Source organism: Urtica dioica, chromosome 12, assembly GCF_054948205.1.
Source record: "Urtica dioica subsp. dioica isolate 48M chromosome 12, U.dioica_male_clone48M_v1_H2, whole genome shotgun sequence".
NCBI classification, from domain to species: Eukaryota; Viridiplantae; Streptophyta; class Magnoliopsida; order Rosales; family Urticaceae; genus Urtica; species Urtica dioica.
The window spans coordinates 16,974,448-17,046,536 of record NC_142767.1 but is presented as its reverse complement, the minus strand read 5'-3'; the positions used below and the strand labels follow the sequence as shown (position 1 = coordinate 17,046,536).

Genomic DNA, 72,089 nt, shown 5'->3' with positions numbered 1-72,089 from the left:
GTGTGGTTGGAGATGGCCTCACACACCATTAAAAAAAATCTTAACACCCACCCCCTTAGCCGAGTTTTATCAATTTTTGGCTATTTGTCTTTTAGTGAAATCTCCTCCAATATTTCATATGTCATGTTAAAACTTGAAACACAAATGTAGGGGACTCCAATATAGACATGTCAAGCAAAGATTGGCATACCCAATGTAATTCAACTTGATTCATTCCCTAAAAGGAAAAATACAAATTAAACTACAACTCCCAACTACAGATAATTTGCTATTTAAAATAATGAAATACATATATCTGGTAATTTTTTTTTGAAAATATGCCTCCAAGATATATTTTAAAATATTTGTGTGGTTATTGAATTTAAATTTCATAACTTATTATTGGCCACCTCTAATTTGGATTCCTAGACTACAAAAGGGATCCATTCACGTGTTAAACTTGTCTAATTACAATGTAGTCATAATTTTGATATTTTTAAATAAATAACCACTAAGCCAATTAAGTCAATTAGAGATAATTATAATATATATCATTTCATTTGAAAAATTATATAAAAAAAAAGAATAAAGGTCTAAAACCAAATTAGGCTTCAAAATAAATAAATAAAAACCATCCGCATGACATTCAATGAATAAGATTAAAACCCATAATCGGAACTACTTGTCACGAAAACAAAAAAGTTTAATCTTTATAATTTTTAAAAAAGATTAATTATAATTTTTTAAAAAGATTAATGCCCATTAATTAGTTTTGAAGTAAAAATAATAATTATTTAAATAATATAAAATAGTAGAGAGAAAAAAATTGTGAAATATGAGAATGCCTAATTATTTAAATAGAATAAATTTGAACTATTTCTTAATTGAAATAGTTTCAAATATTTTTCGTATATATATATATATTGGGGTTTATTTGAACATAAGGGTTATCTTTCATTAATTTCTTCTAGCTATGTGCACAGCTTGGATATCTAACTTAAATTAGTTGGAAACTCTATATGCATAATTAAATATCCAAATATATATAATGGCGAAGTGGCAGTAGAAAATAGAAAGAAATAACATGGGGGTCCAATATAAACAAAACATATAATATCATTTCAAGGCAAAGCAGTGCATCTTCCTAAAATACCGTTCCAAAGCAATAATCATGTTACATTGTCCAGCGTATATATGAGATGAGGAATGTAATGTACGACATATAAATATTAAATGATTTCACACATAAAATAATAAGAAGACAAAGAAAAGAATCTTTATCCACAGTCTCACACAAGAAACATAATATTAATGTATGTGTTCTATCATATTACACTCTGAACAACATTTATATAATCAATCTTTATGGTAAAAAGATACCAGACATGAGCTAGGCAGACAGGTATCCGTATCCACGTCCATCAATTTCTCTTTCACCAAAACACAACAAATCCAACAACATGAAAAGCACCACGTAGAAATTTGATGAGAGAGAGAGTGATATATTGCTTTCACACCCTCCGAGTTCGAGCAGACAGAAACCAAGCCATGCCAAGATGGTATTTTACTATATACACAATTATCAATATATATATTTTTACTGTTTTGTATTTCTATTATATTATACATCAGCACAAATATATATGTGTGTGTGTGTGTGTGTGTTTATTCAATTATTTCTTTTCAAGGGTTTTTTTTTTCCCATAAAGCTTTGCCCGGAGAATCTTGGCGCAAATCTTTCACAGTTCGGACACAGCAAAAGACACACATGGGTCACTAGCTTACAATAATTCCCAATAATCTATTACACAAATAAATAAGTATGGAAACCAACACATCAAAGCAAAGCCAAAACCAAATAAGCAAAAAAAACTTATAAACTCGTCTAAGAAAAAACACCCCCCAATATATATCTCTCTCTCTCTCCTTTCCTTTCCTTGTTTCTCATTCACATTGCACAAAAATGGAGCGCGAGCGCATCAAAGAAGTGGTGGTCGTGACTCCATCGGAACAAACCCCAAAGTGCACGCTCCCACTCTCCGCCATAGACTCCCAGCTCTTCCTCCGCTTCACCATCGAGTACCTCCTCGTCTACAAGCCCGAACCCGGTTCCGACCCGGCTTCTATTCCGGGGCGCCTGAGAACCGCCCTTTCCAAGGCTCTGGTCCCGTACTACCCCTTAGCGGGCCGGGTTCGGCCCAGACCCAACGGAGCTCCGGGCCTGGAAGTCACGTGCCGCGCACAAGGGGCGCTCTTCATCGAAGCCGTCTCGGAGCGGACCGCGTCGGAGTTCGAGCGGGCCCCGCGCCACGTCACCACCTGGCGGAGCCTCCTGTCTGTCTACGTGGCAGACGTCCTCAAGGGCGCCCCGCCGCTCGTCGTCCAGCTCACCTCCCTCCGCGACGGCGGGTTCGCCCTCGCCGTCGGGATCAACCACTGCCTCTGCGACGGAATCGGATCCGCAGATTTCCTTAACCTCCTCGCTCGGCTCTCCAAGAGACCGTTGACCGAGGTCAAACCCCGGGCTGTCCGCTGGGACCGCCACTTGATGGACCCGCCGGGATTCTTCCCCGGAAGCCTGCCGGAGCTCGATCCCGTCCCGGATCTCTGCAACTTCATGGCGAGATTCTCCGTCGAGAGGCTGACTCCGACTTCCTTCACGTTCGATAAGAAGTCGCTCGCCGAGCTCAAGGCAAAAGCCTCGCACGCGTCGGGGTTCACGTCGTTCGAGGTTTTATCGGCGCACGTGTGGCGGAGCTGGGCCTCGGCGATGGGTCTCCCGGCGAGCCAGACTCTGAAGCTTCTCTTCAGTGTGAACGTGAGGGACAGAGTCAGACCGAATCTTCCGGCGGGTTACTACGGGAATGCCTTCGTGCTCGGCTGCGCTGTGAGCTCCGTGAGAGAGCTGACGGAGAATGGGCTGAGCTACGGCGCTGGGCTCATCCGCGCCGCGAAGGAGCGCGTGGATCACGACCACGTGAGGCGCGTGGCATCGGCGGTGGGTGGGCCTGGCGAGCCGTGTCCTGACCCGGTCGGGGTGCTGATATTGTCGCAGTGGTCAAGGCTGGGCCTGGAGAGAGCTGACTTCGGTATCGGTGGGCCCGCCCACGTGGGACCCGTGTGCAGCGACAGGTATTGCCTGTTCCTGCCCGTACCGGATCACAGGGACGCCGTGAAGGTCATGGTGGCGGTCCCCACTACCGCCGTCGACAAATATTATGATTACCTCGTCAGAACCCGCAGTCCCTTCCGGTGCACGTGAGGACCACCTGATCACTACACTACACCACACCCTTTCTGACCACATCTCACACGTTGACTTTACGGTCTTTGACTTTTTTTTTTTTTTCTCTTGCAAAAAAATAATTATATTATTAGCGGTAGAGAGGGGGAAAAAGGTCAATTGATACCGAGACTGTGATTTTAGAGAATGAATGATAAACATATTTAATTCTTCTTTTAGTAATTTCTCTATATCAGTTTAAAGCTGGCTAATAGCTCAATTAATTAATACAAGTCCACTCGCACCCTGTATTATTCCCACCATAACAAACATAATACGTAACATTATCTTGCATCAATTATTTTAAAGAACTGCTTATAAAGGTCTCGTAATTTTAATATAAAGCGTCACTTGAACGTTTGACTTGGTTTCCAATCAAAACATTGATCAGTCCTAAAACTTTTTACCCATCACATTCGTGAAGTAGTTGACGGATGCAAATAAGTGACTAAAAAGAATTTTATCCCTCGAGTTTTCAAGCGTTATAGATAAAAGAAGATAAGCATGCATTTAAGAAAGATTGGCGTCAATTCTAAACTATTGTTGATAATAGGATATATAATTGATGATGATCAGTTTGCTTGATTCTCTTGTCGTGAAATATTATTCCAAAATGACATCATTTGGATCACATTGGATTCCCTCGCGTAACCCTCGGAGATAAGTTAATATTCTGAGCGTTTTTTAAGGTGACAAATAAATATGGGCCCAATAAATATTAGCTGCTTTGTTCATTTGGGCTAAAGTCAAATGGCATATTTCCCACATAAATATATTAAAATCCATACCAGAATTTGGCCTTTGGTTTGACGGGGAGGTGTGGGTATGTGACGTTAAAAAAAAAAATATTTCTTTCAATTTTCTCTAAGTTGTATATTTGGGATTGTTGGGTTTTCTATAAAGCCCAGTCTTTGTCTTGTGAAGCCCATGCCCGGTTTGTTTAACTCAGTCTTTGTCTTGTGAAGCCCATGCCCGGTTTGTTTAACTACATATAGTTAGTCAGCAGGATGGTTAACTTAACCATAATTATTTAGCTGAACTTTTATTCACATCTTAATTGTCGAACTTTTATAAATATTCTCTGTTACTACTTATCGAATATTAGAATACGTTCATCTTATTAAGACCACTGGGTTTCTACTTCATTCTCTTGCTCTCTCTTCTTTCTTTGTGCTGTTATGTTAATATACTAATTTGTAGTTTACAAACTTTTTTTTTTAAGTGTTTTGTGATATATTCTAAAATCCTGTAGAAGTATGTTAGTTTCTTTGTCGTATATTGCAAGATTTCACTCAAGCAATATTTCGCGCAAGTCCTCATTTTGAAAAGGTTTGTATCTCTTCACCAAATTAATTAGTTGCGATCTTCTAAAAAATCACAAATAATGCATCGTGAGTAGAGTTTGATTCTTATAAAAGAAATATTCTACCAATAGTAATCTATTACGCATTATGAGCATCTGAGAGTATTTTGTGAGCTAAAATTGGTTGTTCTGTGAGTGCGTAAACATATGTAGTGGGAAGTCTACTTATTTATGAATGATAGATATCGGGTTTATTTATCGTGATATCATAATGATTATGTATAGCTATAACCGAGCATCAAGCACTTTGGTGATGCGCGTTGAGTAAAAGCTAGGGAATCTCATATTCATGAGGAACCTTAGTTGAAATGATTAAGAAAATAGCATTGAAGAGTTGATCATTTAGCTAAAACATGTTGTGTCGTCTTCTACCGCTGACTAATGAATTTCCATTCCACTAGGAATCTAATCACTCCATACTAGGTTGGTATCGCACCTAACTTGGTTACCAAATCCGTTGTATTATTTACTTTCATACTCTTACGTGATACGTGGCATAAAAATAAACAATATTATAAATTTCCAATTTGGATGGTAGGTGGTATAATCTATAATGGTATCAGAGCGGATTTTGTATTTGTGATAGTTAAACACTCGTGATCCACAAGAGAAAGAATCAGGTAAGCTGTGCAATCGCATATCTCCAGAGGAAGGTGAGGTATATGGATTTTGAGGTTTTGTAGGCATCGAACTACACCATTGAGAAAAGCTTAAATGGATGGATACTACTTATACCAAGAAATTTCATCTTCTTGTCAGAAACCCATTTCTTGAGAACTTCAAAGTTAAGATCATTAGCCTGGAGTAGTCTAGTAACTTTTTTGGGAAGTTTTTCTTCAAAGCATGTGAGTGAGAACAAAGCACGTTAAAAAACGCATGTCGTTTGCAAGATCATTCGTCGGGCCATGAAGAAGCTATGGTGACCTACCTATTAATAAGAGCCAAGGATTTAAGTGGAGGACTTACAATTCGGTATTATAGCATGGATCTAGTCTTAAATTGACCGACGGAGATGTTTGACCACAAAATTAAGGGGGATTGGTTGTGACAATCACAACCATGTAGTCCGCAAGAGATAAATCTCAGATCTAGAGGAATCCAATGCTTGAGAGAGAGAATATTCTCTCGCAGTGTTTTCTGTTTTGATTTTATTGCTTAACTGAATTACTTGGATTACATGTATTTATACAATCCATGACTGTCTAGATACAGTGTATTTAACTAACAACTTTCCTAACTGCCTAAGCCAACACCTTGACCAATGGAGACGCTCAGCTGACGTGGCAGCTGACGTGGCAGCTGCGCTGGCTGTGATCAAGTGCAGTCGTCTTCAGGTTTGTCTCTATCAGCCCCCCTCAAACGAGGCGTCAAGGCATGGACGTGAAGTTTGTCCCTGAGCTTGAGGAACCGTGAGGCAGAGAGGTTCTTTGTGAGAACATCAGCGACTTGGTCAATGGTGGGGACATATCGGATTTCGAGCTTCTTCTGGACCACCATGTCGCGGATGAAATGTAAGTCAAGTTCGATGTGCTTTGTGCGGGCATGAAACACAGGATTCGCTGCCATAGCTGCAGCACCTAAGTTATCACACCAAACAACTGGTGGCGATGTGACAGCGACACCCAACTCACTGAGAAGTGATCGAATCCAGGTAATCTCAGCAGCAACATGAGCTAAAGCACGATACTCGGACTCTGTACTTGAACGTGCTACCACACCCTGTTTGCGTGAGCTCCAGGAAACTAGACTTCCGGCTAGGAACACACAGTAAGCGCTCGTTGAACGACGGTCGTCGACGTTGCTTGCCCAGTCCGCATCAGCAAAGCTCGTGAGATGGAGTGACTTGGAGGGAGCAAGTGAGAGACCATGTGTCATAGACCCTTTGAGATACCTCAGTACTCGCTTACAGGCTAACCAGTGAATTGTAGTTGGAGCAGCCAGGAATTGGCTGAGTTTGTTGACGATGAACGCAATGTCAGGACGCGTGATAGTGAGGTATTGTAACGCCCCAATCACACTCCTGTATTGATAGGGCTCAGCAAGTGGTTCACCCCCTTCACGAGATAGTACTGGAGTTGACGCTGCTGGCGTAGAACATGGTTTGACACCAGTGAGGTTTACCTTGTTGAGCAAGTCAGCAACATACTTTGTCTGGGAAAGGAACAACCCAGACGCAGACCTGGAAACCTGAATGCCAAGGAAATAATGAAGCTCACCCAAGTCCTTTAGTGCAAATTGAGAGTTTAAGTCCTTTGTGAGACGTTTGATGACAGCCGGTGTATTTCCAGTGACTATAATGTCGTCTACATAGACCAGCAACACTATGAAGACAGAGCCTTTGTTGAAGATGAACAGGGACGTGTCTGCACGAGAACCAACGAATCCCCACGCCAGAAGAGCTAGTCTAAGCCGATCAAACCAGGCCCGTGGGGCTTGTTTCAAGCCATATAAGGCCTTGTGCAATTTACACACATGATTTGGTCTGGCAGTGTCAACAAACCCTTGAGGTTGACTCATGTAAACCTCTTCTGTGAGAACGCCATTTAGGAACGCATTATTCACATCCAATTGGACAATATTCCAGTTGTGGAACACTGCAAGAGTAAGGACTACACGGATAGTGCAGGGCTTCACGACAGGGCTAAACGTCTCAGTAAAATCTACCCCGGGTGTCTGTGAAAAACCCTTGGCGACCAGGCGTGCCTTGAATCTTTGAACAGAGCCATTAGAGTTGTATTTGACTTTGTAAACCCATTTGTTTCCAATAATATTGTGTGCAGGTGGAGCAGGGACTAGGGACCAGGTTTGGTTTGAGGCTAGAGCAGCAAGTTCAAGGTTCATAGCCTGAGTCCATTTTGGATCTGTCAAGGCTTGGGCGACTGTTTGAGGCTCTAGTGGACCAGGTTCTACTTGGATAGGGTGTTTTGTAGCTGTAAGAACTTTTGGTTTATAGATCCCTGACTTGGAACGAGTGGTCATGGCGTGAGTGGAGGGGGCTGGATCAACAGTGGGTTGATGCTCAGTAAGTTGTGGTTGTACTGGTTGAGATGAAGGTTCAAATGGGAGTGTGGTTGGGATAGATGAGGGTGATGATTGCTGTGTGGTGACCATTTCTGATGAGGTAGGTGATGGTATGTGGGGTGAGTGCAGTTCACTGGATTGATTTATGTTCTGTGGCTGTGGATCAAGTGTTTGCTGATGTGGTGGTGTGAAAGTGAGAGTTGGAAGCATGATCGTTGTAGGGTCAATGTCAGGAGATACCTGGTCAGAAAATAACTGGGAAAATGGGAATTCATTTTCATTGAACACTGCATTCCTTGTAACATAGATACGCCCTGATGAGTGTAGGCACTTGTATCCTTTATGTAATGAGCTGTAGCCAATAAACACGCACTTTGAGGACCTGAATTGCATCTTGTTGTTGTTATATGGCCTCAGGTGTGGAAAGACTGTGCATCCAAAAACACGCAGGAATTTGTAGTCAGGTTGTTTTTGGAACAACTTCTGATATGAGCTCATTCCTTGCAGTACAGGGGTTGGAAGTGAATTGATCACGAACGTAGCTGATGAGAACGCATCCCACCAAAACTGTAGAGGTAAACGTGCTTGAGCAAGCATTGACAACCCCAGCTCCGTGATGTGTCTGTGTTTGCGCTCAGCCTTCCCGTTTTGACCATGAACATAGGGACAGCTATAGCGAGCTGTGATGCCGTGTTCTTCAAGAAAAGGCTTGAAGGGTCTAAACTCACCACCCCAGTCGCTTTGTACTGCACAAATCTTGGCGTTGAGAGACTTCTCTACGTATCTCTTGAAGCTTTTGAACACTGTGAAAGCTTCTGACTTGAGCTTTAACGGATAAATCCATGTGAACCTTGAGTAGTCATCTACAAAATGAATATAATATCTGTATCCAAGTGTAGATACTGTCGGAGATGGTCCCCATAGATATGTGTGTATCAATTGTAAGGGTCTAGTAGACACAGTTTGAGACAATGTAAATGGCAAAGAATGACTTTTCCCTAGTTGACAAGCATCACAGAACTGCTTATTGTGTTCAACAGACAAAGAGACATTACATTTTCTCAATACTGAATCTACAATTTTATTAGAAGCATGACATAACCTCCTATGCCACGTGTGCCATTGGCATTCTTTTGTTGTAGAAAAATATACAGATGTCTCTGGCTGGCTGTATTCAGGTGACTTCTGACTCAAGAAAGCTGGATGACTTGTTCCTCCCCTGCGATCTTGTGACTTGCATAGCACGTAAAGACCATTCTCAAGCATTCCTTGTACCAGTACCTGCCCTGTCTGATTATCCTTAACAGCACAGCGATCAGCATGAAACTCAACATAGACATCATTATCTAGTGTCAGTTTCGATATGCTAACTAGACTCTTCTTTATTTGAGGAACACGCAAAACATTATTCAGTTTTATTTTTGCTGATTTGGAATGTAAATGAGACTGTCCAGTATGAGTAATGGAGAGACATTTACCATTTCCAACCATGAGCTTGTCCTTGCCATTGTACTCAGTGTTCATGTGTAGTTTGTCAAGCTCAGCAGTGACGTGGTTCGTTGCACCAGAGTCCGCATACCACGCTGGATCAGCCACAGTTTCAGGACCAGCATAGAAAGCTGCTTTGTTGAGTTGATTGTTGTCGTTGCTCGTAGCTTGTGCTGAGGTAGGTCCTTGGAAAGATTCATCGAGTCTGTGCCAACAAGCCACAGCCACGTGTCCCTGTTTGCCACAAATCTGACAAGTAGGTCGTGAGTTTGAGCCTCGACCACCAGCGAAACGTCCTCGACCACCTCTGCCTCTAGCACGGCCTCTACCACGAGTGTCTGTGTAATTCGCCATTGCTCCACTGTAGTTTGTGGTGGCTGACTGAACATCAATCGTCGACTGTGATGTGAGCTGCTCAATGCGCGTTTCTTGTGAGAGAGCCATAGCTAGGACCTCTTGAACGGTTATTCCAGACGAATCACCATCACATTGTTGTAGACGATTGTTCACCAGTGCAACAACAACATCATACTCAACAGGTAATCCCATGAGTAACGCCAGGATCAGATCATCGTCTGAGATGTCACCACCAGCCAAGAAGATTGAATCTGCAATGGCTTCCATTTTGGCGAAATAGTCGCAGATCGAGAGGTTTCCTTTCTTTGTAGCTTGAAGCTGAGCTTTCAGAGGCATTAACCTAGCCTTCGATCTGACAGCAAATCTTTGTTCCAGAGCTATCCACATTCCATGAGAAGAGCGAATTCTTGTAACTGACCTGAGAATTGTGGTTGATAAAGACGAAAGGAGCCAGCTCAAAAGCAGCTGATCCTCTCTCAGCCACTGGATATACTCTGGATTTGCTGATTTCGTGACATTTCCTTGGGAATCTGTGACTTCGATGACCTCCTTGGGACAGATCTTCGTTCCGAAGACGAATCCTTCAAGATTATGGCCGATCACTGCTGGTAAGACCTGGCTTCTCCAAACAGAGTAGTTGTCTTTGTCGAGCTTGACAAAGATTGCAGATGAAAGAGTAGGAGCGAAGTGTGATGAGGCTGCTGATCTCAGGATCTCTGATGACGACGAGGAGATTCCGTCGAACGCCATTGATGGAGCTCTGATACCAAGATAAATCTCAGATCTAGATGAATCCAATGCTTGAGAGAGAGAATATTCTCTCGCAGTGTTTTCTGTTTTGATTTTATTGCTTAACTGAATTACTTGGATTACATGTATTTATACAATCCATGACTGTCTAGATACAGTGTATTTAACTAACAACTTTCCTAACTGCCTAAGCCAACACCTTGACCAATGGAGACGCTCAGCTGACGTGGCAGCTGACGTGGCAGCTGCGCTGGCTGTGATCAAGTGCAGTCGTCTTCAGGTTTGTCTCTATCAGCAAGGAAAACTATCAGCAAAATATACCCTACATTCTTGGAGAAGGTCATGTGTAATTATTTCGAGATTGTGTAGGTATGAGACTACATAATCGAGAATGCTTCATTGAATTGATGGGTACTACTTACACCAAGAACATGCATCTTCTCAAGATAAGTGACCTCTTCGGAAGTTCTCCCACAAAGAACGTGAGTGCTGGCGAATCACTCAGTAAAAAGTGTCATGGTTTAAAGGGTAAGTCGTCGATTGATAAACAATCATGGTTTACAAGTTCATGGATCGATTCCCAATGATGACATTACAATTTTCTCCACCTGCTTCATGTTCCACTAGTGTTTCTTCTTATCAATCGCATATTTTTGTTTCTTGTCACACATCACAACGATCGATCGCGGACGATACACTAAGCTCGTAAATATTTCATTATTATGATATCCTAGTATTTTATTGAATTTCTTAATGGTAAAAAATTGCATGTTCTCGACCTGTTCGAAGAGGATATCGCTTTATGTGAAGAATAATTTAAGAGTTTGTTGATGATTTGATCACTTAAACTATCAACTGATTATGATTCTAATCTCTAAATCCGTACGTGGATTAGAGAACTAATAGTAATATCGTCGTATCTTAGATGTTGAATTTTTGCTATCGAAAGAAATCTCGTCGAGTGTTTTTTTATTCTTTTAGTGAAACAACTGTATGAAATCTAGAAAAATACTTTTGAGGAATGACTCCAATAAAGTACTGCTTTGTGAATCTTTCGATTATACACTTTTTTCCTTATATATTTCTTAACTTTTTGTGCGCTAATCTCGATTTTTTTTAGAGGGTATTATTAGCCAATGATAAAAGAGCATATATATAAAAATATAGGGTCTGGACAAATATAAGAATCTATTATGCTAGCACACAAACACACTATAGAATTACATAAACAAAAAATTGGCTACGTAAGCCACCTAAACTATAGGAATTGTAAATTAGCCAACATTTGGTAAATACTTTGTAAATAGTCAACTTGCATACGTGGCAGCCTATTAACTACTTTTTTTTTTTACATGTTTGGCTGGATTAAATAAGTCTTTTACTAATCTGTTAATAAATTAACTTGGCTATTTACAACAAATTAAAGAAAGGTGAGCTATATCCCAATTCACTATAACCGTTTGGCTATATAACTTAATAACCCTTAAATAAATGTGAGCAATGATGTCCGTGGGATTTGAATCCACGTCTTACCCGTAGGAAAAGAAGTGATATTATCGCTTGACTCAAACAAGCTTAGGTTCGATCTAGTTTTCTTGTCACATCAAACACATCCGATTTGATGATACCAATGAACTTATATTTGCTCATGTTTTTTATGTGCTGTAAGAATTCACCTCAACAAAATTATCAATGATGGAAAAAAAAAATCAAAACCTAATGAATGTTGCTTTCCGATCTAGAGTGCCTGTTAAATTCAAGTCTAGTGCGTTCCGACTACAACTTATTTTATTAACCACACTCTAATGCTTTCAACTAATTAACTTTTATGCTTCTTTGCAGTAAAAATGTATATTATGATTTTCTTGGTGATGTTTGGCATTTGCCTGAAAATTAAATGCACATTGAACTAAATTTCAACTTTGGACTCAAAAAATTATCCACCCGAGTTAAAGGTTATAAATTTCTTGATGTTGTGAATAAAGAAATTTCATATATGATCGATGATCGTGTTTTTTTTCTACGAATCCTTCTCATTCTAGCTCAAAACCCGATTAATCTAGTGATTGATTTGTGGATATTATTTTGCCTCGCACCATGTCGAATATTCGGTTCATTCAGCCTAATAATATATTTAGATAAATGTTCAGCTTTAGCCTGCTTGTTCTGCAGTTGATTTCAAGAGTGTAGTTCGGCCACGATCAGTGTTTATGAAACTGACCCAAACGCAAACACACACGCTTTTCAATGCATGCAAATCATGCAACCCAAGAGTGGAGGGAACTAATAAAAAATAGTAAACATATTCTCTTGTTGTACTGTACAGTACAGACACAGACGAAAGACTCAACAAAATGTCTGGACAATTGTTTATTATAAACTTAAAAATATATACTGAAATTGAGGTATTTTATTTGTATTATATTGAAGTTAACATAAAGAAATCTATCGAGTCAAATTATATTAGAAAATATAGCTAAAATAAGTTACCGTCAATAACTGTTCCCTATAGGCTAATAACTACTTAAAAGAGTTGCCTTCCCTGCACTGTACATATAATATAGGAAAAATAGCACATATATACTATGTGTTTAAATAAAATATCCAGTTTAATTTTAAAAAATATAAAATTTATTATACTATAAATAAATAATTGTGCTATAAATTATTTTTTATCGACTTTTCATAAATGTTGATTATGATATTCATATATAAATCATATTTTACTCTTATTTATTCGCGCATTATAGTCCCATATATAATTTATTAAAAATAAAAAATGAAATTCATAGTCCCAATTTTGAAATCGAACTAAATCAAAATAGACTAATTAAATTCATACATCTCAACAGGGACATTAATTCTTAGATTTCACGCTCGAATCAATGATTTTGATGATTTTATAATGTCGATTTTTATCCATTCATATGTCTGTGTTCTCCACGATAATTCATATTTCACATATCGTTGTTTTTATTTATTTCTTTATTTATTATAATAAATTACATGTAACGTTATAAAAATGAATGAATAAGGGTAAACTGGGGTTCACATATAAATATCGAAGTCAACATTAATGAAAAGTTATTATAAGGAATATTTGTGGCACACTTATCTATTTTAGGGTATAATTTCGTTATTTTAATAAAATATCATGTACAAATTCAATATTTTTTAAAGTAAAAGATAAAGTTCGACATTTTGCTTAATAACATATATATATATATATATATATATATCATTTTCCCTATAATATATTGCTTATAGCTTGATATCAACACATTTGTCCTATAGATTCCCCAATTATTATTATTATTTTAGAAGTGGCATTATTGGCCATTACATGTAAAGGGTCATGTACCCACACTTCAAAGTTTATTTGCCAAGCTACATAGCTATCCAAAGAAATTAAGAATTCGGGGAGTTACATGATATATTAGCAATGCAAAGCGTAATGACACTATTGACTAAGATTACATAAGTTAAAATAAATCATAAAGGACATACATTTCTGCATGTTATGGGAGCTTGAAACTATGACCTCTCCATCGAGATAGGTGTGAGATTATTACTAGACTAAGTTAGCTATCACGATTCCCCAATTATTAAGAGTTCTATTATTCTTATAATTTCGCATAATTTCCGAGTCCCTAGGCCAGCCAGTGGGGACTGCATTTCACATGCTCAAATAACTCTTTAAACTCAGAGTTGGTTCACTTATGAACACGTCACCTCCTCATGCAATACTCTTCCACATCACTTCAAAAATCAAATGAGCTATAATTTTTTTTTTGTCTGAATAGTCAATTTTTATTTTTATCCATTCAATATTGAATATTTATTTTGTATTCACACTAGTAATGAATTTTCTCCCTGTCGCAAATCATCAAAATTAATAAGAACCTTCGCTTAAAAAAAAAAACTTTATCAGCCATTACAGATGTACATAATAAATGTGAAATAAATGTAAATTTAATAGTTTGCTTATTCAAATTAATCACACATATATCTAAACCAATGCTTCAAAATAAATGTGTGCGCCTTAGAAAACGATTTTTTAAACCAAAATGTGCATCTAATATTAGTTTCACCCATTAATTTAAACTTGTCAATAAATTATTGACTTTTATTAACCGTTTATATATGTAGAATGAAGTTTCTTCGGAAAAAAATTCTAACCAAAGATGGTGCATAGACGCTGAATGGCACCAATAGAAAACTGACCCCAGAGTGAGATACTCATAATCGAAGTATGATTCAGAGATACTACAGAGAAGAAAAAAATGGTTAATCAAAATTAATTATTTAAATTAACTATAATAAGATCTCGTTTGGTGAGATTAATCGAAATTCCATCCATATTTAAAACTAATTATTTAATTATAACAAAAATATACTATGAACTAGAAGAGGAGTGTGATGGTGGCTTCGAGTTGCCGACAATGATGAGGAGCTTTAATTTTAGCTAAGTTCATATTAAAAAATATTTCAAATATGTATATACATAATTTTCCAATTTAAATTATCTTCAACTTAAAATATCAATATTTAATTTATTCTTAGAAATATTCTGAAACAAATTTCTCTTTTAATATTGTATACAATGAAAAATAGTAAACAAGAAAACATCATATATGGATCGCTTCATATTCAAATTGCATGTTGGTATTTTAAAAGGAATCTACGGTTTTGTGCTAGAAAAAACATTTCCACATATTCCATGCATTTCTTAAACTTCATGTGCATGTGTACATGTTCCCTCTTTGAAGGGAATATATTAAATGCCATAGTGATTTTGGATTTTAACACACCGGGATAGCTAAAGTGGTGCATATGGTAGTGACCATGTTGGTGAATTTGAAACATTAATGTTTGTATATAGGCGCATTAGATATATAATCATATTTATATGTATAATTTATTATTTAGATAAGTTTTAATAAATATTTAATAAATAGTCATAAGATAGTATTTACCAAATATTTATTAAGTTATTTATGAAATTATAAGGATAAATTTAAAAATCGTAAATCATACACTTGCTGTCACATAATTATTGTGATTTTTATCAGATATTTATTAAAAGCAGATTATATAGCAATTTAAAAGTGTAAATATAATTGATTTGTTAATTATTTGTTATATATACGGTAGGAACGATATCTCTCGCAATGTCATTCCCAAAACATAATACATTATTCCTTTCTTCTTTAATACAACTCGCTCTTTATGATATACTAATAGTTTAACTGTGCGACCGCTGCCAGTTTCCATTTCACATGACTCTATTCTTGTTAAAGAGAAAACGTCAATAAGGATATTATATTTTCTTAGATTACTTTTTCCTTTTTCTTAAAAAATAAAAAATATTATTCAAGTACGGTTCAGAAAAACATGCTATTTAAATGCCATTATTACTTTTATAACTTTGAAATATACAATGACCCTTGTCTTTTTTTTTCTTTTTTTTTTTTTTTTTTAAGGAAACAATGACCCTTGTCTGATCATAACTTTGAAATATACATTATGTACGTAAGTTTACATATGATCGTTGACTCTATAGTATTTTGATTTTGATCATATTTAATTAATTTAATTACTATTATAATGAATTTAATTTATGTAGAAAGAGGTTTATAACTAATTATTATGGTAGAATGATGTATTTGTTGTCTCTGTTGAAAACTTGGGCTAAATTTTATTTGAATTTGAGTCGCAAATTAATTTGCACATATAATTAATAACAAAAGAGGATATTATTTTACTGAAAGCAAGAAATAATGGTATTTTTACGTAGTTACCCTTATTATATGCATAAACTACTATATATTCTTGGAGAATTTCATTCGTAATATTGTAAATAGGTTTAATTTCTACATACATAAAAAAAAACCTAGATTGCAAAAAAAATAAAGTTGATTAAATAGTAGACAGCTTAATTAAGTCAATAAACTATTTAAAAATTTAATAATAACTTTAAGAAAACAAAATTCATGTAATTATCTAGCAAATTACAAAAATATATTACAGATTAGAAGTTAATACATGATCACATCAAACACAAAGTAATTGCATTTTAATAAATAAATAAAAACCACTCACGAATCACTTGACTCACGAATCACGATAAGAAGAGTTTAGAATTCTATAGCAAATCTCTCATACGATGTACTGAGAACATCACGATCACGAATATCACTATACACCAACGATTTATGAGTTCCAATCATGCACAAAGTGTCAGCAGACCTTTTAGGAAAATTAATTTCTTTTACACAGAGAAATTTTTGGTCGTTACCTAATAAGAAGATTGGTTTATAATTGGGAAACCCTCTTGACGAAGAAAACTGACTAACATGAAGAGGCACCAGATTCCAGACGGCTCTGGGTTCGCTCGGGGGAAACCTATTTTTTGTGTGTATATGTACAGCTATATCTACATACATACATAAATAGATATTATATATGCACTTACTTTCATGGCAAAATATTCTGAAGCCAATAGCTATAGCTTATCTCATTCTCACTCGCCGCTTCTAAGTAATAATAAGCCCTTCTATATCACCTTTGTTTCAATTACACCGACAATTTTTGGTATTTGAAATATAGTCCACAGACAAACCAAAAAAAAGTTCAAATTCGAAAGGCAAGCATTGTATATCGTCGTAATTCCGGCTCTAGTACTTGTAACTTGAGCTGGATTTGGATTATATCGTTGAAATCCAACCTTATATATGGGCATTGATAAGACAGAAGTGTATATCACTTAGGGGTGGATCTAGGTTCATTAAAAGAAGAGCCTTACCCGCCTAACCTTTTCGGTTTTGTTTTTATCTTTGTTCCTTCCTTTCAATTAATTTTCTGGAAAATAAAACAATTAATTATTGCTCTATTAAATTTTTACGTAGTAATTTTATAACAAATCATTTTACAATTCTATTAAATTTAATTTTTAGTCCTATTTGAATTTAAATTTTAACTTTAACTTTTAAAAAAGACATTCTTAACTTTTGGATCTGATTCCACAAATGGATTATGATAATTGGGTTATGAGGAACGTCACTGTAAATTAAAACAAGATATACCATAACAAAAATATGTTTTCTTAATTTTGCTTTAATTGCGAAAAATAAGATATAAATTTGATATTCACATTTTTAAACATAATAAAGAATTTTCATTTTCTCATAAATTTTTTTGTCATTTTTATTTTTCTTCAAATCTTCACTTTCTCTCACATTTTTCGAGTTCTAAACGCGCTAAGTATTTGTTTATAATAACATATCAGTCAAATTATCAAACATCAGATTTTGATATATATATATATATATATATATATATATATATTAGTATTTTAAAAAAAAGTATAACCATAACATTCAACGAACAACAAAATTTAGGGTTATGGACAAATTTAAAATAAAAAAAAACATTATATTTTTTAATCACAAATACAAAATTTTAGAGAATTTTGCTGAGTGTGATTTTTGTTTTAGAGAATTTACAATAGCGTGTGAAATACAAGATCAAAATCTATTTGGAAATGTGAAATGTAATGGTCAAGCGGCTATATAGCCAAATAGAACTTAAGCTTTTGCAAAATAGCCATAGTTTGTCAACTATAAGCAAACTAGCCAAAGTAAGATTAATCTAGGCTAGATTAAATTTAATTCCAACGAACTATAAAGACAGAATGTAAGCTATATGAAGGCTGGATTAGAATTAATCGAGGCAGGATTAAGAGTCGTAGTACTCTCAATTGGCTATTTTGCTATACCTAATGAAACTATGACTATTTTGCAAAAGTCATAGTTTGAATTGGTCATTTCATACCATTTTTCCTTTTTTTTTAACCACCACCGAACTCAATTAATTTAAGGGTCCATTTATATTTACAGAAATTTCCAATTAATCAACGTTTTACAGTTTAAATTGATGTAAATACCCTACCTTTTATTTCAATGAAATGGTAAATTAAGAATGTTACGTCATATTTGTGGTTATTTATCAAATATTCACCAAACGTTTGCTATATAATAATTCCAACTGTCTAAGCTGATTAATTGCCTAAATTTTCATTAATTTAAATTATTATTATTAGAGTGGCTATAGCTGTATTCTCCCCCTCAAATAATTAAGCGATAGCTCCTATAAAAATAAAAATAAAAAACTGCTTAATTTTTCGGCCACTATACATACTAGTTTATAAGAGGTACTTTTACAAGTCAAGTCATGACTAAGAATTCTGTATTTATAAATTATTAAAAAATATATATGTTACAGTATTTATGTAACCAAGATATATATCAGTGTGTAGCTGAGAACTAATTATATCCTTTGCAGAATCGAACGAATCAGTACAAAGAACAGAGCTGAATTTGACAAACCTTAAAATCCTTGATTTCGACAGTGAAATTATTTACATACACAACTTCATAGATTATAGTGAAGTATGCATAATTTCTAAAATTCTTGGTTCAACAAAGTTACTATATATAGGATATCACTGAGAAACAAATTTATTTCTATATCATATTTTAGAACGAGCTATACAAAACCTAATATATCTCATCTTTCCTTAAGAAGAGTTCTATGATACGGGCAGTGTACAAAGTCGCAAACAACTACTGACTCAAGGATGATTGGTTTATTAAAATTATAGTTTGTAAAAAATGCGACAGAAAGTTTAAAACGTCCATTTAAAAATTTATCATTTCCTTAATATATTTTTTCGATCTCAAACGAAAATTTTATGATTTAAAATTGAGCAATAAACCAAAATAGTTATTTTAAGTTTAATTCATTGCTCTAATATTTCAAGTTTTTAATAAGCCATCCGCACATTTTTTCTTCCAATATTACCATTCATTTATATCGAGTCATTTGTAAAAGAATTAATTATTTTAAGTAACAAACTATTTAAATATTTTTTTAACGAAATTTATTATAATAATAAAAAATCATGATAAAAATTGACAATTTTTCTTTTAATATGCATGAATTACGTTAAACAAAATAATTAATACTTATTTTTTTAATAATTTAATTTTACATCATACATCATATCATCAATTACATTGAACATTTAAGCACAAATAATAAAATATGTAATCTTCAAACGCTAATATTGCATTTCTAGGGATTGAACACATCGCCCTCTCGCAAAGGTCACTTCATAAGCACGAGCTTTTGTCACCCAAGTTAAACCTTGGAGGTAAAATCAATACTGATTGAAGATGATTATTTGTAAACAAATAAACAAGTAAACAAATAATTATGTTTCTTGCTAATTTTTAAAAAATAAAAGGTAAATTTGTTGATCAAATAATTAAATATGACTTGTTTTATCTAAGAAGGCTTTATTACAAATTAATTCAAAATTAAAAACGCTGAAATGAACTCAATTGAATTTTTTTTAACTACATAAAGATAATTGATGGAGAAAAATGGAACTAAATTAAACATACACTACTAATTCTGAAATTAATTCAATACTTATAGGAAAAACTTCTTTCTTAGAAGAGAGATACACAATAAGATCACACATTTCTCTCTCCCAAAAAATCCTAGCCGCTTTCTCTCTCTCAAAAAAAAAAATAGTCTTTCAATCCTCGGCGTCGTCTCTTCTCCTAGGATAAAAAAACTCCGATGATCTCAACCAATAGAGAACTCTCGACCTAAGCGAAGTTAATTTTTCTTTATTATTTTCTATTTCATGTTTTGCTTTATTTTTTTTAATATGTTTTCATAAACCAGACTTATAAGATCTGGCTTTTGTTCCGCCCAATCTTTAATCGGAGTGGTTTTGAATTTTTCTTCACTGAATCTCAAATCTGAGATATGATTTTCTTCTTTGGGCATTGATTTAAGTCGGACAAGACTCCTAAAATCGCAATCTGCAACAAGCGAAGACCGGCGTTTCCGTTCGCGATTTGTATAATAATCTGATAATGATTGGTTACGTACATAAATTGGTAACTCACATGTTATTTTGTTGTATTTAAGATTGTTTGTGGTCCACTTTTCATTTTTTCTTATAGAAATTTTTGAATTTCTTTTGCACTAAATTTGTAATCTAAGCCTTTGACTTTTATTATCAGTATATTATTTTGAGGAGCCTTTCATAAAAAATAAAAAAAAAATAAAAAAAAATCAGGTAATTATTGGTCAAATAATATTATATATGGAGCTACCAACGTGAAACCGGATATAAAAAGGATTTAATAACTAGCAAATGACTAATTTTTAATGACAATGTAAACCTTACCTATTTTATGATATGAAATATTTCAGAATTTCATTTTTTAAACTTTGCGAAAATTTCACTAATATATGTCCTTTTTAAATACGCTTCGAAGTAACAAAAAATTAGCACTCCGACACCTTTTCACTGATAAGATTAATAGCTTTGAGACCATAAAAACGAAAATTAGCATGGTCGAATATTCATCTAAAGAAAAATAAAATTGAACATATTTAATAAATAGAGAAAGAAAGAAGTAAGAAAAAACGAGAAAACTTGCTCCACATTCCCAAGAGTATTATTATTCCACTGATCGATCAACAAAGACTGCGTTACTTCACTGCACAGCAATCGGAGTAGAAACCAAAAACCACAAACTACAACATATGAATAAATAAATGTAAATCTATATATATATATATATATAGCCCCAGTCTGAAGTCTTAGTCTCACCGCCTCATTCAACCATTAACAAACAAAGTTCATTCAAATATCAGCCTCTCTCTACACTCTCTCCATTAAACGAAACAGAATAAATAAAAGCTGTCCCTCCCCCAAAATGTATTACACGCCTCCCCTCACGCTTTTTAATTCAAATTTATTTGTAAATCTTTCATTTGATTTATAATTACATTTTTCTCTTTTTTATTTTAGCACCGCCAGGGACGCCCTATGGACGACGACCACCAGCACCACCCCGAAACCCCTCAAAACGACGTCGTCTCAGCGGACCCCATAAAAAATCCAAACCCTAACCCTAATCCTCTCAATATTCCAGACTCGTCCTCAAACTCGAACAACGACAGCAATGGCGGCCGAGGGAAGGGCAGCAAGGGAAAGGGAAAAGGCGGTCCCGACAACGGGAAGTTCCGGTACCGCGGAGTCCGGCAACGGAGCTGGGGAAAATGGGTCGCCGAGATTCGCGAGCCGAGGAAGAGGACCAGAAAATGGCTCGGCACTTTCGCCACCGCCGAGGACGCCGCCAGAGCCTACGACCGCGCCGCCGTGATCCTCTACGGCTCCCGAGCCCAGCTCAACCTCCAGCCCTCGCCGCACCTCCACAGCCACCACCTCACCATGACGTCATCAACCTCATCCTCGACGTCATCCTCGTCTTCTTCGCAGCAAACCCTACGGCCTCTCCTCCCGCGCCCCTCCGGGTTCCCCCTCGGCGCCGCCGTGCCGTACGGCTTCGCGCCGCTCTACGCGCCTCTCCCGTTCCACGATCAGTACGGCGCGGCGATGACTACGGCGACGGCGGAGCCGGCGTCGTTCCAGAGCTTCCTTCAGCAGCCGTTGGATCCGGCGGCGGGGATGGTTCAGCAGATGGAGTGTCCGTACGGCTCCGTCGACGTGGACGGTGGTGGTCAGGGGCTTCGGATTCCGCCGCAGCAGGAGGATATCGTCGGGAGCTTGGCCGGGGCGGTGGACTCCGGGCTGACTTTGGATCCCGTGTCGCCGGCGATGTGGCCGCTCGTCAGCGACGTCGAGTGTCCGCCGAGCATTTGGGATTACGGCGATCCTCTCGCCTTCGATTTCAAGGGATTGGATTAAGGAGCTGAAATAAATTATAATATTATTATTATTAATAGAAGGATTTGCATGCAAGTTTCTATATACATCAGAGATTAACGGACCGCGTTTGGATATTGGAGATCCAATATGCGAGATCTGATGAGAGATATTGATTTATTTGGCGGGGCGTATTATTGAGATATATTTTGGAGGATAGAAGATATTTATGTCAAGCCCTACAGATATTCTGTTTGTATGCACTTTATGTGCAAAAGCTTGATCGATCTCATGGTCATGGGATGCAATGTCTACTATACGTACGAGGTAATTATTGTTGTTCAATTTGTTGTAATATACATATATATAAAAGTATCCGATTTTGATTTAGGAGAATTCCATTTGTTATATTGGATTTCGATTCAGCTAGGGTTAACAAAGGCGTTTTCTTTTCCGGCATGAATTATATTTACTACTTATTCCCTATTTTATTTATTCATTGGATTTTTAATGTTTTCATCCTGAATTTCTACTGCGTGTGACATATATATAAAACGGCTTTTTCTTCGACTCCGAAAACAGTTCATTAACCTTTCCCTTTGTTCATCATTTAAGGATATGAATCTGACTATTTTTCTTCAGGGGAAATAATGGAAGAAAAAAAGTGTTTAAAGAAAATACGAATCAAAATCTTTACTAAAATTTATCTAAATTGTGTACATGTGCGGTTTTTCACTAATATATATTTTTTCTCGTATTTTTTGTGACTTATGTACGTAATAAAAAATTCTGATTTTTCCTCTTATTTTCTCTTTTATTCTTTACTCTTCCTCATATTTTTCAGTTCTCAAACATTCTAACGATTTAGAAAAAATAGTCCTGAATTAATTGATTAAGTAGATGGTCAAAATCTTAAAAATCGATATAAAATAGTCAAGGTGCTAAGATATTAGCCAAATATCCCAAATTCTTTTGTAGATTAAAAATTTTATCGTAATTAAATTGTATGCAAGAGTAAATTTATTTATTTATTACACCAAGTAGTTTTCAATTTTTTTTTAATCATTTTGAGTATTTTCACTTTTGACTATTTTGTTAATTTTAGATAAACTCTAAATATTTAACAATATTATTAGTTTAAGTTTATTAATTAAGTTGAACATCAACAAAAATAATTAATTCATTAAACCCCTTCCGGAGGGACGGAACTATAATGATTAAAAAAAAAAATAATAATTAGAAGACCAAGCATATCTTCATTTGTTTAGGCTTTTTATTATATTCCAAGTCAAATAGCATATTAACCCATATTATAGGGTGCATATTTGGCATTTGATAGATAAGTATTGAGCTGTGACTTCTATGCATATAGCGGTTTTTTGTATTCTATATATATATATATATATATATATATATATATATATATATATTGTGTGTAAGTGTAACTGTGTACTGGTGTTCTGTGTGCTGCAGGAGTGTATTTTTGTATTATATTCGTTCTATCAATAATATTTCCTACTATCGCTTTTCCACAAAGCCTATCATTTGTTGAGCTTCCTACCAAATCTCTTCGTTAGATTTCACTAACTAATAAGAAAATGGTAAGAGGCTAATTAAGAATACACAAACTCATGATTCTATAGCATCAATTAACACATATGGCATATAATAATCCCAAAGAGTTGATCTGGTGATAAGGGCGATTTTTTTTAGACTTCATCAGACCCAGACCCTCAACGCAATAGTTGCTACTAATTAGGTGATCTCTTTGGTTGATAATGTCATGACTTCATGAATTTTAGTCAGGTCTTAACCTAGACAGCTACTAAGCTTATTCCTTTAACTTGCTAAGCTAGATATATATATATATATATAACAAGAACCCTTTTAGCTAAAAAAAAAAAAAGATGTGACAAGGGATATACTTGCGAGACCAATGAGTGTTGACTTCATAACCGACTACCTATCCAACATAACAACTTCCTAACAGTGATAAATACACGTGGCAGCTAAAATGGAACACTATAGTCTAATAGAGGGAAACGGAATTCGCGACAGTTTGCTTTGTGCGTGAGAGCTTGATTTTCCCGCCATGGAAATCTGACTCAGCGACTCTTAAGAGGAAACGGTCCCTCTACAGCACATCACTGACATCAGTCAGTTCAAAACCCCTTCATTTCTACTGCTCTTCCTTCTTCTTCGTTAGTCCATTCTCTGGTTTCGCTTTCCTAAGTTTCACGAAACAACGTAAATCATAGAAGGAAAAAAAAAACAGAATCTCAGCTAGGTTTGATCAATTTTTCGTCGTCTGTATTTTGTTTCAATTGGGGTTTTCTATATCTATATGAAAACAGTAAAATCAGATTCACTTAGTTCGTCTGCACATGATGAGAACTCTCCTTTTTTCGCACATTCCCGATTGGAACGCTTTGGCCGCAGATAAAAAATACATTTTTTCGTTGTCCATCGACGAGTCGCCGCACAGGAACGCTTTGGACGCAGTTAGAAAAATCTTTGGTTACATTTTTACCATCTGCTCTCTTTTTTTTTTCTTTTTTTTTCCCTCCTCCTCTCTCTTCTCTCTTTATCTCTATTAGCTTTCTCTTTTTCTTTTTTCTAAGAATATACTTCTCTTCTTTTTTTTCTTTCTCAAACTCTACTCTCAGTCCATGACACAGCTCCGCCTCCGTCATGGACCATATATATTGATACAACAAATTCTAATGTTTGTTTACTTGTATGTCAACAAAAATCACAAGTTTTTTACTTGTACGTCAACAAATCCTATAAAAAAATGACAGAGTTTGAAAACTTGAATAAAAGAAATAGATTTTCCTTAGTTATCTATGGGTAGTTATCTAATTTAGGGTTTAAGACTTTATCATTTGTTAATTTTGATTGATTTTGAAATTTGTTCGTATGTCAACAAATCGGAGCGTGTTTGAAGATTTGTTGATATATATGTCAACAAATATGCGCTTATTTGACGATGAGATTTGTTAACAACTGGCCATTCTATATGGGGGATTTTAAAATAATAGCCAAACTATGAATTTATCAGGGATATAGCCAATATTAAATTAGAGTCCCTAAAGTACCCTTTCTCAATTTCACCACTCTCTCACCTAATTTACCTGCTTCCCTCAAAACCTCTGTCAAATTCAAAACCCGTCACCCCATTTTCCTCCGGCGCAGCTTCGTTCCCGGTAGGTACACCATGGACGTCGGCAGGGAAAGCTCTCGCGACAGAGACGACGCCCGGGGATGAGGAAGGAATGACTCAAGCTTGCGCTGCTGGAGATCCAAGGCCAACGGGTTCTGGACCATGGGCGTCGCTGGCGAGCCGGCCTTCTCAGGTGAGGAGGACGCCCGATGCAACAGATCCGGCCGATTCCAGCTTACACGAACTAGCCCCAACGCTCGCCAAAGCTTCGACTCCCACCAGCGCGCGCGACATCTCCGACACCGCCAGGGATGGAGACGAGGCTCGGTCCCTCAGCACAGATCCCCGACGCGATGTCAATGCACACAACGCAGCCGCGGTCAACAACGACGATGATCAGGAGCTCCCTGATCGACCCCCGACGGCGGAGCTCTAGTGAATCTGGTCGCACCGGAGTCGGACTGCACCGCGAGGGCGGCGGAGGACTGCGTCATCACCGTCGTTGTGCCCGCCGGATCTACAAATTAAGATCCACTCGGCGAACTCGTTCCTCTCTAGTTACGAGCCTCTGGTTCTGGTCGTCGCTCCTCTGCTCGGCCTCGCCGTCGCTTCGGCGATCCACTCATTCCTCGGCGGCGTTCAAGAACCTAGGAAATAAAAATATTAACTGTGAAATATTAATAGTTAATATTATTTACATTGACATTTAATATTATTAACTGTCAATGTAAATAATATTTACAACGAAAAAATACTATTAACTTGAAAATGAAACTCAAAGAATTTGAAACACTTAATACTATTAACTGTTAATGGTTAACATGATTTGTTGTTGGATTTACTGTCATCGATTGTTCACAAAAATAATTAGTAAATCGTATTCACTGTTAGATTAACTAATCCTCATCTCTGATACTTTTACTATTATATTTATTGTCCTCGATTGTTCACGGAAATAATTAGTAAATCGTATTTACCGTTAGATTAACTAATTCTCATCTCTGATACTTTCCCTGTTACGGTAAATAAGATTTATTTTTGTTCTTGTTACGATAAATAAGATTTACTTTTGTTCTTGTTACGGTAAATAAGATTTACTGTCATTCTTGTTACGGCAAATAAGATTTACTGTAGTTTTTGTTATTGTTAATTAGATTTACTAATTTTTTTGTTATGGACGATATTATTTACTATGATAGTTAATAATATTAACCTAAGGGTAGTATTGGAATACTGGAATGTTGTCATGATAAATTGGCTATTTTCCTAAATATGTTAATAGTTGGGATATAATTTTAAAGTAGGGGTGTTGTTTTGGCTAGTTGTTTAGCCGGCCCTTTGACGATTGGTTAACATGTATGTCAACAAGTGACACAATTTATTGACCAAATGACACAATTTATTGACATATATGTCAACAAATTATACGATTTGTTGCTGTAGAGGATAATTTTTTTTACTATTTGTGCTAATATTCTACTACTTTGTATGGATTACCTTACGCTCTACCCATCAAACTTCTCGTACATATATAAAGAATATCTAAATATTTAAATATAGCAAAACAAGAACAAAAAAATCATTCTCATTTATCCAAATACATGTCGCTCGTACAAGAAACAAGCTCAAAGAGAGCTTAAATCTTGGTGTTATCTTTCAACAATATCAATGTAAGTAAAGCCTTCATTTATTTGCTTCTCTATTTTCTACAAACCTTGTACTTTATGCCTCATTTATTGCGAATTAGGGTTTCCTAGGTTTTGCATTAACAACCATTTTTTTCACTTTTTCCCTATTACGTTGTAATCGACACCTCGATTGAGCAAATCTACAACAACGTATGCGAAATGCAGTGCTCCGGCGAAGACGATTGTCGATAACCATCAAAGAGCAATTTCTTCTCCCACGACTCTGAGCCCAGATACCTCTTCATAGACTTCTGGGAATTCAAGGAAATCACCACAACCAAAGAGGTCATTGTAGAATAATAAGAAGAAGAAGAACAAGAAACCCTCAAAACCAATGTCAAAACCTAGAAGAAAAACAATAAACTTTTGTGGCCTCGCCATCCCAAAATAATTAAATCGGCGATCCCTCGAGATCACTCACCTTCGAGGTCTCGTCATTCGAGGAAGAAGAAGAAGAAGAAGAAGAAGAAGAAGAAGAAGAAGAAGAAGAAGAAGAAGAAGAAGAAGAATATGAGAAGAAGAAGAAGAAGAAGAAGAAGAAGAATATGAGAAGAAGAAGAAGCCACCAGAGTCGGGGGATAGGAATCTAGACCTCGTGATAAGCCTTCACGTCGTGGCCGCGCTCCGGTGTTGCCTCGGAAACAACAAAGAGTCTATTTCGGTGCTAGAACGGTCAATCAAAGCTTTGACGATCGAGGATGGAGAATCCCACGCCCTCGCGAAGTTTGTCAAGCATATTCAATTGGGCGACACCTACGCGACAATAGGGTGAGAGAGCGAATGTGATATTAACAACGGCATCACCGATGCATCAACATCACCGCATGGACTCGTCGTCAAAATTGGCGACGCCGTTATGGGCAGGGGTGCTGTCAAGATTGTCGTTGAAGGTGATGGCAATGTTGCAAGTGTTGAAATAGAATGAGGACAAAGAAAACGTAGGTGTGTGGTCATCAAAAGAGTTAGTTGCCGTCGCTATCCTTTTATTGTAAATCAAATACGTCGACGTTGGGTGCGACAATGATGGTAATTGAGAGGTTATGGATCGATTCGGGATGACGTTGTGAGAGGTATGGATGTTCATTTGTCTATGGTTTCAAAGAACAAGAGGAATTGGAGAGAGAGAGAGAGAGAGAGAGAGAGAGAGAGAGAGAGAGAGAGAGAGAGAGAGAGAGAGAGAGAGGGGGACAATGGAGAGTAGGGTAAAATATTTTGAAACATTTAAGTCAAGTGCAAAAATGTAATTGTTCACCGAACCCACTAATAGAATTGTCATAATTATTAGTTAGGGTGATTTTGGTAATAAATAAATAGTTATGTCCATTTCAGTAAATATTATACACAATATATTTTATAAAATTTATGTTTGTTTATTAAATTTAAAAGTTAAATTTAGAGACAAGGCCCACTTTATTTTGGGCCGAACCATAAAAGCAGCATCTTATGTTTGATATATAGTGGAAAATAAATTGCTTTGGGTATTCATTTTTGTACTTTATAAAAAAAAAAACAAGTTGTTTTTTACTATAAAATAGTCTTTTTAAGTTGTAGACATTTATTTCTCTTGATTTTTCTTTGTATTTACCTTTTTATTTACTCTTTATAATTTCATTTATAAGAAAATAGTTATTAACCATTAACACATGCTATTTTGTAATTTTCCCTGGTATATAATAAAATGGGAACTGGACCCATATATTAAATTTTCTCAAAATCAACCAAAAAAATATAATTGAATAAATGTATTAATAGGTCCCATATATGTATGTCAAAGAATAGATTTTTTCAACAAAAGATATCATTGAATCATGAATTTATTTACATAGTTTTCATGAAATCATAGATTTGTTGACATAGATGTCATTAAATCATGAATTTATTGGTAAATAAAATTTTTGAATTCATTGGCATACGTATATGGCGCCCACTAATATAATTATCATGATTATATTTTTTATTTTTTAGAATCATCTTCAATTTTACTAAGAATCAGGTCAAAATATCCTATTACATTTCTATTTTGAATAAAGCTCTATATCTTATGAGACAAACAGGACCAAAAAAAAAAAAGAGAGAGAAAATAATACCAATAAATTACGGGATACAATATAGAAAAAAAATCAAGCGTTGAAATATTGTTGATGATGGTTTCATTTTAAAAGTTGCGACAAAAATTTTAGAACCTCGCTTTTGGTATTTCCTCGAAACTCTTACAATTGTTAAGTATATTATCAATAATTATTACAAAAGTTCTATTGACATGGAGTTACAACTAACAAGTTACAAATTAAGGACATTTGAACTAACCAACGTTTGGTTACTTTTTATAGAAGTTTGGACGACGACCACCAAAGTCGCTGTTATAATAGTTCCCATGAGAGAAAAAAACAAAAAATGTTGCGGTTCTTTTTAATAAGAAAAATGATATTAGCGAGAGAATATGAGAGAACGGAGAAAGTTAACGACAACCTTATTTAATATCTATTTTTCTTACCACACTTAAAACATATTTTCATATAAAAGAAAAAGCCGATGTCTCCATGTACTTTTTTTATTCAACTAAATAAGGACATTTGAACCTCCATTCAGACCTTACCTGAATTCCGATTCTTTATGGGTTTGAATGTTCCAATCCGAACAATAGAAGAATTCTCGCAAAACCAAAATGATACGCTTATTTCCGGTTTATTCCGGTATCGTTCATGATAAAAAAAATAATAATAATAAACCGTTAAAATACGCTATATTCTTTGAAGTAAATTTTTTAAAAAATTTTCGTGAAGAGTGTTAGAATTGAATTCTGATTCTGCTTTGGGGCCGGAAGTAAGCACAATTCCAATTCTTTTGTGTTCGAGACATCCAAATTTAGCTTAGAATTAGGTGTTTCGTTTTCATAGTATTAATTTAAAATGATAGATATTTTAACAAAAGATGTGGCTGTGTTTTGTTATAGATTTTAAGAATCTTGTTTACATTATCGAGTGGAGGAGTTTGCTAAAAAACAGGGGAAGGAAATTAGATATATATATATATATACATTTTGATGGTAGATATTTTGGAATAGGAATGTGTATTACGTGAACATTGTTTGCTAATTTGCCCGGACAGTGACGCTACGAACTTAAGACAATACCAGCCCCTCGAATCAAATCTCATTATACCCAACAAGTGGGGTGGGGTGGGGTTGCTTGTGTCTTTCATTTATCAATTTTAATTCACATATATTATTTTTATATTTTGCGTAAAATGTAATGTGTGATTCCGTAAAACGAAAATTGAAATCATTAAAATAATTGCATTAAATATTTTGGGTAAATAAACTACAAAATAATACCCTCTCTTTTCATTTTTCTGCAAAATAATACCCTCGTTTTTTAATTGTACAAAATAATATCTTCATCTTTTGATTATGCAAATTGCTTCCACATCTGAAAGTTTAATTCTTTAAGAACCCCTATATTCAACTCGGGGAGTTCTCGGAGACGGTGGGAATCTCGAAGTGAAAACTAATGGTATCGTTTTCATGGCCTTTTGACATATTTGAGTAGACGAGTAAATGTGCCAATATATTAAAGCTAAAATATCTTAAATTCATAAAAAAAAATGGTAATACATAAAGGTTTATAGGATCCATTATACTTTCTCTCTCTAAACGCAGATTAGGGTTTTCTCTCTAAACAGAGCTCCTTCCTTTGCGCCGCCGCTGCCTCCCCCGGACATCGATTTCCGCCTCCCTCTCTCTTCGGTTTTTTCTTTCCCTAAACCAACCAAAGCTTCTCCCCTCGTCGGTTCTTCTCTTCGACATCGGACCTTGCTACGGCAGAGTGCGACCACGGTGGAGTTTTTCTTCCCGGCGCCGTCTTCCCCCCCGCGGCGTCGGTGTGAGCTCAGTTCTCTCGCCCCGTTCTCGGCGGCTCTGCCTCGGCGTGGTTCGTCGTGCTAGGAGACGGGTGCTCTTCGGCGTAGATCGGACCTCCGTGGTGTGGTGTCTTCCCGGCGTCTTTCCTCCCCGGAGTCGGCGGCGAGCTCTCGGTTCTCCCTCCTGGTGTGGCTCGTCGATCTCTACCCGAAGTCGATCCAAGAGGGAACGATTTTTTGGTCGGAGAACTTCTTCCGGCGACGACCTACCCCCGGCGTCGTTGTGTATTTGATCTGCCCATTCTCTGACTGAGATTTGCTTCCCTTTTTTGGGTCGAGTCTCCCTGCCTCGGAGCCTCGGCTTCTCCCTGCCTTCCGTCTGCGAGAGGTGGGTGGTCAAGGTTGGATTCGAGGTTATGCAGCGTAAGATGGCTGATGCGGGAAGCGGCTGACGGTTGTGTGAAGTTGTGGGTTTTTACTTTCAGGTTCCTGGTTGTTAGCGTAGGTTTCAGTTTAGCCTTAGTGTTCTTGGTTTGAGTATGGATTATGGTTTTTATTTTTCTGCTTGGTTTCTTTTGTTTTGTTTTGGACTCGGATTAGCCGTAGTCTCATCTCCCGTTGTGGATTTCCTGTTAGGTTTTGATCTATGCAGGTTGAAGAGCTATCTTGGTCGTGGCCATCGGATCGAAGTTGGTTGGATTTTTCCATCGCCAATCTTTGAGTTATTTAACGAGCCTTTTGTGTGCTCTATTTGTGCTTGTAATTCTTCCCGTTGTCGGAAGTTTGCACATAATGTACTTTTACCAGAACTTAGTGTTAGATTCACTTCGACTTAGGTCTTGGTGATCTATGTACTAAGGTGTTATTTTCTTGTATTGATGGGTCTTTTTACCCAATTTTAATGGAAAATCCGTTCTATTAAAAAAAAAAGGTTATAGAAAGAAAGGAATGAAGTAGTAACACTCTCTCTTATTTCATTATTTACGAGATATTAATACGATGTCTCGGATAACTATGAAGCCTAACACCTCCAACCCCTATAGTACCTCTTCAAATTAACTTTTGGTAAGGTAAAAAAAATGTCTATCTACTTTTGAAATCTTAATTGAATATTAATAATGCAAGTCTATCATTCAGTTGGCTAATAAAATATAGTATTTTCATTCATATTTTCCCTTCCACTAAATGACGCTATATTAGAAGTAGGATTCTAATATTTAATTAACATCCTAACAAGGCACATGAGTTGTTGCCTGAAAGGAAAGCAGCGATAATCATCAGTGGGTGGCTGCTAAATTTGGACACAAATTATTGATAACTAAGGAACAATTTTCCAAATAGAACTTCTTTAATTTATTATACTAATCTCAAATAGATAGATGATAAACTGCATTTGGCTAATATCCACACAATAATGTTTTCTGAGATGGACTTTACCTATATTCCATGAGTAGGAACCCCCTTTTTTTTTCTTTTTCTTTTTTAACTTTGATTTATTTAACGAAGCACAACGCATATTTAAAATAGGGTGATGGAATGATATTTAAGTTTACCTCGTCTAAAATATATCATTTTGAGAAGCTCTTTACATATATAAGAAAAATTATCTCGTCTAAAATAGGAGACGACGGGAATTATTTAGTATTGTAAATTATGTTGAAAGATTTCATATTAAATTCATCCGTAAACTAAATTCCGAATGGGAATGAGTTTTTTAAAATACATTTTACAAAAAAATTAGAAAAATAGGCAACTTAAACGTTTGATATTGGTAAATAGTCAACATTTGGTAAATCTTAAGTAAATAGCCATAAATGATGACTTTGCTTAAAATATGGCAGCGGCTATATACTTAAGATTTACGTTTATAAATATATAAAATTGACTATTTATCTAATATTTATCAAATATTGGCTATTTAGCAATATCAAACGTTTAAATCGATTATGTTCTTAATGAAAAAAAATAAAAAAAAATAGTTAATTTAAACGTTTGATAAATCTTAGGTAAATAGCCATAAATGATGACGTGGCTTAATATATGGCAGTGACTATTTACTTAAGATTTACGTTTGTAAATATATGAAATTGGCTATTTACTTAATATTTACCAAACGTTGACTATTTAGTAATATCAAACGTTTAAATTGGTTATTTTCCTGATAAACCCTTAAATAAAGTGATTTGATATGTAAATGTAAATTGAACTATATGCCATATTTACTACTAGAGCTTTTACCGGGCAAATGACAGTTTTTTTTTGTTTGTTTGTTTTGATTCTGAAACTTACTAAATTAGAATTTAATTATAGCTCAAATGTCGAGGTTACTTTTCGCACACATGTTTTTATTCGAGTCAAATAATATTTATGACTTGACAAAGATATATGCATGTAATTGTATCTTATTTCTTATATTGTTGTATTTATAATTAATTATGATTTATTTTTCATCTTTCGGTAAAAGTTTTTGAATTTATTTTGCTCTATTCTTATAATTGAAATCTTTGATTTTTTCAATATATTCATTTGAACAGCCTTTAATAAATATATATATATATATATATATATATATATATATATAGAGAGAGAGAGAGAGAGAGAGAGAGAGTATGTCTTATTTTGAATCACTTCTGTTTTTTAGAGAGATTTACGAGCAATAATTTTTTTTCATTATTTATATAGTTAGAAACACGTTGTCGTTTCTTTCATGATACAAGAGATGTAGGAGGGATTGCCATTTATACGTTTTCTTAGGACCATATGGACGACACATAGTATTGGTTTTATAGATAAAAATAAAAAAAAAGGTGATGTACTAAAGAGCTAAGTTAAATTTATACATTTGCAAAATAGTCAAAGGTTTTCTTAATTTAGTGAAATAGTCAAAATGTACAATAATCTGGTTTCAAAATTTTTATTGACCCCAAGATTAAGTTTTTTTAAAGTGATAAATTATTTATAATAATCGTCAAAAAATTTAATTTTGGTCGTCAAAAAAATTTTGAAAAACGTAAATTTAACTATTTTGTTGAAAAGTTGAAACTTTAATTATTTTGTTAAATAATAAGTTTCAAATGACTATTTTGTACAATTTTATTTAAATAAAAATCATACAAATTATCAAATTAAGTAGGGATATAGCGTTACACATAGACGAACAAACTCGACATGTGACACACACACACACTAATGAAAATCTAAACCATATTTAGCTAAGCAATGAGGTGACTTGTCATAGATTATGCGAAGCCACGTAAATGACTTGTAGTTTATGGAGGATTGAGACCTACATCATAGTTTCACACTCTCTTACTGAATTGTTAGTGGAAAATCAGATATTTTAGCTAAGTTTCATTATTTACAGTCTTCCCTAAATTTTGTAAACTATCTGTTTTTTTTTTTTTTTTTTTTTTTTTTTTTTGCTTTATGCTTTTGTGTATATGTTTCTTTATAGTTTTTTTTCGCCTTGAATCGGTTCTCGTTTCAAGGTTTTTTTTTTTGCATTTTGCATTTTGCATTTTGAATTTTGCCTTATGCTTTTGTGTATATGTTTCTTTGTAGTTTTTTTTTAGAAATTGTCTAATTTGCCACAAATTTCATAATATTTTTCCAATTTCCATCAAAACGCTAATTTTTCCCAAAATGCCACCTCTATGTCAACAATGTTGACATTTTTGAGAAAAATTAGTATTTTGGTCGAAAGTGAGAAAATGTTATGAAGTTTGTGGCAAATTAGACAATTTCTCTTTTTTTTCGCCTCGAATTGGTTCTCGTTTCAAGGTTTTTTTTTATTTTTTTTTATACCAACGAAATTCTAGAACTCTTTTCTCAATAAAGATAATCTTGGAGGCCGTATCTCATTCCATCATTATTTATTTAATATTTTTGACTTCTTATAAATCTCTTTACATTGCTATGGGAACAGTGCCGGCCCTGGGCTAAGGCGGGCTAGGCCCAGGCCTAGGGCCCCATATGTGGATGGGCCCCAAAAAATTTACACTTTTTTGCCTATTTTTAAGAAAATTTACATTTTTTACCCTAAAAATTTACACTTTTGGCCCATTTTTTTAAAAAATTTACATTTTTACCCTGAAAATTTAAATTTTTATTAGTATTATAAGGCCTCAAAATATTGAATCGCCTAGAGCCCCCAGTGAGTTTGGGCCGGCCCTGTATGGGAACATACATATATATAAGTAAAGTTATATATATAGCATGCAGCACCTACGTTTTTATACTTATATATAATATACATCAGCGTGTGTGTAGTGTAGGTTTTAATAATATTAATAATAATAATTAATATATTAATATTAGAAGTAGGATTAGGGTTTGGGCTTTTAGGTTTTAATTAAGTCACATTTAAACATCCTCTCCTCTTCTCTTAACGATTTTTCTCTGCTCTTCCTCCCCCATCCCTCTCTTGGTTTGAAAATTCGTAGCTCCAATTAGATATGCTTTCTTTTTTCTCTGGTTCGGATTCTTTGAAAAATGTTTCTTAAAACGCTTGCTCTGGTTTCAAAAAATATGTTTTTGCGTTGATTCGTTTTGGAAAAGTTAGGTTTATGTTTCTTCTATCTAAATCTTTAATCGAAAAATATTTTTATGAAATACATAATTTTTTTTTGATTATTTTCAAATCAGCGCACAGACCTGAGACCAATTCCCGATTTTCAGACTTTAAACGCTTACTTTGGATTCAACAAATTTGGTTTTGCGTTGATTCTTTTTGGGAAAGTTAGTTTTAAATGTCTTCTATCTAACCCTTTAATCGAAAAATATTTTTATCAAATACAGAATATTTTCTGATTAATTTCAAAATTGTGCGCAGACAGTTTTTGACAAAAATTTAAAGTTAGATTTTAGCACTTCTTTTATTTTTAATAAATAGTTAAAAAATTATTTTGGCCGTGATGCCTTTACAAAAAGTGATCCAAATTATGTTTTATACCTACTGGAAGTTTTACACAAATTTTCTCAGAGTTTTAATTTTTTTACCGAAACCCTAATAGCCAATGGTATTTTGGTAATTTCACTTTGAAAGTCGTTTTTGAAAATTTCCAGAAGCTGAGTTGTCTTTAGAACTTCTTCAACAGTAGCTTAATAATTTTTTTTCCCATTGTTTAGGTTCCGAGTCGCGTAGTTTTTCCGACCCGTCCTCGACCAACGGTCGTAATTTCCGAAACGAAGGTGAGAATAATCTCACTGTAACACGGATTAGTTAAAAAATATACTAAGTATTATATGATATGAAGTATTTATGTATTGTGTGAATTTTTGTGTGTGTGTTTGTTCGGAATGTGCTTGGTATGATATGGTATGACGATATGTGAGTTTATGTTATCTTATGCTGTGTATTAGAATATCTATAACACGTCTTATCTTGCTAGCTATGTTATCATGTATGTTTTTATTTTATGTCGCTCATGCTTTTAACGTAATAAACATGATTAATAAGTTAAGTAAACAAGAGAGTCGTACCGCCTCGAACTACGGAGGTAACTAGAGGAATTTCTCGAGCCGAACTACGGGCTCACATAGAGAGTTCCTCATATGTTTATGTATGTGACGGGGCATTCTATGGGAGGTCACAGCCCCATGGTTCGTTACCAAAATGTACACTGAAATCGGTACGGCTACTCTAGGGGACCCCCGAACTAAAATACGATAAACTTTTAATAGGGTATCTCATGTCATGGTTAAATTTAAAGTACTAATAACCGGTTCATGCATTTTATTTTATTACTTATGTTTTGTGAGTGTTAGCTCACTCTATGTATATACGTCAGTGTTGTAGGTAAACAACATATGAACAAGTGAGGAGGGTGGATCAACGGCGGCGATAGCGAGAGGGTTGGGTTATGGTTGCCGTTGTCGAAAATAAAAAAAACTTCCGCTTTGCTTTCAGTTTTTCAATAATCTAAACCCAAGGTTTTATTTTTCATCTTTAAGTTATGTTTTTCGATTCCGTTAAAGGTTACGGCTTTATTTATGGTATTTATTTTACAATGGTATATTTGGGTTTTAATTTTCAATTATGCAACTTCGACTTTTTGGTTGTTTACGTTCATCAAGTTTTAAATGAAAATTTATTTTTAGGTTACGAGTTTTCAAAACTTTATACTTTAAGTTATGTTTTAAAAAAAATTTACCTCAAATTTCCTTAAGTTTTAAAAATTAAGATAAGTAAGATGGTCCGAAAAGTCGGGTCATCACACTTTTAACCATACAGCCATTTGACTTATAGCGTTTTATATAATAGCCAACTTTTTGTTAATTTTCTGTAAATAGCCACCTCAAATTATTTACGGCACTCAAAAAGACCAACAAAAACCCAAAATATGTAGGGATATTTTTGGGTATTTTTGTCTTTTTGAGTGCCGTAAATAAGTTGAGGTGACTATTGTGACGACCCGACTTTTCGGACCATCTTACTTATCTTACTTTTTAAAAACTTCAGAAAATTTGAGGTAAATTTTTTAAAAAAAAAACATAACTTAAAATATAAGTTTGAAAACTCATAACCTAAAAATAAATTTTCATTTAATACTTGATGAAAGAAAATGACCAAAAAGTCGAAGTTGCATAATCGAAAACTAAAACCCAAAAATACCATTGTAAATAAATACCATAAATAAAGTCGTAACCTTTAACGGAATTGAAACATAACTTAAACCATGAAAAATAAAACCTTGGGTTTGGATTATTGAAAAACTGAAAGCAAAGCGAAAGTCTTTTATTTTTGAAAATGGCAACCATAACCCAACCCTCTCGCTACCACCGCCGCTGATCCACCATACTCACTTGCTCATAGGTTGTTTACCTACAACACGGACTGATATACATAGGTGAGCTAACGCTCAGCGAGAATAACTATACTCACAAAACAAGAGCAATAATTATGCATAGCCAGTTATTAGTATTTCACTTGCGAAATAGAGACACGTGATATCAAAAAGTAAAGTCTGACATATTTTAATTCGGGGTCCCCTAGAGTAGTCGTACCAATTTCAGTGTACACTTTGGTAACGTACTATAGGGCTGCAACCTCCCATAGAACGTCCCATCTATCTGATAAAGTTGTGAGGAAATTCTCTAGGTGAGCCCTTGATTCGGCTCGAGAAGATCCTCTTGTTACCTCCTTGGATCGAGGCGGTACGACCCTCTTATTTACTTGTTAAACTTATTACTTGATTACGTCAAATGCAAGAACAACATAATTTATTGCCATACTTGATAACATGCTTAGAATAAGAACATATTGTAGATAACATGCTTAATTGAATCATAACACACCATAAACACATGAAACATAACATATCAACATATCACACATATCAACAAAAACAACATATAAAGTCACATAACACAACTAAAACATATTGCATAGTCACAAATTTTTATTTTCGAACAAATCCGTGTTGTAGTGAGATTATTCTCACCTTCGCTTCGGAAATCACGACCGTTGGTCGAGGACGGCTCGGGAAAACTAAACGGGTCGGAAAAGCTACGCGGCTCGGAACCTAATCGATGGGAAAAATATTATTAAGCTACTGTTGAAAAGTTCTAAAGACAACTCAGGTTCTAGAAATTTTCAAAAACGACTTTCAAAGTGAAATTACCAAAATACCCTTGGCTATTAGGGTTTCGGTAAAAAAATTAAAACTCTGAGAAAACTTCTGTAAAAATTCCAGTAGGTATTAAACATAATTTGGATCACTTTTTGTAAAGGCATCACGGCCAAAATAATTTTTTAACAATTTATTAAAAATAAAAGAAGTGCTAAAATCTAACTTTAAATTTTTGTCAAAAACTGTCTGCGCACCGTTTTGAAAATAATCAGAAAATATTCTGTATTTGATAAAAATATTTTTCGATTAAAGATTAGATAGAAGACATTTAAACCTAACTTTTCCAAAAAAGAATCAACGCAAAACCAAATTTGTTGAATCCACAGTAAGCGTTTAAAGTATGAAAATCGAGAATTGGTCTCAGGTCTGTGCGCTGATTTGAAAATAATCGGAAAAACTTCTGTATTTCATAAAAATATTTTTCGATTAAAGATTTAGATAGAAGAAACATAAACCTAACTTTTTCAAAAAGAATCAACGCAAAAACATTTTTTTTTTAAACCAGGGAAAGCGTTTTAAGAAACCGTTTTCAAAGAATCCGAACCAGAGAGAAAAGAAGCATACCTAATTGGAGCTACGAATTTTTCAAACCAGGGGAGAGAGAGCAAAGAAGAAGCGTTAAAAGAAGAGGATGAGATGTTTAAATATGGCTTAATTAAACCCTAAAAACTCAAACCCTAAAAGCCAAAACTCTAATCCTACTTATTTTCTTAATATATTAATAACTACTATTATTATATATATATATAATATACATACACGTGTATGATCATATATATAAATAACTTATTTATATATATATATATATAAAACATAGAATAACTTATATAAAAACAAATTGATAATAACTTATATAATATATAACGTATAATATAACTTATATTGTATAAAAACAAATTGATCATATAGTATATATAAGTATATATTACGTAACTTTAATACATAAGAATATATATAAGTAACTTATATATATTATATCCATATTTTGTAATCAAAAGAGTATATTAAATAATAAAAAAAATACTCTAAAGCATACATACCACATAAATAAATCATTCACTACTTTTTTTTTTTTTTTTTGAGTTGGGGCACTATCGGCCAAGATTACATGATATATTAGCAGTGCAAAGCGCAGGTGACACTATCGGCCAAGATTACATAGTAGGTGGCACTATTGGCCAAGATTACATACTTATTAGAATAAATCCTATGGGGCATGCATTTCTGCATCCTATGGGGGCTTGAACCCATGACCTCTCCGCGAGGTGAGTGTGGGATTACCGCTAGACCAAGCTAGCTATCACAACTTTATTAAAAAAAAACTAACGTAACTCGAACACAAAATTTTTAGCTTTTTTTAATTAAGCCAAAAAAAATTGGGATTTCACAACTATTTACAAAAGATTGGCTATTTAGCAATTCTTAGACTTTCGGTGGCTTATTTGGCTAATTTTTTTGTCAAATTAATTGGAAGAGTAAATCAACTTAACTCTTCTCCACAAGGGTATAACTGTACGTACCTACGAAAATACGTGAACTATTTACCAAATAAAATGAAAATTAGACTAGATTCATAAAAAGAAATAGATGATCGGCTAGTTGTAAATTCTTATCCATGCCCTTCTAATGAGACTTTTGACGTATACAAATCAAGATTTAAAATAATATATGTATACTACCGTATCTCGTCGATATATCGCAAAATTTCAAAAATCAATTATATATTATATATAAATCATGTCATTGTATCAAATATTGTTTGGTTACTGCGGTATTTCAGAATATTGCAAGTAAATTAAAATTTAATTGCTACGTGATATATGATCATCGATTACAAAGTAGAGTTGTAAATTACAATTTGATTAGTGATAATTCTAGTTAAATTGTCAATTGAGAGTTGTGAAATGGAATTATATGAGTGAGATTGTGAATTGAGATTTGTGGAAAGAAATTATGAATGTGATTATTGAAATTGTAATTTTGGATTGTGATTAGTAAGGTTGTGAATTTGAATTATGATATTAGTGAAATTTGTAAATTTAGATTGTGATAGATGAATTATGAACTCCAATCGTGGTTAGTCAAAATTGTGAATTTGGATTGCGATATGAGTGAAATTGTAAATTTAGATTGTAAATCTGAAAAATGCTTCTAGTTGGACGAGAGTTGCTCTTGATGAAAATGGAGAAAACCCAAAGAATGTTGAAACTCGAAAGAAACATAAGAATTCGGCAGAGCCCACAGTGTGTTTTTTTTTTTAAGTTTTTTTTTAAGTTCAAATTAACTCCGTTTGTTTTTTTTTTTTTGAAAATTCAAATTAACTCCGTTTGTAAAATCAGAAAATAGGGAATGTAAAAAGAACATTACCAAAATCGAGATTCTTATACTGCCAAAATCTGCCATCATAAATGAATTACCATAAATTTATCAAAAAAAAAAAAAATGAATTACCATAATAGGCTAACAGAGTATAGCACAGGTGGAACTTAATTACCATTTAAACATTACCAACACAACAGTACTAACACACACACACATATACACGCATACTTTTCCGAAATTCTAAAGAGCTATATATTCTGTCCACCTCAACCAGGATAGAAAAGAAATTCAAAAGACGTTGAAAAATACTCGAAAGAAAATTGAAGAACAAGCGAAAACAAATTGGCTTTATCTAAAGCTCAACCGATAATTTTTTGTAAAGAAGGAAAAAGCAAAACATGATTAATCATCTTTTCTTAAAAGGATAATCGAGAGTTAAAAACAAATCATAAAAAAAAAAAAAAAAAATAAACAAGAAAACAAAACAAAAGGCAAATATCAGCCAGCAGTCCAATTTTCATGGGTTAATTAACCAAAGACCTCAGTTTTCCCACGCACACATCGACAGCGCTCATAACCAATGCATATCCAATCCAACGGTGGAAAGCCTGCTCGTGGCTTCCACGCGCTGTAACCGCAAGTAATATAAATCGCTTTCCTTAAACAATAATATCTCAGAAAGAAAACATCTATACATCAACACCCACACTACTCAAATCAAAACTCTCTCTCTTCTTCACACCTCTCTCGCCACTCCGTCTCTCTGTGTCTCCACGCCGGCGCTTCAAAACGCAGCGTCGTTTCGCGACCATGAGAGAAGCAGCGAACCTAACGCCGTCGTCAAACGACCCGTCGTTTTTCAAAAACGCGGAGAGGATGAGAAGCGACGAAACGAGAGAGCCGTTACAGTGGCACTACACGGTGTTCGACGACAGAAACTTCGAGGTGAGAGGAAAGACTCTCTTCTTCGTCGTCGTAATCTTCTCGGTCCTCCTCGTCCTCACGCTCCTCTTCCTCTACGCGCGCTGGGCCTGCCGTTACCGCCACGCGGCCGCTCCGTCCCCTCCGGCGCCGCAGGCTCCGGCTCCCGAGTCGCGTGGGCTCGACGCGGCGGAGATTAAGGGCCTCCCGGTGGTCCCTCACCGGACGGCGGCGGAGGATTCCGGCGAGTGTTGCATCTGCCTCGGCACTTTCGAGGACGGCGAGGGCGTCAAGGTCCTCCCTCGCTGCTGCCATTGCTACCACCCGGATTGTCTCGACAAGTGGCTGAGTTCGCAGCCGAGTTGTCCGCTCTGTCGTGACTCGCTCCGAGTCGACCCGGTCGCGCCGAAGATCGTCGTCGAGTGATGTTTCCGAAATGTGATATGATGTATGTGACATCCTTGTTTGGGGACCCATCGATAAAAGTTCAATATATTATTATTTTATTTTTATTCGTCGAATCAAAATCATATGATTGTATTTTTGGAGTAACTAATTTAATTAATTGTACACACTATTTTGTGTGCGTATAATCGCTGTATAGCACCACCTCCACCAATCGCATGGACTGTATCTCTACCGTCTTTACATTAATTAGTCGGATTTTTTTTTCATTTCACGTTATGTAAAATTATGTCGAATATTTTAGTACAAATTGCAAAATGATTTTTTTTTTTTTTTTAATTTTCGTCTTGTCATCCCAAAGATTTTTGTTTAGATTCGGGATTTCGATGTTTAATTTTCCCACTTTTAAATTTTTCTTTATGTGTGTCTGAAATATGGGTGATATGAGAATATTCTAGACGAGGAAAAAATGTAAAAAGAGGTGAAAAAAGAACATGCAGAGAGTTTTCTCTCAATAGTGTCAGATTTACACCTCTTTTGACTGTGTTGTTGGTAAGTGGTACCAAAGTAGAAGTAGAACTAGTCCACCACCTGATTGCTCGCTTTTTAACATGAATTAATAATATATTTTAATATAATAATATTTGGAATCATATATCACTGTCAATTCTACTGCTTGCTCTACTTGTATGCCATGTGTTTGTTACGACTTACGAGTCTTTCAAAGGAAGACTTTGTTATTTTCCTTCGATATTTTTTTTTTCCTTTCCCACTCTTATGATTTTTTTTTTTTTTTTTTTTCATTCTTTGTCTACATCACTTCCAAAATCCAAATTCTCTAGCTAGCCACTCCAATTTGCTCATATTATTAGCCCGTTTCAATCCTCTTAAACGCACACACAGTTTTGGTGTTATTTAATTATTTTGTTTGTCTCATTAGTTCGTGAAGCGTTATTGTATTGTATGATAGCGATTTCTCGTAGTGGGTCATGGACTCATGCCTATCTTCGGGTTGTATTGTTATTTATTGGGGTATGGAGTCACGTCCATTGTAATGATGATTTTGTATACTTCCATGAAATTTGTAGTAATATTATCTAAATAGAATTTGTGGGAATGAGACACTTTGTAAACATAATTAAATAAACAGTAATTAAGAAAATAAAAATAAGATAAATGATATGGAATTAATGACGAAATAAAATATAACTGATCTAAACTTAATCGGTATGAACGAAGTACATAAATAAAATTAAGAATTATCGAGGTATGTTAGAAGATTTCATTGATGTTTTTATCGTTCTCGTGCAGGTGCTGGAATAAGTAAAGAGAGACTTACATGATGCAATGACAAACTAGAATTCACCATAAAAAAATAAAATTAAAAAAAAAAAAATTACCACCAAACTACAAAGAAAAGAGATACAATTTTAAAAGAGAGATGATAACTTGTGAAGATTTGCTTCGTTTTTTAGAAATGAGAGCTGCCAACCATCTTATATAGGTAAGGTCTTGAACGGGTTTGTACCAAACCGTTTCATACATTATGGCTCATGAAAGCCACTCAATGCTTAGTTGAAACATTTTCGAAATGTTCAACAATAATGCACGATTTTCTTATTTAAAAATATTTTAACGTTATATAAGCTCGGTTACTAGATTAAATCTATAACCATTGTTAATCCAAAGGACAAACTAAAAAAAATGGAAGAAAAAAGTTTTGAACTATCTCGGCTCAGACTACAGCACGCACATGAAATTGTAAAGATGAGTACATCTTTTTAGGGACTTAAACCCTTAGTCAAGAAAATGCGATATAAGCACTTATATATATATATATATATATATATATATATATATATATATATATATCATGTAGGAATTTTGTAAGTTCACTCTCATACATATATATATATATATATATATATATATATATATATATATATATATATCATGTAGGAATTTTGTAAGTTCACTCTCATACACAACACATCTAATTTCCTTTACAATTCTTTGTATCTGCAACATATTTTGAGCATCGATTTTTCATTCATCTTAACGACAATTTTAGTAAATAAATAATCAATCATATCCTCCTTACTACGAAGATTAAAAATTTGCTATAACATTTTAAATTAGATGAGTGAATCTCACTCAAATATTTTTTACAATTCATACGGTCAACGAAAATAAATACTCTTTATTTCAAATTTTTCGAACATAAATTGAACATTTAAACATAAACTATAACTTTGTAGGTGAAATTATCTTCTTCCTGTGAAGTTGGGTCTTATCTAAAATCATGGGTTTTATCCTGATCTTTATATTAAAAATAATTTTTTTTAAATGCTTTTAGTGTTAAACTTTAATGTAATTATTTGTACACAATATAAGTTCAAATATTTGTTGCAACTAGCGAATCATCTACCTTCTTTTAAGTATCCAGCCCAAATTTTATTTTAATATGGAAATAGTCTACCAGACTGATATTAATTAAATTACATGTTCAGTTAATTACATTAATTGGACAGTTAATTTAATTAACTTCGACCTGATGGACTTAAAAAAAAATTGTCAGTAATTCAATAGTCCACTTTAAAAAAAAAAAAAAAAAATTGGATTTTTTTTTTTTTTTTAAAGTGGACTATTGAATTACTGACATAATTCTCCTATATAAGTTAGAGTAAAAAAATAATAATAACACACGTATTTGAAAAGAATGATCTCCAAAAGAAAGACTTTTTGGAATTTCGGGTTTACAAGAGCCCCCTCTCTCTCTCCTCTAACTCTCTCTGGTTTTTTCTCATATCTAGATCTAGATCTAACTTTTTTTCTCTCCTCTGGGGCCGATTCTGGCAGGGACTCCGGTCATTGTTGGGTGTCTTTCGGCTCCGGGGGAGAAGGTGCGACGAAAAGCAACCGGAGGTAGAGAAGCAACAACGAAGACTCGTGTCATAGCTGTGCGTTGCGGCGTGTTCTCGGCGACAGAGGCTGTGCAACGTGACTCCTCTCCGGCGATGGCGCTGCGTGGCTCTCCGGCGACGGCGATGCGTGGCTGTGCGGCGACGGCGCTGCGTGGCTGTTATGGTTTGGCTCCTCGGCGACGGGGACAGGGCTGGATGGCTGCGACGGCGAGATGGCGTAGCTGTTCCACGGCGAGGACAGTGAGGCATGGCTTCTCGGTGTTGTGTACCCAACTCTGGTAGCTAGTTTTAATTTTATGTTGGTTTTTTTCTGTTTAAGAATAATTGCGAATGATGTAGTTGGTAGCAACATTTTGTTTGCTTTGTTTTGTTATGGAGTCGGATTAGCCGTCGTCCATTATCCCGGTGTGGATTTCCTGTTAGATTTTGCTCTATACAGGCTGAAGAGGCATCTTCTTCGTGGTCATCGGACCGAGGTTGAGTGGACCTTTCCATCAACCATTATTGGTTTTGTTGAAAGAGCCATATGTGTGCTCGAATATTGTGCTCGCATGCACAAAACGTACGATTACCGGAACTTAGTGTTAGTTTCACTTTGACTTAGGTTTGAGGTGTTCATTGTATTAAGGTGTTATTCTCTTGTATTGATGGGTTTTTTTACCCAATTTTAATGGAAAATCCGTGCAATTCAAAAAAAAAAAAAACGAAAGACTCTTTGGAGTGGAAATGGAAGTCACGCGGCTCATGTATAACTTGTTTATATTTAAATCTCCAATTTTAAAGTTGCATTTATGGAGTGGTTCTCCAAGTTATACACTTCATCAACTTCAAAAATCATTTTGGAGATTTATACCACCACTCTTCAACCCGTACTCGAAAAATGGGTAGGCACCAAAAAATTGAGATTTTTTTGTTTTGTTTTATTTGCATTGTTCAAACCAAAAACGTTAATCTAATGCTTGATAACGCTTTTCAAAACTTTGTTTTTTGTTTTTTTATATATAAAGAAGTTACTGAAGATAGAGATGGAAAAGCTTTCGCCAACCAGAAACGAGACTTCAACATTTCTTGGTATCTTTCTATTCTAATAATAAATACTCTAGTGAATTAGGCCATATTCCCATATATTAATTACTGAAATTCCCAACAAATATACAAGTTGCATATAATGGGAGGTTTACATGATTGCTTATTGAGCAATGCTATTTGACACTACTCACTACTTTGAACTATCCACTCAACTGTTGACACGTGGACAAATCTGTCCACGTGTCAACACTTGAGTGAGTAGTTCAAAGTAGTGAGTAGTGATGTAAAGCATTTCCCTTGCTTATTACAAGTTATATTTTTTAATGCATGGATAAAAAGTAGAGAATTCCCCCATTGTAAACAACAAATTTTTAGCATATGTCTTTTAGTTTATCTGTATGTAGATCATTTTTTTAAAGGGATACAAAAATATCTAAGAATATACAATAAACAATACATGTAGATTTGAAGGGAAAAAAAAAACGTTTATGAAACTAACATTTCTTCTTTATATGTAGTACAACTTAACTATATAGGAAGAAAAACAAATCGATATAATTATAAAAAAAAAACATTAGCTATATAACTTATAAATAAAGTGGCTTTTTTTTAATTATAAACGAATCAATATAAAATACGCGAGGTTATAATATCATTATATCGGTAAGGTATAGCCAAAGAACTATATAAAATAAATAAAAATTAAAAGCGCTCTAAGTTTTATGTCTAAATAACCCATCTCCCAGAACTTTGGAAGTTGGCATCAGATTCATGCGATTCAATAGATTTTACACATACTTTAATAGCTAACCTACCTCTCAAGACGTCTACATTATACTATTATTAAAAAAAAATTACAAATAGTTCGCTGGTATAATTAATTTTATTTATGACAATTTGATTGCTTTCATGTGGCACAACTATCATCATTTAATTTCAAAGCACAGTGATACTAAGCTGGCCTACATGTTTGTAATCAAGCAAGTTTGTGTATCTTTTTTTCTTGAGAGAATAAAGATTTTGTTGACAAAATAAAAGGTTTGCTTATCCTAGAAACATTGAAGTGATACAATGAGAGACCAGCTTTCTCCACAATGAGAGAAGCCAAGTTGAAAGAGCATATTTGGCCAGCCGTAGAAATAGAACAAACCTGAGTTATGACTTTTAAGCACTACTTATACTTTAGGATTAACTTAATAGTAATGGGAAGATAGTTATCCAACTTTCCAATTTTTTTATTTAAGAACTGGATATATATAAGTATGTAGAGATTGTAATACGTTGTTTAAAATTGAAAAAGCCCATGCGACAAGCAGATATATCATTTTTTAAAAGAGCTTGGATTTAAAGCTAGGGTCCATATTATTATATAGAGAATTGTATATAGTATATTTAAATGGAAAAATGGCATGAACTAGCCAATTCAAACTATGGCTTTTGCAAAATAGCCATAGTTTCATTAGGTTAACCAAAATAGCCATCACTCTCATCCCTGGACTAAATTAATCCTGCCTGGATTAAATTTAATCCCGATATTTTGTGTGGATTAAATTTAATCCTGCCTGGATTAATAATCGCAGCTTGGCTATTTTGCTTGTACTTGATAAACTTTGGCTATTTTGCAAATCCTTAAGTTCTATTTGGCTATTTAGCCGCTTGACCCTATTTAAATGATATGATTCGGTGATTAAAATGCCGTTGTCCTATAGTTTGCTAATAGTCTCATTTTGCAGAAATACTAATAGGCCATGGGAATACTGAAGGAAATTTTATTGAAAAACGGAACCAAAATTGTAGCACAAAAATTATTTGTTGACAATTGGTACGTCCACACTGTATAATTTTAGTACGTCGGACTGCGCTTTAGCCCTACTAACTAGTCGTTGTATTTTTACTTGTTAAAGAGATCTGATCTTTCTATCTTTCTCGAAAGATTTGAGAGTAAATTTAGACAACAATAAGGATCTCCCTCCCCCGAACAAACTTCTCATCGCTGGACGCGGACATAGCCATGAGTATCGTTTTTACTTTTTATGGGGCATAACACAATGTGAAGAAATTTACTAGTATTTTTAATTTTGATGAGGGCAACTAGTGGAAAATTTCTAATAACAACATTTAAATAAAATAAAATAACTGAGCAAAAAAAAAATTATTAAATATAAATTGTACGAAATATAAAAAGTTTACTCCCTCTAGTCCCTAACTCCTAAGCTGGCTGCCAGGGAACGTGGATCACAAAATTTATACAGATCAAGGTATAAATTGCTACTTACGAAAAATAACACAATACTACAAAGTTAAAAACTATATAATTAACTAAGTTTTTGATGACTAAGAAAAAGAAAAAAAAAACAACATTGACACCAGCTGAATGACTAGGTCATTTGAAAAAGAACACATCCCCACATAATACATGTAATATCCATCATAGTTTTTTTTGTTTTGTACGAGTCTTTTCATACTTTCGGCTAAAAGCGTGAAAAAACATCAACAGGAATTCTCTCTCTTGAAAAATTATTGACCTTCAAAGCTCTCCCTCTCCTCAGGACTGTGGGAGGTGATCGGGGAGAGTCATAGATCTTGGGAGAGGGACATTAACATTGTCATATTTTTGAGACCTTGTTTGATAAGAAAGATTGAGATATGAATGAATGGATTCTTTTACAAAGGAAAATAATGGAAAAGAATAATATATTAGTTTCTTAGATATGTTTGTAGAAGTGCCATTTGTGTCTCTATGTAAGAAAGATTGAGATATGAATGAATGGATTCTTGTACAAAGAAAATCTAATGGAAAAAAATAATATATTTCTTAGATATGCTTGTAGAAGTGCTATTTGTGTCTCTATGTAAGAAAGATTGAGATATGAATGAATGGATTCTTTTACAAAGGAAAATAATGGAAAAAAAAATAATATATTTCTTAGATATGTTTGTAGAAGTGCCATTTATGTCTCTATATGATTTGGATTGGAATGCCGATCGATTGTAAAAGTGCTTCTAAAAGAACTGTTCATATGCCCGATAGGCCCATGAGTCTGTTTGGTTCTAATTCATTGGAACCCGACATTTGTCAATACTCCATGTATGCTTTTATGCGTCATTATTGACGAGTTTAGTAATTGGAATTTTTATATTTTATTTAGAATAAATCTCATTTTTACCCATGGACATGTATCTCGATTACATTTCGCCTCCTCTACTCGAAAATGTTGGATTGAGAATCTCTTAACTAATGGCGTTATAACACGTTGTCACTTCTGTCTAATTTTGGATGTTAAATGTCACGTTTTTTGTCACGTGAGATTTAAAATATGTGCAATTATCAATATACCCTCATTTTATTATTTTTATAATAATAAATAAATAAATAAATAAATAAAAACTCTTCTTTCTCTTATCTTCTTCTTTTTCTCCTTCTCCGAGGCATGTCCCCTCCATTTCTTCTTCTTTTTCTTTACTCCTGAACCAACCCTCCCACCGAAACATTGATGGCTTATTGCTCGCCTCTCCAGAGCTTCCCATCTGAAAACACAAAGAAAGCCCCAAATCGCAACACCAATAGCAATCTGAGCTTTGCTCTTATTGACCGAAGAAACTAGATCTGCGTCACTGGCGATTGTTGTTACTTCTCCGAAGAAAGTACTTTTGAGCGTAACTCGCCACCTGAATCGGCGTTCGAGTCTTCACGAAGTTTCTAAAAATTCCTCTCCAATCTCATTTCCCTACTTTCTGTAGTCCAATCAAGAACAGCCTGTGCTTTTCCTCAGTCCATGGAACTCATAATCTCCAAAAATCAAAATGAAATCAGATTCGTAAAAAAAAGTCTCTTAGAGAAATACACAGTACAGAACAAACCTCTCTTGCGCTCGCGACCGCGACCGGAGGCGTAACCGGATTCTACGACAGTGATCGATTCCTGAGGCAGAGCCTGATCGTCGAACTGCGACAAATTGTTCATACTCCCACTCTTCCTGAAAGAGCTCGCTTCCTCCGTCAGCCTCACGCCGAATAGCATGATCGCGTTCATGTGATAAAAATCCGAAGATATTACAATTCCATCTCGCAGAATCAACATAGAAGCAAAAGCCCCAAATTTGAAATAAGAAAACCCTAATTTTTTAAGGAAAAACGGAGATTTCCATGGGTTTTTACCTAGCTGTGTGAATCACCGAAGATATCAAGCGAAAATCACTTCCCTCCGTCCATGGATTCACGGCGAAGCTCTGATGAACAATCAAAATTGAACTGATATCATAACAATATGATAAACAATTTTATATTTTAAAGTATTTAGAATAACCAAAAATACTATTATACCTTTTAAAATCATGCCACGTCATCAAAACGTGATTGCTTAACGTCCAAATACTGATGGATGTGGGGCATTGTAACACGTATCTGAGTTTTGAGTTGAGTTTTGCAATATTTTCGAGTCCAGATGGCGAAATATAACGAAGGTACGAGTTCATGGGGTAAAAATGAGATTTATTCTTTTATTTAAGAGTCTTTCATCAAAATTGGGGGTTTTAGATATTTGTTTTATGAATGAAATTTTCTTTTCTATGAAAAGTGTGATAATGAATTGTAAAACTAACAATTAAATAATATTGTTTCATCTCCCATGATATTTTCAAAAAGCTTGCACAGTCATTCTTGTAATGTATATTTTTATATCCGAACGGTTAGTTATCCTCCTTTGAAGTCTATATTAGTAGTTGCAATGCATCCTCAATAACATATTTCTGATGAAATTTTTATTTAAATTTGTTGCCCAGTTGTTGATAAATATTGTTTAACAATCAGAATCCTTTTTGAACTTCTGCATGATGAATTAGTGGTTTAAAAAATGAAGTTGGGTATTTACCACGTCAGATGATTCAATTTGTCATTGATAATTTGCTAGAGAAATTGACGGCAATAATACTAATTATTTGTCACTTATCAAAAATCAACCAACTCAAATATTGACACATTTAGTATCAAATGTGTTACGGAATCAACCAATTCGTGATTAAATGTGTCAGGAATCAACCAGTTCATGATCGATTTGATACTAAATGTGTCAATATTTGAGTTTTAGTTGATTTTTTTATAATTATCAAGTAAATAGTGTTATTGTTGTCAATTTCCGAATTTGATATACGTGTATTGATTCTACCCCAATAGCTTTATCTTCGGTGGCAGGTGAACTTCTATGAGAGATTTAAACCCTTTAAAATGTGTGTATATATATATATATATATATATATATATATATATATATATATCCCCATGTTAAAGTTTAAAAATTAGTACTTGTAATGTGTGTCTAAGTATTCGATGTAATTGAAAAAAAGTAGCTCGAGGCTTTTTTATTAGATAAGTTATATATCACTCAAAAATACACACATCATCAAACATCTTATAACAAGAAAAGATGAGACCTCGATACTAAAATCGACGGAATGATAACATAATATCCTTTCGACGAACGAAAGACAAACACCACAATATATTTAGAGCAACTCAAAGGCTATATCACAACATACTCAAGGGTTCTTGGATGACCACCGACCTTAAAGAATGAAGCTCAAATACCTAGCCGAACTTTTTGAGTGCCTCGGTCGTTTCCCATCCAAAGTCTATATAACAGTCACATAATTTTAGGAGAAGACAATTTCATGTCACCCCCGAAAGAATTTCATTTACTAAGATTCCTCACATTGTTTCCATTCTTCGTTCATCAAATACCTTAAGTGGGAAAATGAGTTTCAACTAATCCTTAGCAATACAAATGAAACATTGTTTTTATATTCACAATACCATAATTATGTTTCGGTAATGCTTACAAATTCGAAATTTTGGTAATGTTTCAATAACCTGAACAAATGTTACATTCATGTTTGTCCAATATTCAAACCAGACAAAATTTGTTCATGAAACACCAAAATTTGGTTTGGTAAGAACATAACTGAAAAAAGTGTATTCACTATTTTTTTTATGTCTCTAGTTGATTTTAAGATAAGTTAATCAACACTAGATGATTTACCAAATTAAAAAAATAATAAACACTCAAGAGAGTTCGGCCAAACCTACCTACTTCTGGAGGGATGATTCTCCTAGTGAAAAGCGAACTTCCCTAACTGGTAGCATAAGTATAGTGGTTCTGTGAAGCCCCAAAATTTAATCTCTTATGAGATTATTTATTCTTGTGCTTTATTTTCAATTTTAAGTTGATATCAATGTCATATAACTAATAATGTTGCTTCCTTTTTGCTGAAGTAAAATCAAGTTAGTAATAAGTATATATCATATATATCATATATGTATATATATATATATATATATATATATATATATATCATATATGTATAAATATATAGTTGTACGTGTAATAGTGTTATAGTTTATAACTAGTATATTATAAATAATGTCATATATTATATACTGGTAATGTGTTTTCACATATTTTTATTATATATATATATAATATATACGTATATAATCTATATCTCACGTTAGTTACGTCAGCCTTTAGGTTAGTATAGGTTAGGATATACGTATATACTTATATATTAATAATAATAATTAATATATTAATATTAGAAGTAGGATTATGGTTTGGGCTTTTAGGGTTTAATTAAGCCATATTTAAACATCTCCTCCTCTTCTTTTAACGCTTCTTCTCTGCTCTCCCTCCCTCATCCCTCTCTTGGTTTGAAAATTTGTAGCTCCAATTAGTTATGCTTTCTTTTCTCTCCGGTTCGGATTCTTGGAAAACGGTTTCTTAAAACGCTTGCCCTGGTTTAAAAAAAAATGTTTTTGCGTTGATTCTTTTTGGAAAAGTTAGGTTTATGTTTCTTCTATCTAAATCTTTAATCGAAAAATATTTTCATAAAATACATAATATTTTCCGATTATTTTCAAATCAGTGCACAGACCTGATACATATTCCCGATTTTCAGACTTTAAACGTGTGGATTCAAAAAATTTGGTTTTGCGTTGATTCTTTTTGGAAAAGTTACGTTTAAATGTCTTCTATCTAACCCTTTAATCGAAAAATATTTTTATCAAATACAGAATATTTTCTGATTATTTTCAAAACGGTGCGCAGACAATTTTTGACAAAAATTTCAAAGTTATATTTTAGCACTTCTTTTATTTTTTAATAAATAGTTAAAAAAATTATTTTGGCCGTGATGCCTTTACAAAAAGTGATCCAAATTATGTTCTATATCTACTGGAATGTTTACAAAAATTTTCTCAGCGTTTTAATTTTTCACCGAAACCCTAATAGCCAATGGTATTTTGGTAATTTCACTTTGAAAGTCGTTTTTGAAAATTTCCAGAACCCGAGTTGTCTTTAGAACTTCTTCAACAGTAGCTTAATAATTTTTTTCCCATCGATTAGGTTCCGAGCCGCGTAGCTTTTCCAACCCGTTTAGTTTTCTCGAGCTGTCCTCGACCAACGGTCGTGATTTCCGAAGCGAAGGTGAGAATAATCTCACTACAACACGGATTTGTTCGAAAATAAAAATTTGTGACTATGCAATCTGTTTTAGTTGTGTTATGCGACTTTATATGTTGTTTTTGTTGATATGTGTGATATGTTGATATGTTACGTTTCATGTGTTTATGGTGTGTTATGATTCAATTATGCATGTTATCTACAATATGTCCTTATTCTAAGCATGTTATCAAGTATGTCAATAAATTATGTTGTTCTTGCATTTGACGTAATCAAGTAATAAGTTTAACAAGTAAATAAGAGGGTCGTACCGCCTCGATCCAAGGAGGTAACAAGAGGATCTTCTCGAGCCGAATCAAAGGCTCACCTAGAGAATTTCCTCACAAGTTTATCAGATAGATGGGACGTTCTATGGGAGGTTGCAGCCCTATAGTTCGTTACCAAAGTGTACACTGAAATTGGTACGACTACTCTAGGGGACCCCGAATTAAAATATGTCAGACTTTACTTTTTGATATCATGTGTCTCTATTTAGAAAGTGAAATACTAAGAACTGGCTATGCATATTTATTGCTCTTATTTTGTGAGTATAGTTATTCTCGCTGAGCGTTAGCTCACCTATGTATATTCGTCCGTGTTGTAGGTAAACAACCTATGAGCAAGTGAGGAGGGTGGATCAGCGGCGGCGATAGCGAGAGGGTTGGGTTATGATTTCCGTTTTCGAAAATAAAAGACTTTCGCTTTGCTTTCAGTTTTTCAATAATCTAAACCCAAGGTTTTATTTTTCATGGTTTGAGTTATGCTTTTCAATTTCGTTAATGGTTACGACTTTAATTATGGTATTTATTTCACAATGGTATTTTTCGGGTTTTAATTTTCGATTATGCAACTTCGAATTTCTGGTTGTTTTCGTTCATCAAGTTTAAATGAAAATTTATTTTTAGATTACGAGTTTTAAATGAAAATTTATTTTTTTTAGGTCATGAGTTTTCAAACTTTATATTTTAAGTTATGTTTAAAAAAAAAATTTACCTCAAATTTTCTAAAGTTTTTAAAAAGTAAGATAAGTAAGATGGTTCGAAAAGTCGGGTCGGCACAGGTTCCCAAACTTCAAGAATATACCTTTGTGAATTCTAATAGAAGCCTCTGGTGTTTGAGCTCCCATCACTTTCCACTCAACTCACTCACCAAATGATTGATCAATGCCTATAACAATACACGATTTAGGATATCACAAAACCAAAAACCTAACTCTGATTATTGCACAAACAGTGACAATGAGGAAGGAATCAGAATAACATCACACATAGGACAATCGTGTTTTCGGTGTGACAACTCTCATAAGAAAAAACCTAAGTGTGTAACCCTACTCAAGAGGGTAAACATTCTTTTCATATAACACATACCTCGCGGAGAGTCCTTTGTTAGGTTTACTAGTGCAACCACTGAAATTTCATTGATCGATCAGAAAAAGCGCGAAAACAAATCAGACAAAAATCACTTTGCAAAAATTTCACGTCATAGATCTTGACGTGAATTTAGACAACACATTTCACAACACAAATGTTCTCAACATCCTAGAGAACACCAATTTTTTCTAATAACAAAATCAGAAGTATTTGAAAGAAAAAAATTCAAAGAACTGTTTACTAAAATAATGAAAGAATAAGTTTTCTATTATTTTATAAAGAAATCAACTAGAAATCAATATGTGTGTAATCGGGTTGGGTTAGTCGGTTTTTTCATGTGCTATCAACCCGAACCGCTACAAATAATTTTGTAGTTATAAAACTCAAACCAACTCGATTGAAAGGTAAAATCAAACCAAACTTACAAAAAAATAATCAGGTTGGTTTTTTCGGATTATAATTCTCGACAAATGACTTTAAAATTCGAACGAAAATCATCTATTTATATTATATATCTAATACGTTATGTCAAATAAAATAATTTTTTTACTTATCTATAGAAAGTTTACATAATAAAATAAAAATTACGCATATTTTTAATGATCAAATCTTCGTGTATTCGTAACTAATAAAGTATAATACTAAGTATTTTTTTATTTAATTATAATATTATTAAAAATGATATTTTATTTAATGATAGTACATATAAAATATTTGTTATGGGCAAATATGTCAATTATTATTTGTTAATAAACATTCTATCAATGAAACCATGACTAATATACGATTCTCACGCTTTAAGTTCCTAAGAGAGCCCGTCAAAATTATTATTTATGGAAATAACTTTAAATCGTGAAAATCGTTCGAAGTATAGCTTTTTTAAAACTAATTCATGAATACCGTGTTTATCACAAAAATAGGTTCTTTACAAATTATAAACAATCATTTTTTTCGAAGTTTATTTAAAATTATTTACTGTTTTGATTTTATTTAGCTTATATTACTTTTTACTACAGTTTCATTTTATACAAATAAATACATAACTAAGGTTAAAGAAACACTATTTTCGTAACAAAATCAATTTACAACTATATTCGTAAACAATCTACTTTCGAACTTTCCCCCCTTCAAATCCCAATTTGTGTGGCAGGACTAAATGGGCTTACTTACAAATGGGCTATTTATCCAATCCAGATAAAGCCTTATTGCATTGGTACGATTAGGGCTTCTAACTTTACGTATAAATACAAACAAACCTCCAAACTTCTAAAACACTGGCCACTGCCTTTCACCGAAGAGAACTCCGAGCAGCGAAGGGTTTTGAAGAGAGCTCAACTGAACCACCACCATGAGGGCTAAGGTAAAACTCAACATCTCGTAATAGCTATCTGTATATCCTTCTTGTGGTATTGATATACGTTTATTTATTATTTTTGTTCTCTGCCTTTTTTTTGTTTCCGTATAACAGTGGAAGAAGAAGAGGATGAGGAGGTTGAAGAGGAAGCGCCGAAAGATGAGGCAGCGATCCAAGTAGTTTGTTTAATAATATTTCGTTTATGAATTGTCTTCCTTGTAAGGTTGGATCTTTGTTTACTATTGTTATCGGTACCTTTACTCTAAAAGAGCAATAGTGGTTTTGTTTTTGGACAAATTTTGCTGAATTATGTCAGATTTCATCATATCAGTATTATCATGACTTATTTATATCGAAATTCTCATATCCCTTCTGAGTTATTTTGATGTTCGTAATCGGATAGTTAGTCAATTTAAGTTTTAGGAACCTTTTTTTTTATCTGAAATTGATTCGTAGACAGATCTTAAGGTTTCGTTTCGTAGGTCGGTTCAAGAATTGATAATTTGATATGTATAATAACACTTGGCGGTATTTACCAAGAGACTAGAATCATCAGGGAATTGTACTCTGTGGCCTTAGGATGTATAAAAGTGTGTTAATTCATTTGCTCCCAACAGCTTTGTGTGTGATTAGTTGTTGATTCTTTCCTAATCTGAGTTTAACAGTTTAAGCTAAGCTGTGTTAAATCCCGTAAGTTTTATGAAGTGTTTTAGAGGCTGTAGATGATGACCATCTCTCATATTTCACCACGAGCCTAGAGATTCTACTCTGTAACTAGGCTGGAACTAGGCTGGTGTTTGTTTAAATATTTGCTCATTCTAAACGAGCTGAATGGTGTTTAACTATTGTTTTGCACGTTTCGTTTATATTATGGCTTAAACTATTGCTGAAATGTTTTGTTTGCCTCAACAGTTTTGAGTAATTAGTACTCGGACATTGTGTCGTTGAATGTATTTAAGTTGAGGAAATTCTCTTAGTATGCAGGGTATGTGTGTAATGTAGTCGTGTAATTCTAGAACATACATAGAAGCTTGGGTTTAAATCAACCCGCAGTGCCATTCATTGTAAATCTCAAGCAATGTCTTGGTATTATCATGCACAATTTTGAAATGAGAAATTTCGTTTTGTGGGTCACTGGAAAAATATCAAAGTTATTTTCTCTATTTTTTTTTATTTAGAATGATTATTGGACTATTTGGAATGATTTGGAGCTCTTTCGGAAAAGTAATATTTTGAATTTGATTCGGAGAAAATGATGCCTTTTTGTCCCATTTAAAGCAATAAACTCAATATTTTCGCTCAAATAATCCAAGAGGGCAAGCGTACTGGTTTTGGAGAGCAAAAAATTGGTGTCAGAAAAATAAGACCGCCATATGCTATTTAACTTGAGATCTTATGTAATGCCGTTTTAGTGTCCTGCATTTTTTTATGAAGCGCGGATACAATCACAGATTGATTTTATTAGAGAATCTTCACTTAAGTAGCGGAGGAATGCCATATCTAGAAGGGAGAAGAATCTAAACCAAATTGATCGGAGATGACCATTGGCCAAGAGCAAGGCCGGACAAACTCTGACCATCTAACATCCTTTCTACTATGAAGAGAATATCGAGCTAACTCATGAGCAATCATATTACAAGCTATTGGAAGGAACAGAAATCAAAATAAGAAAAGTTAGAAGACATAACCTCAATATCCTTTAAAATCGTACACCACGCTCCGTGGGGGGAATGCGACCGGTTTTCACCGCCGAAACCACCTCGAGACAGTCCAAATGGATCACGATATTGTTCCTCCAAAGTTGACAACAGCGCTTTCGCAAGCGAAGGGGTGAGCCTTTGATTCATCTAGAAACTACCGAGGATACCACCATTCCTATGGTCCCGTACGACGTTAGCCCATTCCATATTAGCAATCGTCTTGATTTTTGGTAGCTTCAACGCAGACCGAGATAGCCCCGTCATCCGGCAAGGCCCAAACATGTCCCAAAGCCGGGGCTCATTGCATTTAATAGTCCAAATTCTATAAACAAACTTTAAATGTATTATTTCCATACTTTCAAGGAAAAATATCAGCAGTATCTCACCTGTTTAATTTAAATGCGCAATTTATACCCTCAATTTTTAGAAATATCAGAGATATCTCTTGAAATTAATATAAATGACATATGTCTGCTATAAAAATATGTTATATTGCAAATACCACCCTATTCGTTTACTTTTTTATAAAAAATAATTTGAATTCCTCCAAATGCCTTTAATAGATCAAAATATTTATTTACTGTTAAAAAAATCAAAACTTCTCTATGTTAACAAAAATCCATAACGTTTTATAAAGAAAATTTTAGTTTAAATTTTTTTATATATAAAATAGAAAATAAAAAGTTATTTTATTAGGAGTATTTTGGGGAGTTCAATTTTTTTTTTTTTTCCGTTAAAAATAGACGAAATTGTTACTTTTGCAATATATATCATATTTTAAAGGGAGATATATATCATTTACATTAAAATGAATGAATATTTCTGATATTTTTGAAACCGAAATTATAAATCACGCATATCAATTAAACGGATGGGATATTGTTGATATTTTTCTTGTTTTCAACAATATTCAATTGAATTAATATATATATATATATATATATATATATATATTAGCGAACTAGTATATGTTGTATTTTCCATTGAAAAATATTTTTCTGTTTTCACACTATCGTTTGTTTTCATCAGCTTGTCGATTTTTCGTATTTTGAGAGCTTCGAAATTTGTAATGTCATCAACATTTGAAATAAAACTTAAAAGTTTATATATATACGATTGTAAATATTTATCAACAACATTAATTCTAGTACCATTTAAAGTACTCAAATTTTATATGGATTCTAGACTCAAGTGAGATGCTCTTTTGTGTATGAGAAAGGTCACTCCTGCGTGGATATGGAAAGCGACTTTTATGGCGATTGTGAGGTAATCAAGCAGACGGCATGGACGACGAGGACGATGATTTGGACTGGAAAGTGGACTAGGTGTCCTCATTCACGGACGAAGGATTCCTAGGATTTCGTCAGGAATAGTTGTACACATAAGATGATTATCATATTTATCACCCGATTGTTAATTAATAATTTTTTTTATAATCATTTCCCACTACGCTCAATTTCCTTTGCTTCCATTGCATCCATAGTCTTCCACATTATCTAAATTAGATTTTTATATACGAGTACAAAATTTCTAATATTGTGGGTAAAATGTTTAGACTTGATCGGTGATTAATCTAAGTTGAGATAGCAAAATAGAAATTCGCATAAGCAGAACACAAAGTGTAGAAACACTGAGTAAACCAATGACGGAGCCAGTATAGGCCCAGCAGGGGCTTAAGCCCCCCCTCAAATTTATTTTTTTTGCACTTTTTGCCTATTTAAAAAAAAATTACATTTTTTTCCCTTGAAAATTTATACTTTTGGCCCAATTTTTATAATTTTTTTACAATCAAGCTCCCCCTGAATTTTTTTTTTCAAATTATCACCCCCTGATGGGCTTTTCTGGCTCCGTCACTGGAGTAAACGTATTCTGTACATATGGTATGTACACAACCCGTACAAACTAGTTTAATTAGGATGCGTAAAGGAACACCTTTACAACACACCTATTGAATTTACTATAATGGTCACATGAAAATTGATCTTAGTACCGACTTGGTTTTAAACTCCTTGGCCACGACTATTGATTTTCCAATCCATTGTCTTGAAAATCTTGGTAAGGATAAACTTTCTCGGATGCTTATGATTGTGTGGCAAGAACCCACACGTTGATCATCATTGTTAAAGCTTCGGACTTAGTGAATGAGTACCTCAATGCCCAACCGATCTCGATAATAAGTAGTGTAGAGAGATCCCAAGTTTAAGCCGAATGGACACCCGTGCACGTCGACCCCACATATTCGGCCTAGCCCTCACCTGAAGGAGGCGATAACCATTGTCAAATGGCCTTAGGATCGAGTCGTCAGTGATCCGAGGAAGAGAAGACACCAACTTATCTTGGAACCGGAACTTGAAGAAACACTTTTGTTCATTTTATTTTTAAAAGGAAATCCTCTAAGCGAAATTCGTCATTTTATCGTTTTGACTTGACCAGCATCAACTTTGATTTGTCTTCAATGAAGGTTTTTCTCATTAACCAAAAAAAGATTCATGAAAGGGACCCCACAAATTAGTCCACATAAATCGCAACCGATGATAGCTACAGTACGTATCTATAGAAAGCTATTGACGAGTCCAAATCCATAAGACTCCCATATTATGGACCATCTTTTACCGCATATGATATATATATAGACATATCTAATATACGAGCATATCAACGTAAATGTATTGATCTAGCATCATCAACATGATGACATCATTCCCGGTGACTGAGCAACCAAATATATATTTATATAAAATAAAAAAAAAATCGATAAAAATGTCTAGCATATAAAATTGAAAAACTAAAGTTAGATATGATGATATCGATGCCGATTTCCGGGGTGGGGAAGAAAAGTATCGATGCCAAGCCGACTCTCCGCCAACAACCCATCAACATGCCTCCTCACCTCCTCCGCCACCATCTTTCTCATCGCCGCCATCATCTTCTCCTCCGCCGCCGCCACGTCACCCTCCTCTCCGCCGCTCGGCGTCGACAGCGTCAGCCATCTCTCAAGCCCTCCCTCGCCCTCCTCACCCACCCTACTAAACCTAGCCCGCTTCTCCGCCGGCTCGGACTCCTCCGACGCCGAAGAAGACTGATCGTCGGAGCCGACGTTGCATAGGCGGCGGCGGCGGAGCGTGGAGTTCCAGTGGTTCTTGATGCCGTTGTCGGTGCGGCCGGGAAGAAGGCGCGCGATCGTGGCCCACTTGTTGCCGTGCAGCGCGTGGGCCCGCACGATGAGATCATCCTCCGCCGGTGTGAACGCTCGGTGCTGCACCGCCGGCGAGAGCTGGTTGCACCACCGTAGCCGGCAGGACTTGCCGGACCTCCCCGGGATTCCGGCGCTTATGACGGACCAGTTTCTCGGGCCGTGCTGGCCCACCAAGCTCCGTAGAGCCTCGTCCTCCGACGGGCTCCACGAGCCCTTCACCCTCATCATCATCTCTTCATTAAACCCTTCCTCGTCCTTCATCATCTTTATTCCCTCTCCCCCACCAATGTCTGTAATTACTTTTACTTATCACACTAATCTTGTTTATTTTGGGTTCTCGTAAAGGTTTAACGTCCGACTCTCTTTTTCTCTTATTAATATGTATATATATATATATATATGTGTGTGTGTGTGTGTGAGAGAGAGAGAGAGAGAGAGAGAGAGAGAGAGTTAGAGTTAGAGTTTGTTTGGTGGTTAGGTCACAGCGCGTTTGTTTTGAGTATGTATATATACGTGTAATGAAATTAGAGTTATACGTGAGCTGGAGAGTAGGTAGTTTTCTTTGTTATTTTATATATAAAATGTAATTTTAGAAGAATGGTGTATTTTTTCGAGGGGAAGTTATAACTTCCTTCCACTACTAGTATCCCTTTAAATCTAACTGCTTTCAATGTAACGGATTTCACTACCAATTCTAACTGTTGATGATTTATTAGTCTAATAATAATAACAGGTCCGAAACTTTGGCACACGTAATACTTACTTGTAACGTGTGTTACTCATAGACTGCTCACATCATCACATGCAAAAACTAAATCACGGTGACGTGGAATCTGTTTGCATTGCATGGGAGTATAATCGGACATATGGGTAGGTTTAGGTTATGGCACAGGTGACACACGCAAATCCGTATTTTATCATTTTTTTTAATATTTCGAGTCCATGATATAAACTCAAACTGATAATTAAATTAACAAATATTTGGCGATATAAGCAACAAAAAAAAAAAAAACATAAACATTTATATTTTAGTTAACATTTTGTAAATTTTTCATAAACAGCCATAATTGTTTCATAAATAGCCAAAAATAAAACGTAACCAACGTTATTCATACATATTTATTATAAATTTATTCTGCGTAAATAGATATATGTAGTTATTTACCAAAAATTAACGAAACACTGACTATTTATAAATTTATAACGTTTTATATGCTAATTAGATAGTCACTGGACTCTTAAATTAAATTTTCTTTTTTAGTCATTGGTGATTAGTTGATACAAGTTTCTTGAAGGAGAGAAGAATTGCAGTTTCTCAGAGGGTAGTTGGTTAGGAAAAAGAAACAGATATCCTTTTAATATTTACTAGAATTTATTATAACGGAAATTCAACACATGAACTAAGAATAAATAAAGAATTGTATCAGAAATGCTCAACAATTATAGCTAGATTCGCGAAGCAATTATAACTTGTCATCATAGCTAACTGCTTACTGTTGGAGTTGTGTTGGAACACAGTTGTACCTTTTTATTTATCATTATTATTATTATTTTAATAGTTTTTACTAACTTTTTTTTGTAATCCCTTTATGCGAGGCAAACATTTTGTAATCACGCGTGGAAAAAATTATTAATGAACAAGACTCATTTTTTTTTTACTTTTCAAGAGATGTCCTATTTTTGCACGGTATAAGGATTGTAACACAAAGACAAAATGACTCGAGTTAAAGAATGTCTCTCGTGGCATCTCTCATATACGGACAAACAACGGCCTTTCGCCGCCGACCCCTTACCCTCCAAAGCCAAGCTCTCTCATACGTCAAGGCATTGCTATAAATATTTATCTTATTCAAGGTGCAAGCTAAAAAAAATTTCAATTAGAAAACATTTGTCTCTCCCACACCTCACTTTCATTCACTAGAAATATGTTTTCTCTTGATATGAGACTTAGATCCCCAATCCAACTAATGATGAGCGACAGAACAAGCATCTGAGAAAAATTTTCCGAATCATTTTAGTTCATTTTTCTCTATTTTTACAAGTGAGTTTCTCAACCACTTAGTGCATGAGATATCAGCGTTCGACCCTAAATCAAACCACATATATATAGTTTCAAGTGTTGGTAAAAACGACATTTACATATGTCATGTCACTCAACACCTTCATTGCCATTGAATGAGTGATAATGTTGATTACCCACTATACATTATTGCTTACTATACGTAATATTTTCTAGTCAAATTACTTGTCTTTATTTATTTATTTTTCTTATTAAATATTCCCATGGGTTGGGTTGGGTTCATTGAATCGTGTGTGTCACTAAATTATTGGATGTAATATCTTTCTTTCAGTTGGGGCACAAAGTAACACTAATCGAAGTGTTTTGTATGGACTGATAATTCTAAAGTTGAGGGCCCAATAATGGCCGCAATTTTTCTCCGTCTTTATATGGTCATGAAATAATCCACAGTACATTACAACAATAATGAAGGTTAAAAAAAGTCTATCCAATAATATAATTTAGTCGGATGGCGAATATCAAAACGATTCTACGTCATTGCAATAATGTAGCTAGATTTTCAACCAATCATACATAACAAACCTATCTATATATCCGATATTTTTTTTTTCTTACCCTGAAACGCTTACGCTCTACTCTGTTTCAAATATCCGGATATAATATATTAGAGAAATTTCATTAATTGGGCTTAATAAGCAATTAAATATCAAGATTAGACCCTAATGTTTAAAAATATCTAAATATGACACATTTTGGATCAAAATACCCCTGATTCAAAAAACCCATATTTTTTTTCTCATTTTCAAATCATTTTCATCACAATTCTTTTCATCTTCGACCACCGAAAATTCTAATCCTAGCGCAACCAATTCGAAAATGAAAAGAATTGTGATGAAAATGAATGAGAGAAAAATATGGGTTTTTTGAATCAGGGATATTTTGGTCCAAAATGTGTCCAAAAATCCATATTTAGATATTTTTAAATATTAGGGTCTAATCTTGATATTTAATGGCTTATTAAGCCCAATTAATGAAATTTCTCATATATATATATATTAAATATTGAATGCGTTTTTTTTTTTTTTTTGAAAGGTTAAACATTAAATGTGTGTACACAACACTTTGGAAATACATGTACGTACAATGTAGTTGTGTCGCCCGTCTTTTTTGTCGTATGTATATTCCTTTTTATCCCCATTTGAAGTATTTATTTAAGGTAGAAATTAGATAGTAAGTAATTGTGGTTACTTTCAAGAGAGCAAATAATATACATATTTATTTGGTGTATAATCCTCTCTCTATTCGCTATACGTATTCATTAAATGCAAATAGAAGCACCTTTTTTTTTTTTTAGGAAATAGAAGCACTTTATTTGTCCAAGAAGACTATTAAATGACCGAATATATACCAATTAATTAATAGAATACAAAAATTAATAGAGAGAGATCCCAATAAAATAATATTATATATATGATGTTACAACAAGTACAAAAAAAAAAAAAGAAAAAAAAAGAAGAGATATAATTCATTGATGATGATGGGAAGGCAAGAAGAATCTCTGCCTCTTACTTCGGGCTCGGCAATTGGTGGCCATCGATTGCGAGGCGATTTTGGTCAAAACAAGCTTCAGTGACTGCCTCAGACGGTTGACCACGCAGACCCCGCGCTCTTGATCAGCTGCGACGCCGTCCTTGGAGCTTAGGATGAGGACGCTCTTGATCCTGCCCCCGATGGTGGCCACGTCAGCCCCGACGGCGGTGAGGCCGAGGCCGTTGACGACCTGGATGAGCTCAGAGAAGAGCTCGGGGCGGTCGTCGCAGCAGAGCGAGGCTCTGATGTACGCTGTCTCGTCATCGTCGTCCACGTCATCATGATGATGGTCGCTGATGATCTTCATGTCTTGGTCAGAGATCTGGTTCTCTATGATGACCTCATCAACTTCGGTTGGGACTGTCAATGATTTCCCTATCTCCGTTGCTTTTCTCTTTAGATCCTTCACGTGCTCTATCACGCTTCCTAGTAAAGCTGCCTTGTCCATCTGAACCCATTTTTTTTTTTATTATTATTATTGAATATTTTTCTTTTTTATTACTTAAATTGGCAAATGATTTTTGAGTTCCAATCTTGTCACAAAAATTGGCACAAATATAAATAAATTTAAACACATGACTGCAAAGATAAAGTATTTGCATTTGCTACTACAGTATTTAATCAACATTGGATTCTATATTCGAAGTACTTGATCAACTACAGTGGTCAATTTTTTTATTTTTTTTTCACCAAGAATCTAAGTATCGTAAATCTTAATTATGGTTGATTTTTTAAAAGAAGCCAAAAAAAAAAAAAATGAGTTGATCAACATCGTATCCTATATTCAAAACCCTAGAAGATTGCGTCAGATTCCGATTAAGATTATGGTACTATAATAATTATATTAATATACATGGGTAAAATTATCAACCACCACCCAAACAAACTGATATATATATATATATATATATATATATATATATATATATATTTGATCAAATTCATTAGAAATTAGCATCATAATAAATGTATAATTCAACATCGTATTCTATATTGGAAGTACTAAGATTACGGTTAACTAATAGACCTGGGTAAAATTATCAATCACCACCCAATCAAACTGATATTTGATCCTGATTCCTGTGTGTGATAATTCAAATCTACCAATAATAAAATAATTAGTGAGAGAGAAAGACTGACGAATTAAGACACCTTATCAGACTTGGGAATAAGTTTCCTGAGAGTTGAGAGCTGGGAATTAATCCTGTCCCTGCGTCTCTTCTCGGCTTGGCTGTGACTCTTTGAAGCAGCCGTGGCTTTGTCCTCGTCGATGGCCATAGACAGCGAAGGAAATCCACAGAGCTGAAAAGCTGAGGAAGAAGAAGAGCTCGCAGAAGACGACCATGGGACTGCGAATGAAGACTCGGCTGTACCGAAATCGGTTCCTTCATAAGGAGAAGAACGCTGGAGATTTTCCATTAGGAAAAAAAGGAAATACTATTCTTTGTGATCAATATCATCTTATTGAAGTCTCAGTCGCAACTAATACTCTGCTTTTTTTGTTATCTCACAATGAGAGAGAGAGAGAGAGAGAGAGTAGACAGTGGTACTGTATGGAGTTTGGACTAATAGTGTAGTCTGTAGATGATCTACGTGTGATTGTGATTGGTGAAATATCCACTGCAAAACTTCCTTTAATTTTTGTCAAATGATAATTTTGCGTTGGCTCTATTATCCACCTTACATTTCAATTATTAATATGGTTGCCTTTTTCTCTTTAACTTCTTACGCGGTGGTGAGAAGATTTTCCTTACACACCCAATAATCACTTACAATTTTAAAATCTATATTATATTTTATGATGTACCATGTATATAGTACGTGGTCGGCATTTTAGTTTTTTTTTTTTTTTTTTTTTTTTTTTTTGTATTACGTTAATTTTAACTGAATTCTAGTAAGTTGAAATTAATTCTCTATTTCCAAAAATAGACTTTCGAAGGTTATTTTGAGTTTAAAATATAAAAGAAAGAAATAATTATTTTACTATGAATTGTTATAGCGTCATTTACCCCGTCGTAGAAAAGCAACATTCTATACAAAATTACATAAGCAATAATACAAAAAGTATGACCATTTTATTTATTTTTTTGCCAAAATCTATAAATTGCTTCTAATTCTATAATTACGGTCAAGTTTGTCATTAAGCACATTTGTTTATTGAAAAATTTGTCAATACACAGTTATTTAATGACAAATTTGTAAATAAATAGTCATAGTTATCCAAAATAAAAGTCAAGGCTCAAGGCTTAAGTTCAAAAATCAGATTAGGTGTTAGGTTTTGCAAAGGTGTGCCATGAATATTGCAAGAAGTAGGGGTTTGGACGGTCCGGTGTGGCCTCCAGATCAGACCAAACCATTTTAAATAATATGATTTTTTTTAGATCAGATCGGACCGTTTTAAAAAAATAAACCAAATGGACCAATCTGTTTTATGCCGGTCCAGTCATATTTAGACTGTTTTAAGTTTTTTTTTGTACAAATTTAATTAAAAAATAGCAAAAAGAATTAAAAAAAAATTAATGTTAATATATACATATATTAATTAAGATGTCCAACTCAAATTCGTTCATCCAAATATCTTAGCATTTTTTTAAAACCTTAAAAAATTGAGGCTGGCCAGGTCCGATCTAAACCGCAGTCTAAAATTTTCAAACCGGACCGGACAAAAAAATCGGACTAGACCGGATTAGACAAAATCGTTTTAAATCGGATCGGCGGTTTAAAAAATCGGTGGTCTGATCTGATTTACAATTTTTTGGATTTTTTTGCACACCCCTAGCAAGAAGGCACATTTCGACATCATGCCATGACAAGGGGTGACAAGGAGGGCAAGTCTTACGTCGGGTGAGGTCTAATCTTAAAGGCCGGCCACGTCTTAGGACAAGGATCAGCCTTAAGGGTGTCCTCGTGTCGGCATCATGCCATTAGGAAGAGGATCGCATTGTGGTCTGTCCTCACGACCAACGAGGGGTCAACTCTACGAACGAGGTCGGCTTTACACACACGACTGTAACTTTAGTTAACATCAGTTAGTTTTTTTTTCTTCTTTTAAATAGACATTCTAAAGTTATTTTGGGTTAAAAAAATCAAATATTTAAATTATTAACTATGAAGTTAAAGGTTCAAACCAAAACATATTGGTTAAGGTAAAACCAAACTCACATTTTATTAATCAAAATAAAATTTACATGTGTTAACGATGATGCAAATAAGCTTAATCTATACCAATGAATTCCACGTAATGCATCGTTGTATTAATTGATGAATGAACTTTACAAATTAATAAAGTTAGAAACAAATTATCTATGTCATCAGAGAGTACTCCAGGGAAGGTACAACGATGAGTTAGTCAGAATGTTTCTAATACTTCAAGAAGTATGAGAAATACTAAGGTAGTAGAAAAGTTATGAATAAAGTGGCTCTTGCACTTTTTTGTTGATAATTGTTTCTATAAGCCTTCATTGACGGTTAAGGAGGTCGTGGGTAAGTTGTAAAATGATATATCACTCCATATATAGTCATTATTTGAACGAGGGTTAAAGATGAAGTTGATATATAGGACGTCTCAGAGATCATGCTCAACATAGTAAAGCTGCATAGAATAAGTGAGGGACGACCAACGTCGGTGCATTCCCTGTCATGGAGGTATTTACTCCGGGGTGCGTGACAAAAATTTTGTGTGATTCAACTTCGTGGTTACGTATCTATGGGTCGTGTTGTGAGGCCTTTTACTATGCTAGGATGGTCTTTGATTATGCTTGGATGATCTTTGATTATGTTCGGATGAAGTATGTTGAAGTGCGTTTCACTCAAGACGCGCAACTTGAGCTTGGACACTCAACTCGAGCTCAGACATCCAGCTCAGGACGTCCATCTTGAGCCTCAGACGCTCAATATGGAACACACCCACCTTGAGCTCAAGATACCCGACTCAGATCGTTAGCTCCAGCTCAACGTAGTGTGTCTAGCTCTGCTCCAACTCATAACGCCCAATTTGATCTTCGAACACCCAACTTGAGGAAGTTTAGCTTCGACTTAGTTCCAATATCTAGTTTGGGGTGTCCAATTCTAGCTCATGAAGTCTTACTATATCATTTTTGTCATATGATAATGTTTTTGATGAAACATAGATGTGTCTAGCTCTGCTCCAACTCATAACGGCCAATTTGATATTCGAACACCCAACTTGAGGAAGTTTAGCTTCGACTCAGTTCCAATATCTAGTTTGGGGGGGTGTCCAATTCTAGCTCATGAAGTCTTACTATATCATTTTTGTCATATGATAATGTTTTTGATGAAACATAGATGTGATCATATTAAAAAAAACCATATATTTTTAGAGTTATGTTTAGAAATATATAAATGAGAAATTTCATATTCCGTGTGTTAACTACACATAATTCAATTATAAAGGGGATTTTATGATATATAAAATATGTGCATTTTGACCATAAAGCTCTTTCTTCCTGTTGATTGCAGTGTTGTTGACTACAATCAACTGTAGTTGACCGCAATTGACTATGGTTCACACCACTGCCGTTCCGTTGACTGCGATCATTTTAAAATTATAGGGTTCAAATTATTTTCTTTGAAACTAAGTGTCTAAGGAGATTTAGGTAAAATTGTATATATATATATATATATATATATTAGATTTTTAATTTTAACTACATAAATTGAGTTATAGACTCAGCTATTTCCCCTATTTCGCATGATATAAAAATTTCAATATATTGGTAGCTTAAAAGTTATAGGTGAGTAAGTTAATTGAGTTTAAAATCATGTTTATTCCTCGTCTCGTACGATGGGATAGGGTTCTCCCGTTTGGTGTCTTGTTTGGTGGCGTGGTTGTATTTATGTTCATTTTCTCTTGTAACCACGGTTTTCCTCCGTCATACGTGAAAGCTTTAATGAAATCTCCGTGGCACCGCCCACGTTTCTAAAAAAAAAAAAAAAGTTATAAAGGTAAAAAGTCCATAAAGAAAAAAAGTAAAAAACAATTGGCTTTAATTGGAGATGGCCTAAAGCTGCAGAAAACATAGTCCATCAATTAATTAATATTGTTGTCATAAGACAGCCAGATTTTTTCACTTTCATAGTTTCATTCTCCTATCTTATGGTTTTATTTTTACCTCAAAAGTAATTCACTGTTTTGTCTTGATAAAGATGAAAGAAACAAAAAGTGACCCACGACCACCAGTGAAAGTGAAACTATGGAACTGTCCTTCACGCCGTGATTTCCTCACTTCCTCTGAAAGAACCAATATTTGTGTGTGTATCTATATATACATACACATATATAGATAAATTAATGTGTATAAGAAATAAAAAGATAAATTGATATTGCCCCACAACCATAGAACATTTCGAATCACTGTTTCCCATATACTTGATGGTCAGTTTACCAATAAGCTCTTTTATGCCTTCATCCTTATCAAGATCCATTATATGCACATTAAAATGTGTCTCACTCGCTCTCATATATTCAGAACCCTCTATGAGTGAATTCTTGAATGATGCAGTGCAAGCCTTTATATTATTTGCACACAAAGAAAATCATCTCTATATCAAGTTTGAGCCTTTTAGAAGAGAAAGAAAAAGAAAAAAAAAGGATTGATAAGAGTTTTGACTAGTTTTGTCCATATTGTGATATGCTTTTTTCTTTTTGGTAATTATGTGGCTAGTATTTATGCAAATAAATAAATAAAAATTAAACAAGTTAAGTGGCTAAGAAGAAACCCTACTAGGCTACTACACAACAAAACAAAAGAGCTTAAAATCACAAACACACCATTGGTCACTCATGTGAGACCCACTAGAGAGAGAGAGAGAGAGAGAGAGAGAGAGAGAGAGAGAGAGAGAGAGTTTAAAACATTGATACGACCTCTGGTCTGATCATGAGCCACTCGCTCTTATGCGATCACTCTAACAAGATCGTGTGTTTTTTTGTGACATCCGCGTTCGATTAATTTTCATACTTTTCTTACGGTCCTTATAGCTTATTATATAACTGGAGGATGATAAGTTTTGGAGGACTGTTTGTGGGTCCCACATCCACTTGTGTCTCTATCACAATTTTGCAAAGATCGTTTCAAATCGTCGGCAAGATAAAAATGTGGCACATCAAAGATATTATGACAAAGTCGTTCAAAATGGCTCCATCCATGTGTTGCCTTAATCAACAAGTGATTGTCAAAATGCAATGAACATATATATTGATTCACTAGATCTGGAAATGATTTTTTGCAAGTACCATATTGAAAATGTGCCATAAAAATCGACCTTGTCGATTTGAACAAGTAATATGCTATTAAATGAAACTTGGCATCAGCTTTGGTGGCTAAGTTTTTTTCAACTCCAAATCCTATCAAGGACTAGGAGACATATAATTGCGTTTAGATTATTCAAAATATATAATGAGATTTAAAACGAGATATGCATTGATCATATAGAGTTTGGGCCAGCCTGGCCAGCGTTAGTAAAAGGTCAGCTCAACTTGAGCCCGCTGAAGGGCCCGACTCGAGTTCGAGTCCGGCGAGAGTACTGGAAATGGAATGGTTGTTATAAATAAACCAATATATTAATTGTTATATGTAAAAATGTTTTTTCATTGCCTATTATTCTTAGGTTAATGGCAGTAAAAAACACCTAATATTTATCCGAAATGATATATATATATATTTTTTAAGGCAGCTTTGCTGCGGTGGGGATTGAACTCACGACCTCCACACATGAGGTGGTGTATAATTACCACTAGGCTATCCTAGGTACCACTATCCGAAATGATATTTATATACTCATTCTTTTTTTGCGCCGACAATAATACCTAATGTTTTGTTTTACTTGCGCTGTGTGTAGTTCATTCGTTAATATAGATGGAAAAACACGTGACAGCATAAGATTTAATAATAAAAATTAATATTTATTTTTAAAATTAGTTCAACATCAATTATGTCATTTTATAATACAAAATTCTAAAAAAAAATGAATAATATTTTATACCTAATGTTTTTCCAAAATTTATTATATTTATCTTCAATTTAATTATATCAATTTATAATACAAAACATTGAATAGTTATTTTTCTTAGAGAAATGGTGGAAAAATTACTCAATTTTTATATAACACACTACTTATATACTCATTCTTTTTCTTCTTTGGAAAAAATACAACATGTTATTATTTAGTAGCACCATAAATACTTGCACCGTTAAGTTCAAACAGAAATTTTAACGGCGGAAGTATTTACGCGTAATTAAATTTGTAATATGAGGTATTTTTGTCCAAGAAAAAACGAATGAGTATATAAATATCTTTGAGTATTTTTGTCGTCATTTCCCTTTTTTCTTAAAAGTAATAGTAATTATATTATTCTATAATATAAAAACAACTAGTAATAATTTTTTTTACAATAATGAAACATTAAATAT

At 34.4% G+C, this 72,089-nt stretch overlaps 4 protein-coding genes, 1 long non-coding RNA gene and 1 pseudogene across 5 annotated transcripts; 4 read left to right on the top strand and 2 right to left on the bottom strand.

The window, feature by feature from the left end:
* Positions 1-1,374: 1,374 nt before the first annotated feature.
* On the top strand, positions 1,375-3,432 carry LOC149379672 (HXXXD-type acyl-transferase family protein). The gene is made up of 2 exons (XM_089602315.1): positions 1,375-1,538; positions 1,689-3,432. Exon 2 carries the CDS (start codon positions 1,943-1,945, stop codon positions 3,239-3,241), a length of 1,299 nt encoding a protein of 432 aa, XP_089458441.1. The 5' UTR covers positions 1,375-1,538; positions 1,689-1,942; the 3' UTR covers positions 3,242-3,432.
* A 17,832-nt stretch (positions 3,433-21,264) lies between these two features.
* On the top strand, positions 21,265-22,475 carry ABI4 (Integrase-type DNA-binding superfamily protein; the record flags this gene model as incomplete). Its single annotated transcript, XM_089604049.1, has 1 exon — positions 21,265-22,475. A coding segment is annotated over one exon (774 nt), but the record flags the coding sequence as incomplete, so codon positions are not given.
* Positions 22,476-41,069: 18,594 nt separating this feature from the next.
* LOC149379670 (RING-H2 finger protein ATL66-like) lies at positions 41,070-42,317 on the top strand. The gene has a single exon (XM_089603531.1). It carries the CDS (start codon positions 41,469-41,471, stop codon positions 42,003-42,005), a length of 537 nt encoding a protein of 178 aa, XP_089459657.1. The 5' UTR covers positions 41,070-41,468; the 3' UTR covers positions 42,006-42,317.
* Positions 42,318-55,917: 13,600 nt separating this feature from the next.
* Positions 55,918-56,511, top strand: LOC149379669 (uncharacterized). Its single transcript, XR_016294074.1, has 2 exons — positions 55,918-56,159; positions 56,268-56,511. It is a non-coding gene; the product is annotated as an uncharacterized LOC149379669 (long non-coding RNA).
* A 4,025-nt stretch (positions 56,512-60,536) lies between these two features.
* LOC149379668 (transcription factor MYB44 pseudogene) lies at positions 60,537-61,519 on the bottom strand (annotated as a pseudogene).
* Positions 61,520-64,451: 2,932 nt separating this feature from the next.
* On the bottom strand, positions 64,452-66,246 carry LOC149379667 (basic helix-loop-helix (bHLH) DNA-binding superfamily protein). The gene is made up of 2 exons (XM_089603486.1): positions 65,812-66,246; positions 64,452-65,107 (listed from the first exon to the last, which is right to left on the bottom strand). The coding sequence occupies exons 1-2, from the start codon at positions 66,076-66,078 to the stop codon at positions 64,595-64,597; spliced, it is 780 nt and encodes a 259-aa protein (XP_089459612.1). The 5' UTR covers positions 66,079-66,246; the 3' UTR covers positions 64,452-64,594.
* Positions 66,247-72,089: the final 5,843 nt, after the last annotated feature.

What these genes read in the sequence shown, in the direction of transcription:
- LOC149379672 (XM_089602315.1), top strand. Translation starts at nt 1,943, where the DNA reads ATGGAGCGCGAGCGCATCAAAGAAGTGGTGGTCGTGACTCCATCGGAA.
- LOC149379670 (XM_089603531.1), top strand. Translation starts at nt 41,469, where the DNA reads ATGAGAGAAGCAGCGAACCTAACGCCGTCGTCAAACGACCCGTCGTTT.
- LOC149379667 (XM_089603486.1), bottom strand. Translation starts at nt 66,078, where the DNA reads ATGGAAAATCTCCAGCGTTCTTCTCCTTATGAAGGAACCGATTTCGGT. An exon ending in TTATTCCCAAGTCTGATAAG is followed by an intron (nt 65,108 to 65,811) that starts GTGTCTTAATTC and finishes AAATGGGTTCAG; the next exon opens with ATGGACAAGGCAGCTTTACT.